The 72,089-nt window shown below is 31.5% G+C and overlaps 5 protein-coding genes and 1 long non-coding RNA gene across 11 annotated transcripts in view; all 6 read right to left on the bottom strand.

Annotated features, from left to right (window-relative positions):
• LOC128295113 (uncharacterized) overlaps positions 1–825 on the bottom strand; it is a 925-nt gene extending 100 nt beyond the window's left edge. Inside the window, exons 1-2 of the long non-coding RNA XR_008285427.1 lie at positions 725–825; positions 1–352 (exon numbers count right to left, since the gene is read on the bottom strand). The exon at positions 1–352 is cut by the window's left edge and continues 100 nt beyond it. This is a non-coding gene — a long non-coding RNA (uncharacterized LOC128295113). The remainder of the gene's footprint in view (positions 353–724) is intronic.
• Positions 826–8,384: 7,559 nt separating this feature from the next.
• LOC108468473 (probable E3 ubiquitin-protein ligase XERICO) lies at positions 8,385–9,713 on the bottom strand. 2 transcript variants are annotated; one of them, XM_017769358.2, is made up of 2 exons: positions 9,526–9,713; positions 8,385–9,096 (listed from the first exon to the last, which is right to left on the bottom strand). In XM_017769358.2, the coding sequence occupies exon 2, from the start codon at positions 9,038–9,040 to the stop codon at positions 8,591–8,593; it is 450 nt and encodes a 149-aa protein (XP_017624847.1). In that variant the 5' UTR covers positions 9,041–9,096; positions 9,526–9,713; the 3' UTR covers positions 8,385–8,590. The 2 variants fall into 2 exon arrangements, with proteins under 2 accessions (XP_017624847.1, XP_017624852.1); XM_017769363.2 differs by having other exon boundaries at positions 9,532–9,712.
• A 27,936-nt stretch (positions 9,714–37,649) lies between these two features.
• On the bottom strand, positions 37,650–42,464 carry LOC108489457 (zinc finger protein CONSTANS-LIKE 9-like). 3 transcript variants are annotated; one of them, XR_008285455.1, is made up of 6 exons: positions 42,107–42,464; positions 40,636–41,328; positions 39,535–39,756; positions 38,591–38,892; positions 37,997–38,311; positions 37,650–37,821 (listed from the first exon to the last, which is right to left on the bottom strand). XR_008285455.1 is itself a non-coding variant. In XM_017794052.2 (5 exons), the coding sequence occupies exons 2-5, from the start codon at positions 41,206–41,208 to the stop codon at positions 38,182–38,184; spliced, it is 1,227 nt and encodes a 408-aa protein (XP_017649541.1). In that variant the 5' UTR covers positions 41,209–41,328; positions 42,107–42,464; the 3' UTR covers positions 37,650–38,181. The 3 variants fall into 3 exon arrangements, 2 of the variants coding, with proteins under 2 accessions (XP_017649541.1, XP_017649619.1); XM_017794052.2 differs by having other exon boundaries at positions 37,650–38,311; XM_017794130.2 differs by having other exon boundaries at positions 37,650–38,311; positions 40,636–42,464.
• Positions 42,465–44,548: 2,084 nt separating this feature from the next.
• On the bottom strand, positions 44,549–47,646 carry LOC108468045 (uncharacterized). 3 transcript variants are annotated; one of them, XR_008285409.1, is made up of 5 exons: positions 47,371–47,646; positions 47,200–47,281; positions 45,803–46,201; positions 45,350–45,659; positions 44,549–44,844 (listed from the first exon to the last, which is right to left on the bottom strand). XR_008285409.1 is itself a non-coding variant. In XM_017768901.2 (4 exons), exons 1-4 carry the CDS (start codon positions 47,547–47,549, stop codon positions 45,516–45,518), a joined length of 804 nt encoding a protein of 267 aa, XP_017624390.1. In that variant the 5' UTR covers positions 47,550–47,646; the 3' UTR covers positions 45,206–45,515. The 3 variants fall into 3 exon arrangements, 1 of the variants encoding a protein (XP_017624390.1); XR_008285408.1 differs by having other exon boundaries at positions 44,549–44,818; XM_017768901.2 differs by lacking the exon at positions 44,549–44,844 and having other exon boundaries at positions 45,206–45,659.
• Positions 47,647–47,911: 265 nt separating this feature from the next.
• On the bottom strand, positions 47,912–49,538 carry LOC108478579 (uncharacterized). The gene has a single exon (XM_017781045.2). It carries the CDS (start codon positions 49,053–49,055, stop codon positions 48,126–48,128), a length of 930 nt encoding a protein of 309 aa, XP_017636534.1. The 5' UTR covers positions 49,056–49,538; the 3' UTR covers positions 47,912–48,125.
• A 116-nt stretch (positions 49,539–49,654) lies between these two features.
• Positions 49,655–52,774, bottom strand: LOC108484339 (uncharacterized membrane protein At3g27390). The gene is made up of 10 exons (XM_017788094.2): positions 52,559–52,774; positions 52,321–52,429; positions 51,906–52,098; positions 51,674–51,810; positions 51,297–51,585; positions 51,101–51,207; positions 50,739–50,901; positions 50,468–50,663; positions 50,143–50,383; positions 49,655–50,050 (listed from the first exon to the last, which is right to left on the bottom strand). The coding sequence occupies exons 1-10, from the start codon at positions 52,650–52,652 to the stop codon at positions 49,810–49,812; spliced, it is 1,770 nt and encodes a 589-aa protein (XP_017643583.1). The 5' UTR covers positions 52,653–52,774; the 3' UTR covers positions 49,655–49,809.
• Positions 52,775–72,089: the final 19,315 nt, after the last annotated feature.

The raw sequence follows: 72,089 nt of genomic DNA, 5'->3' as shown, positions 1-72,089 counted from the left end.
CTTTTTATAATCTTTGATCTATTCTCGTTACACAACAATGAGTAAAGAGGGGCAGCTGTACAGGCCCAATATTGCCCGGGCCCAGACAAATAAAAAATAACAAAACCCAAAACAATAAAAAAGAGTCCAAAATAATTAGCCCATTTACAATATTAAACAGCCCAATTTACATCAAACCCTAGCCCAAATAACAGCCCACTTGCTTAAGGTTTTTCAGCAGCAAACCCCTGGCACCCCAGCTTTCCATGCCACCATGTCGGCCACCATGCCCCTCAGCCTTGGCCATCACGCCCCACGCGTCTGACACTCCCACCAACTCCTCCATGTGCACCCACCTGTTGATTTCCATCACCTGCAGAATAAGTCAAAAAAGAAAGCAAACACTAAGACAAAGGCAGACGACAAGAAGCAATGGCAAGAAATTTAAAAAAATGTTGTATTGAAATGGCTATAAAGGCCAGATCTGAATGTAATACGGGGGGAATTTTTTGGAGATTTCAAAGGGAAGAATCGGTTGTATTTTGGGGGGATATATATTTTTTCTTCGGAGATAATACAAAGTGGAAGAGTAAATCAAGAATCGGAACTAAGTTTTGAAAGGTGATTTTTCATTGTTTTTGGAATTTTCTCTTGATTTGGATTTCGTTTGTTCTGTTCCATTTTCAAATTTTTTTTTAAAAAACATTTTTTTTAAAAAAACAAGAGAGGGAGGGAGGGGACTTACCGACGAACTCACGACCTCGGCTCGCCGGACCTCCGATGAGGGTGGCGCAGGCCTAAGAGAAAATTTGAGAGCTTTCTCTGTTTTCTTTAAGGAAAATAAGAGATGATGGGTAAATGTTTTTTTTGTTTTCAAAAAAGGGTGTTCAATGTTTTAAAAATAAAAACAAAAAGTAGGCTTCATTTGTTTTTTTCCCCTCAAAAGTAGAGCCTGGGGAAGGGGAAAAGCTGACCGTGCATTCAAGGGATGGAAATGTGCACATTTCTTTTAAATGGGAAATTTTCGATTAGTCCCTATCCTGTGTGCAATCAAGTCCTTTTTTGTTTTCTTTAAATGCTTTCAAATTACCCGGAAATTTATATATATATATATATTTTTCGCTAAAGTTTTTTATAATTATTAATAGACCTACTATATTATTTTTATATACTATAGTTTTTTTTTCATCGAATATTTTTATACTAAATTATTATTATTTATTATTTTCACTTTCACTAATTTAGTATTGTTATTTTAACTTTACTATTATCACTATATATATATACATCATCATTCGACATATTATTTTCACTTCTATTATGCATTTTCGTATCGTTAATATCTTTATCGCTATGTTTGTTATGTTATTATATTTATTACTATTGTTATGATTATTGTTGATTTTCCTTATATTTACTATATTCTAGGTATTAATATATACACATCAAGTTTACTATTATACTGCTATTTTCATATTGCATGTCATCATTTTTTGTGTTGAGTTTCAACCGCCCTAAATTCATTTTATTCAAAGATTTATCCTCTATTGTTTTCAAAACAAAGGCAATATTCGATATCTGGGGTCCTCGGAAGGATTGTGCCCTAACTTACTGAGTACCAATTTTCCTCGTTAAACCTAAATAATTGAGTACCCTTCTTAAATCTATTGTATGAGGTTCAAATAAAAACCTATTCTTGAAATTCGGGACGTTGCACCCTAACTTACTGGGTGTGGCATCACGTTATATTGAGGGTAGTGATTTCCAAAATCAAGGCAACCTTCGGTATTTGGGAGATCTGAGACATTGAGCTCTAACTTACTGAGTTCTAATCTTTCATGAGTCCCGGAAGACCGAATATCCTTCTCTCGAGCCTTCATACATGAATTTTAAAAATCAAAGACCAACTTAGCCCCGAAGGTCTGAAATGTTGGACCCTAACTTACCGGGTATGGCATTCTCTCCTTTGAAATGAGTTGGTCTTTACATTTAATTCGAATAATCCCGATTTTCTTTCAAATAAAAGGATCGTACTCTGAAATCTTTTCAAACTTCGACATTAAGACATTAATTAATCAATTAGGTACCAATTTTGGGCATTATGAAGGTGCTAATCCTCCTCGTACGTAACCGACTCCCGAACCCGTTTTCTCAAATTTCGTAGACCAAAATGTCGTTTTAGTAAACTAAAATGTTTTCGTGATCCGATCACACCCAATAAAGATTGGTGGCGACTCCCGTTTTAATTTTCGTTTTCAAACCAAAGTCGATATCCTGTTTTTTTTCAAAAAAATGGTTTCGACAATTGGTTGTTTAAAATTCTAGAAAATAATTTTAGTGAAGAACCATTAAAATTATGGGAAAATAGTCCAAGATATTGTGAAATAAAATTAAAAAATCCTAATAAAATAATTAGAATCAAACCTATGATTTATACTAAACAAGATATAGATGAATTTGATATACAAATCAAAGAACTACTGGAAAAATGATTAATAGAAAAAGCTAATAGTCCACACTCGAATCCAGCTTTTATGGTAAGAAACCATGCTGAAATAAAAAGAGGAAAAGCTAGAATGGTAATTAATTATAAAAGACTAAACCAAAATACTATTTTTGATGGATACTTTATTCCACGAAAAGATGTTTTAATTAATCAAGCTAAACAAGTAAAATATTTCAGTAAATTTGATTGTAAATCAGGATTTTGGTAAATAATGCTAACTGATGAATCTAAACCATTAACAGCCTTTAGAGCACCTAATGGTCATTATCAATGGAGAGTAATGCCATTTGGGTTATGTAATGCACCTCAAATCTTCCAAAGATGGATGGATTCTATATTTAATAAATATAAAAAATTTTGTGTAGTCTATATAGACGATATATTAATATTTTCAGAAACACTGGAAATACATAGAAAACATTTAAATATTATATCTCAAGAATTCATAAAACATGGAATTATTTTGAGTCCTAAGAAAATAGAATTAGAAAAAACAGAAATAGAATTTTTAGGTTTAAATTTATCTGGCGATGGTCTTAAACTACAAGATCATATTATAGTAAAATAAAAGAATTTCTTGAAGAAATTAAAGATCAAAAACAACTTCAACAATTTTTAGAAATAGTTAATTATGGAAGAAACTTTTTTCCTAACTTATCTGAAAAAATAGGTGACTTATATGAAAAATTAAAAAAGGATAAAACTTTTAGCTGGTCTAAAGAAGACTCAGAAATTATTAAAAATATAAAATCAGAAATAAATTATACCCCAAAAGTCTATTTACCAAAACAAGGTGATAGATTAATTTTAGAAACTGATGCATCACAAAATTATTGGGGATGTATTTTAAAAGCTAAAACAGCAAAAAACGAAGAACTAATATGTGGATATAGTTCCGGAAAATTCAAACCAAATGAAGTTAATTATGCTATATATGAAAAAGAATTATTAGCTATTAAAAAGGGAATAAAAACTTTTCTTATATATCTAGCATCTGAAAATTTTATTATAAAAACTGACAACCAGGCAGTCAAACAATTTCTGACTAATAATAGTCTAGAAAGTGTACCAAGAAGAATTAGATGGTACAATGATTTGTGTAGTTTCAATTTTGAAGTTTTATATGTCAAAGGTACTGATAATTTATTGCTGATTATCTTAGCAGGCCTTATGGATAGAGGTAAAAAACCTCTAGAACAAGTAAGGGAATGGACTACTGTCCATAAAAAAACCCAACAAAGGAAAGCAGATAAATCCTAATCAAGGATTTACTCCTATATTAACATCATACTATCCTAATCAAGGATATTATGTTCCTTATCCAATGGTAAGACAACCAACTGGATCTCCTTCATCATATGCATCAAGAATGGTAAGCTAATACCATCCAAAAACAATAAGTCAATTTCCTTGATCTCAGGATCCAAATTCAGCTTTTCAAGCTAGCTATTTTGAAGTTATAAAAGGAGCAGAAAATTTGTTGAAACAACAACAAATTCCAGAAATAAAAGATTTTTATAATCCAGGTACAATGATTTATGTAGTTTCAATTCTTGAGATATAATATTTAAATGTTTTCTATGTATTTCCAGTGTTTCTGAAAATATTAATATATCGTCTATATAGATTACACAAAATTTTTTATATTTATTAAATATAGAATCCATCCATCCTTGGAAGATTTGAGGTGCATTACATAACTCAAATGGCATTACTCTCCATTGATAATGACCATTAGGTGCACTAAAGGCTGTTAATGGTTTAGATTTATCAGTTAGCATTATTTGTCAAAATCCTGATTTACAATCAAATTTACTGAAATATTTTGCTTGTTTAGCTTGATTAATTAAAACATCTTTTCGTGGAATAAAGTATCCATCAAAAATAGTATTTTGGTTTAGTCTTTTATAATTAATTACCATTTTAGCTTTTCCTCTTTTTATTTTAGCCTGGTTTCTTACCATAAAAGCTGGATTCGAGTGTGGACTATTAGTTTTTTCTATTAATCCTTTTTCCAATAGTTCTTTGATTTGTATATCAAATTCATCTATATCTTGTTTAGTATAAATCATAGGTTTGATTCTAATTATTTTATTAGGATTTTTAATTTTATTTCACAATATCTTGGACTATTTTCCCATAATTTTAATGGTTCTTCACTAAAATTATTTTCTAGAATTTTAAACAACCAATGATTTGTTTCTAGTTGTTTAATCTGTTCTTTTCTTATTGGTCTAAATCCTTTATCACATATAAATTTATAGTTTTCTATTAAAGGTATTTTTATAGAAGTTTTTCTCATTGATAATATTACTAGATTTTTATCTATAGAAAATGGTAAATGATGATATATAAAATTATTTCCTAATAATATGTCTCCATGCATTTTAGGAAAATACAATATTTTAGGAATTACAAATCTTATATTATTTATGTAAATCGGTATATTTCTAGCCTTAAATTGGATTATGGTTTCTTTACCATCAATTCCTATGGCTCTAATTGGGTTTTTCATTAATTCCCATTTTTCTACAGGAATAGCATTTTCTCTACAACTACTTGTGGTAGCTCTAGTATCTAATAAAGCATGCAAAGAATATGTTTTATACTCTCTAAATTGAAATGTAATTTCTATATATGTATAATATTTCCTAGGTTGGAAATTTGAAAATGTAATAATATCATTTTTTCCCATTTTCATTTGTTGAATAATAGTAGTAGACTGTATTTCTTCGATTCTAGTATTTCTAGAATTTCTGCTAGGTTCAGTAGGGAAAATAGGTATTTGAACTGTTTTCATACCTATCGGTGTTGTTCAATTTGTACTAATATTATCTTCTTCTTCTTCTATTTGAGAATTAGAAGGTAAAATTAAATTATCATTTGTATTTGTTATAGTATTATTTTTAAAATATAGTCTATCTCCAAATGACATATATTCTATAGTACTTATGGGTTTTGAAGTACTAGCACCACTTATCCTATCAATCATCCAATCTTTTGGTATTAACAGATCTTTTAAATGTAATAATTTTGGTTGTATCTCTGTAGTAAATTTATTGGGTTCAAATAACTCAATTATTTTATTATTAATTTCTTTAATTTCTACTTCTGCCGTGTTGGTATATTCATTAATAGAAGTCCAACTTATTGCTAGATCTTCTGCTAAATCGCTAATTTCAGAATTTTTTGTCTGAATTCTTAAACATAAGCATTCTTCTATTAGAGGATCTGTAATAGATATAAAATATTTTTGGTTTAACTTTAAATCCTATTACTCAAGTGTGTAAATTAGACTGAATACCACCAATAAGTGCTTTTATCGGGTTTTCAAATCTTTTATCTAATAAAACTGCTATTATAGGTATATCATGTCCTTTTCTAAATAAAGCTCTAATTGTTATCATAATTATACCTAAATGTATATATTTAACTTGAGGATATTTCTTTTAATTCTCTTAATTTTTTCTTTAGTAAATAATGGGATTTCGTTAATCCACCTCTAGTATCTTTAGCATTGTGTTGCCACTAATTTTTTCTATATGTCTTTGACTCCATATTTTAAACTTAGATATTTTATATATTTCTTCTTTAGAAATATGATTTTTATTTATTTTTTCTATCATTTCATCAGAAAAGTCTTTTTCATCTCCAATCAAATTTCCTAATTTTATATCTTGTTGTTCAGACTTAAGAATTTCTTCTAAGTGATTTTTAGAACTATTTACTACATTAAACATAAATATATATTCTTCTTCATCTGAATCGAATCATTTCGATATTAACTCATATAATATTTCTTCAGATTTATTTCCTCTTCATAATGATTTCTAAATCTTGTTCTTCAAGACTTTTAATAATTTTTTAGCACTTTTTCCTTTATTAGGACAGTTTGGTGCTATATGGCCTTCTTCATCACATATAAAACATTTACATATTTGTTTTTAGATTTTTAGAAGTTTCTTTTCTAACAATTTTTTCTTTTCTTATTATTACCAGTATATTTTTTATTTCTGGTTTCCACCTAATAAATTTATATTTTTATTTTTCTTTTTATGTTTTTGTAAGTATTAAGATTTATTGTTTTACATCCAAATTCCCATTCATTTTCTAGAATTTTTGTACAATGACTATAGGTTAATTTATTTTTACTTGTTTAGCGACTTTAGTCTATAAACAATGTAAAGTTATTCTTTCTTTTGCAAAATTAATTCTATTTCCTATAGAATCTATATTTTCTTTTGCTATTCTGATTCTTTGCTATGTTTATCTAAATAAGACACATATTTTTTATACATATCTCATCCCATGGTAGGGGTAATTTATGAAAGTATTGGTTTTTCCAAAATTCTATATTTTTATTTTTTAATTTTTGATATTCATGAAGAAATTTTTAGAAAATTCTTCTAAATATCTTATATCACATAATTTAATTTTTGACAAAGTATAATTGGCTATACTATCTTGATCTTTTTTATCAAAATAACCACAAAATTTGCTTTTTAGAATATTTGTTAATCCTTTTAAAAGATCTTTAGGAGTACTTATTTGATTAATAAGTTGTCCTTTTTGAACTTTTCCTACTTCTGATTCTTCCCATCGTCTTAAGAATTGTAAAACATCTCCTTGAAAAGCTCCTACAAAATAATTTAAAATTTTTTCTTTTGACCAAGTACCGTTGTTGTTTACAACGATTGTCATTGACTGTGCCCAACCGTCTATGGTTTTTTCATAATCTGATATTGAAATATTAGTCAAGTCTAAATATATTCCACCTTGAGCCACATTTCTTTTATTTAAATCATCTATCCTATGTGGTATAGGTATAATTTGACTTGGTTGTTGATTAGAAGATTCTCCTGTATATTCGGTTTTAACCTCATTAGTTGTTATATTTTTTGTTTGATTACCAAAAATTCTAGTTGAATTTTCAACTGTCTCAAAGTCTTTATTTAAAGCTCTCAGATAATTATCTTTTTGAATATCTGTTTCTAATTTTCTTTTTCCATAAGGATCTGTTTGATCAGTATCCATTGGCTCGGGAATTTCTATATTTTCATCTTCATCTGTTGAAGTATTTTCTTCATCAGATTTATAACTAGTTACCTTTAAATCTTTTTAATTATCAGAATTACTAGAACTACTACTTTCGTAGTATTATAATTTAACATATAATAATCATTAAACTGAATAAATAAATCTTTATATTTTTCATAAAGTTCCTATTAATTTTAAATATTCTATTCTTTCATTTTTATCTGTACTTTTAGTAAATCTGACTTTCCAATATTCTTTTATAAACACATGACCATTATGTCAAACTGCAGGTGATGGCATGTAAGTTAAAAATTAAAATGTCCGATAAGCAACATATTGATATACAGAGAGAAAATCATGGTTCATACTTCAATATGGATAATACTCCTCTCAAGATAGACCAGCAAAACAAACGGCCTATGAATGTTAATTCATTTTTTGGTTTTGCTACCTTTGATTACCTTCCCTTGCTGCTAGAGTCTATGATTTATGAATGAAATGACGTGTTTGGAAGCAAAGAAAATGATAGAAACAGCAAGAAAACTAAAACAGGCAACAGAATTTTAGAAAAACGTGGTGATCTTTCTTTTGATGAACATTATATGGGAAGGGCTAGCTGACTGCTACCGTAGTTTTTCAACAACCCAGTATTCACATGAATATCGGATGTTGACAAATGAGTGAAACATGCTCCCAGATAGAACATCAGAAACCTGACATCAACAAACACACTAGAACAGCTATTGCATCACAAGGCAGTATCTTGTCAGGAAACCACCCTTCATTCTCTTTTAACCTAAGTGTCCAAAGCTGATATTTGAATATGATGTTATGATCTTCCAAATAGTGAATATACCCAATCTTAGAAATGGAAAAGACTTGAGATTCGCATATAACATTAGAAACTTTGAAAACATGTACATCCATTAGCACATCACCACATCAAGTTAAAACTTGCGGGTAGCTTAGCACTAGGCCAATGCTCATTACATTTAATTTATATACCCATATACCATAAACACGCTGTACATTCAAATTTCCTCATACTCATCATGCTTCTTAATATTCTTATCCCAAGTAGCAACTCTCTTCTTCCGGCAGCAGCAGAGTCCTGCAAAGAGGGCAAGTAACTTTCAAATAATTCAACCATTTTTCCAAGCACACCTTGTGAAAGAGATGGCCGCAAGACAATCGGTTAATCTCCGATTTAGGCTCAAACTCAGACAGGCAGACCGGACAGTCATTCTCAGCTCGCTTGCAACTGCATAAAGTGTCAAATTGAATTGCCGGCGTCCTACTCCGGAACTCCTCAATGTAAAATTCAGATGTACTGAACTGGAAATCAAATGATTCATTTTCGATGGAATCCGGGGATGGTGATAACGACGAGAGATGGATACCGACAACGTGAAGGATGGATCGAAGTATGCCTTTAATTACAGATATGGATAAAGCTGTGTTTACCAAGATTATACATAGCATTCCTTCTGACGGAGATGGCAGACTTGAGAGACCCATTTCTTGTATATGAATCTAAGTTTTAGCTGAACAAATGATCATATAATGTGTAAGACCTGGAAAAACATAAAACATCCATTAGAATACCAAAGTAAAAGCAGATCATCAAACTTATCCTGGGCTAAACAAAGGGTTTGGTTCAACTATACTGCATAAACTAAAAAAGGCAAATCATCATCTGAGATTTCAAAGGAGAATTTAGATCATTCAAAACTGTGCAAAGCTAATATCTTAGCTAAGATCAATGCTAAAAACACTTATCTTAAGCTTTTCCATATCAAGATCTAGTATGGTAATAAACATGGTCAAAGCATATAATCAAAGCAATAACAAAAGAAGGGGAAGGAAAAAGATACCAAATTTCCAATTTGGAAACAAGATAATAGAGATCTAACATTTCATTACATATAAACCAAACATTTCTTTCAAGACCTTCCAAATCAATAGGTTAAAGATTTGAGTTTGTTTTAAGATAAGAAACTTACACATACCAAAGGAAAAGGGGTCAACTTTGCTCTGCAGAAAATACCCAGAACAAGAACTAAACAAGATCTTTCTTTTCGTGAGATCAATGAAACATGAAGAAAGGAGATTTGGGTTTGGTTTTTGAAGTCAGGTAACGGCTGGCAGGCTGTGCAAATGTTACCATCCTTCTATACTTAAATAGCAACCCCCACCTTAACCCCGGAAACAAACTATGGTTAATGTTCCGGGTTTTCAGGACTCAATATTGCCCTTAACTACGGTTACTTTATATCATCAATCTATTCACGTCACTTTAGTCTTTAATGTCTTTAAGCTTAACTAAACCTAATTTTTAATATTAGAGGATTAGATGAGATTCTCAGCGGTTATTAAAGGAAGTGTCTTTCTCTTGTTTTGGTACAACATTCCCACTTTCAGCTTAACAGTTTTCGGCTGGAATGTTCAATTTGCAATTTAAGTCAAATAATGTTAAATTAGTTATTCCATCAACTTTTCATTCGGTAAGGATTTTATTATTAAAGGGTTAATGGACCTTTTAGTACTTGATAATGATTTTAATGTTTAATTTAGTACATAAGTTTATTTATCCCAATTTGATATTTAAGTTTAGTTTCAATGTTTAATTTAGCTCTTAAATCAAACGGTATCATGCAACTCAATGAATATTTGACACATGCAATCCGATAAAAAACTTAAATAATTAATTAAGATAAAAGAAAAAAACTCAAGAATTGAAATTAAATTTAGGTGTCAAATTTAAAAATTCAAGGACCAAAGTAAATATTAAAATTAAATTCAAGTATTAAATTAAAATAAAACTCTCAAATTAAAACTAAATTAGATACCAATTTATTATCATATACATTTGGTTGGATAAGAAAAATATATTTATGGAAAATGATGATAAATAGAAACAAGAAATTATGATATCCATTTGCGTGAGGTCCTTTTCCCCTCCTTTCTCTTCATCGTATCTTTAGCTACACAGTGACAAGTGGAAGTCAAGATGTGATTAGTTGTGTCCAATCTTTTTCTCAGCATTCCATGTGTCTTTTCTTTCTACAATTTAAACACTAGAGAATATGATTTTGGGAGGTGGGTGGACCACACTATTTATTAACACTATCTTTGACTGAAAATTTTTTACACCCCACGTGTCAAAATCTCAGTGGGGTAAATGTAAACATGTCAACAGATTAATGGAATTGGGTCAGATTCCCAAATTCCTAAGTAACCAATAATGATGTAAACGTGTCAAACAGTCAGATGCGTTTGTGTAATAATTGATTACTTTTTCTTTTTACTATTTGTGTAATAATTTATATAATTGTTTTTTTATGGCAAATTTATAATAATTTATATAATTAAATAATCCTTTTGTGTAATTTTAACTCGTAAAAACTTAACCCTAAAACCCCCTCAGCTCTTACCAAAAAACTCCTAGCAAGTCTTGTCTTTTTCAATTTTAAAAAAAATCTTAGGATAATTAATTACAATGATAATATTTTTATTAATTTATTTAATTTTAATTAGTATAAATTTAGTCTTTAAAATTTATATATTTTATTAATTTAGTGGTAATGTAATAGATTTATCCTATAATATTAATATAAATGTGTAAATGTTAAGGCTGAATTTATATAATTAACAGAAAATTTATATTATTTTTAATTGTTTATTTTCGAAATTAATAAAATTAAATTATTTTAATTTTTAAATTGATTCAAAATTGCTTGTTGGCTTGTTATAATCAATAATTGTTGTAGAGTTTGGGAAAAGAAAAGGTGCAAACAACACATCCAATTGAGATAAGAAACAATCATTTATCAATTATAATTTAAACAAATGAAGAAGAAGAAGAATGTAAAGTATATCTAAATATAGCATGCTATATCTGTTTTTAGAGATACAGGATGTGGTCCACATTTACTAATGTTTAATTATTAACAGTAAAATAGGTGATCTTTTGGTAAAGTTGATATACATTCTTAGTAGTGTGGGGACGCTGACTACTATATTGAGGGATAATTTGTCTCTTCTTGCCTAATATATAGAATTTGGGTTGATGTGCAAACAATTTGGTAAAAAAATTTTTAGTTTTTAGAAAATTATAATAAAATTTAATTTGCCGATATAGTTGAATAAAGTCCCGGCAAATAAATGTGTAAAAGAGTGGAACTTCTCAAAGCTCCTAAGCTTTCAATCTTATCATTAACATAGAGAGAATCTCATTGGCTCTCCTGATGATGCATTTTAAAACATTATCTCACAACATTTTTTATTTATTTAATCAAAAAATTCAAGCAATGTGTGATAATTGATTCACTAAAACAACACCTGTACAAACCCACAGGCACTGATTGGCTTGATTGTTTTGGCAAAGAAGCGTGGCCGTCCGATAAACTGTCAAAATCCAAAGGCAAAAGCTAAAAAGATTTTCTTTAAACAAATATAAAGAAAAAGAATATTGCTCTGCTTTTAGATACCCCAATCCAATCTCAATGAATTGGAGTTGAAAATGAAGTGTGCTTATGATATTTGCTTTTCATTTGAAAACCACGTTATAGAATAATTGTTACTATAATAATTATCGGAGAAGTTTTTGAAGTATAATTTGTCGAACAGTTGATACTACTCTTAATAATTATAGGTATTATCTCGGAACTCAAGTTTTGACTAGTCTAACCAAGTGATACTATGTCTCTTTAAAAAAGTTAGTTATATCGTGGTTGGTGATTCGATAAATATTACACACGACTTCATCGATTAATTATATACGCGTTCTTTAGGTACGTGCTCTCTCCACCAACCAAGGTGCTCTCCACGGAGTCGGGAGACAAAACCCGAGTCTCAAAACAATACCTATGATTGTTTGGGACCATATTAACTGCCTACTGGACGGCACTTTGAAGACTTTTCACTAAAGAGTCGATTACCCTCAACAATAATTAAATTTTCTTGTAATTACAAGAAATTATAATTTTATAGACATGTGTAGTGACAAAGTACAATTACATTATAATTCTCATTATCATACATAACTACATAATTTTAAATTTTAAAAAATTTATTATTATAAAACTATCAATAATACTTGAGAAGACAATTATATAAACAACTAAAAAACTTAAAATCAAATCATTGCATGTGTTAGCCTAAGAAAGTATTCCACAATACAATTACTATTAATAAGAAAAATAAACACCATATGCAATTGTATTTAATTACTCACGTATTCTATATTTGTTGGATTATTTCTTATCTAACATTAAACATATACTCCTTATAATTACCAATTGGTCACTGACCAAGTATAAATTATTAATAAATATTATGTAATTTATTTAAAATTAGTATAATTAATTTATGATTCATAATATTTAACATGTTAATTATTTAGTAAGTCAAAATGTATGAGAAATTATCCTTTTCAAGAAAAAATTTAAATTATTTACATGAGATGTGTAAAATAATATAAATATGTTTAAAAAATAAAATATATGCCATAAAATTAAAGTGCTATTATAATTGAATAAAAATAACATTTTAAACTTAGATAATGTACGGGCATTATAACAACCCGATTTTTAGTGGTACCGAAAAGTGTGACTTTGGAACCCTATTTTCGTAAATCAGGTCCATAAATATTAAATAATATATTGTTACATCAAATTTTGGATAAGAAATTTTGTCGAATTAATAGTTAATTAAGGCTTAGGGACTAAACTATAAAGTCCAATCTGTAATGGCCTAAATTCAAGGTTATCGGAACAATGGTTTCGTAACTATAGATCCGATTTAAAGAGAAATTTATTTTAATATTTTTGCTTGAAAATTGATATGATAGGAAAATCGTATGAAAATACTGATAGGAAAATTTTATCGATTTAGTGATTGGTTAGAAAAAGAAATTATTGAAGAAATTGGGTAAAATAAGGTATCGGGACCTCTATCTCGTAAAACCGAGTCGAAAATAATTTTATAAATATTTATAAAATGTTATTAATGTGGTATTAAAATTTCGTTAGGAAATTTTAATGTTTGGGTAGTCAATTAAATGAAAAGGACTAAATTGTCATAGGTGTAAAAGTTGCTAGAGTGATTAAATAGCTTAAGAGTCTAATGAGAAAGGATTTAAAAGGCAATTAGACCCAAAATTTATTTGGGCTGGACGGCAAGGGTATGAAATCAGCAGAAAAATTGATAAATTAAAGGTAAAATTGGAATATTGCAAAATTAACTAAATAAAACTAGGACTAAATAGGAAATATCTAGATTTCTCTTCATTTCTCTTCAATTCCAGCAGCTAAAAACGCCATAGGAGGGTTATCTAAGCTGGTATTTCATAATTTTTTCACCAAGTGAGTTAATCCTTGCCTTTTTCTTGTAATTTTTGTGTTTCTAAAACTTTTACAACTGGGTCCTACTATTAAATTCATTAGTTTTTGATTTCATGGATGAAATTGAAAGTCACCATGGTTGAGTTCTGTAAGTTTATGATGAAATAGAATGAAATTAAAGCTTTAATTTGTTTATGAGATGATTTTATTAGGCAATTTCAATGGAAATTGATTTTTAGGACCTAATTGTGAAAATGTTTGGAATTAAAGTCTATTGCTGAAATTCTGATTCCTAAAGGTTGTAAACTAGTTTAAGGTGATAGAATAAAATGTTAATTGAGAAAAATCAGCTCAATTGAGAGGCTAATTGAGTAGGGACGAAATTATCATTTATTAAAAGATTAGGGGAAAAATGGTAATAAACAGCTTGCACTAAAACAGTTTGGACAGCAGCAGTAGACTAACTTTGAAAAATCACCAAAAATTGTATGAATCTAATTAGAAGATGAACAAAATATGGAATTAAAGCTTATTGAGTCTCGTTTCTCATAGAAGAAATATTGTAAGCAATGGATTTGTAAATTTTGAGATATAATGAATTTTGTGAGACAAGGTCAGAATGAATTCGGGTACCCTGTTCTGACTTTGAAAAATTATAAAAATTTAATAAAAATAATTAGGGACTTAAATTTATATGTATAGAATTTTGAATGAGTCTATTTTAATACAAACAAACTAGAACATCATTTGAATTCTGTATAAAGAGATAATTTGTTTTTAGTGAAGAAGGGTCAGAACTATTAGACAACAGAACAGGGGTGACTTTGAAGAATAAACTGTACTGATTGGCTAAACAAAAAATTATGAAAATTTTATGGTAAAAATATATATGAGTCTAGTTTCAGGGAAAATTAACGGATCTTAATTTGGAGTTCCGTAGCTCAAGTTATAAATAATTTAGTGACTATGACTCAAGTAGACAGCTTTGAATGAACTATAAATAATAGTTGAATTATACAGAATGTTGCATATGAACATGAAATGTATTAAATTGATAATTAAATTTATTTATTTAGATCCAGAAGATTCAAATACGAAGCTAGATCGAGGAAAGGAAAAAGTTCGGGATTAGTAGATTTTTACTGTTTACAAACAAGTATCAAGGTAAGTTCATGTAACTTGAATTATATTCATAAATTGCTTGAGATTGTATGTTATTGATGTGAATATGATTTGAATGTTCATTGTATGAAAATTAATAAAACATTGATATATTTGATAAAATGGGAAGAAATCCGGTTGAATGAAAGGAAAATTGATGGATCTCGAAAAGGAATTGACGGTAAAAGGATCAAGCCGGACGAGTGATCCTATCCGATATAGCCCTCCGAAGAATATGTGTAAAATGGATTTAGCCGGACGAGTAATCCAATTAGGGTCAATTTAGCTCGGACTGTAATTCAGATCCAAGCTCATTAGAGTAATTGTCGCTTGAGGATTTAGCTCGACCGGTAATCCCGACAATACTCTATGAGTTTATATTGCAGGATTTAGCTCGACCGGTAATCCATTGCAAGGTTGAGGTTTCTTGAGTGTGCTCTCTGAAATGGAAATGTGCGCACATGAATATGAATTGACAGACTCAGAATTGTACACTAAAAGTGTACCTCTGAAAATCCATCAAAAATTCCAAGAAATTCAACGGGATAAATATGGAAAAATAACAAGGAAATGGAAATCATGGTATTGAAGAGCTCATCAATCATAGTATATATTATTAGTACATGGAAATTATTGTACTAACTTGAATGTTGAGTTTGTGCATATTAGGGTAATAATGCATTGAATGGATATATGGATGTTTATTGTATTGTATTGAAAATATTAGGTAAGTATAATTCTTGTTACATGAGCTTACTAAGCACAAAGTGCTTACCCGCTTCCTTTTTCCTGTTTTGTAGTGTTAAGAGCTCGGAGGTCGATTTGGTGGAGACACATCACTTTATCAACCTCGGGATTTCGGTATATAAAGAAACTTTATTTTGGAAATCAATGGCATGTATAAGCTAACAAAGTAGATGTTAACGTGAAATGAATGTAAAGTTAGCCATTAGTATAGTTAACAAACCTGGTTATAGATATGTGATGACGTTATCTTATATAAATGCATGAATCTATCATGAAAATATGTTGAATTGATTTGGTTGATGTGGATTGGTCTCGATTTAATATTACAGGGAAGGTTAGATATTTATAAAAGGGCTATATTGAATATAAAAAAAAAATTAATTCGTAAACTCCGGTAATGCCTCGTACCCTATTCCGGCAATGAATACGGGTAGGGGTATTACACAATCGCTATAGGTTTTTAATTGGTCAAAGGCTTAGGGCCTTAAATTACAATTAACCAAAGATTCAAAATGGTAAATTAACCATTTTTCAATAGGAGTTAGTAATTGATGATGGCATCTTCCACTGTTGATAATTAAAAGATTTAATTTTGTTGATCAACTTATGTTAAATTAATTAATCTAAGTTAATTAAACATTAATCAAGGTATAAAAGGTTAGAATAATGGAAGCTTTTCATCTTTACCACCTCTTCAACTGTCCAAAGCGGTTGAAACCTAAGGAGAAAGGTTTTTAGTCTCAAAAGCATTCGGTCATAAATTTTAAGGTAATTTCAAGTACTTTTCTTATAATTTTTATAGATTTGAGATTACAGGAGGTTGATTTAGCTAGTTCATATACCAATTTCTAAAACTGTTAAAGTTTTTTATAGTTTTCATTGTTGATTTCTTGAAGAATTAGGCTTGAAATTGATAGATTTTAAGTTTAGATTTTGAAAAGGGCTACATTGTAAAGTTAATATAGCATAATTGTTAACTTTGTTACATTAGAGACCAAATTGAATAAATGTGAAACTTTTCATAATATTATGTTATAAATGAAAAGTATAAGGTCCCTAATGAGAATATATGAAATCGTTTTTTAATCTGAAGTTGGGAATCGAAAGTTATGACTATTCCAAGTTTAGGGATTATATTGAATTAAATGTGAAATAGGGACATCAAAAAATGAGTTCATATAGGTTTATTTATATCATGTCATAATATGAAAATGTTTGGTATTGATTGGTTGTACAAAATAATTATATAGATCAATATTTAGATCCAAGTGGAACTAACAGAGAAAAAACTAAAGTTGCATATTAGTCCCCGAAATATCCACTTTTTTCACATTTTGAACAGGTAAGTTCATTTGGAACTTACTAATTTATTTTTTATTTCTTTTGCATGTATGTATGTATGTATGTATGCATGTATGTATGTATGTATGTATGTATGTATGTTTCCTTTATGACTTGGTAAATGTGTGGTATTAGTCATGTTTCATACTAGAATAAGTGATGTTATATATTTATATGTTTTGGCATATCGAATGTTATAATATAAGGTAGAAAAGGTAACTAAGTTAATTAATGGTTGGAATTGACATATTTGAAATTGATGCGTGGAAGTAGGTTTAAAGTATGTTTGTTTTGGTTCAAGATAAGGTCATATAGATTTATAGTGTACAAAATGAAATGGATAGGTTAGTTTATGGAAGTTGAATGGCTTGACTTATCATGTTTTGATATAGATAGATTTGGCATTTGAATGAATGTAACGAAATAAATTGATTTTGAATAAGTTGAGCTCATGTTTGATTTGGTTTTGATTGGAATAGTTAGGTGATTTGTTTGGCATGAAATTATATGAATTTGAGTTATTTTTAATGGTACAAGGTTATATAAATCATATAGGTAGTTTTGCACATCTTGAATAGGAATCAAAATAGTGTTTTTACCAAAAAAAAGGTCCTCGTCACGACCTCCAACTCTCAATGTCGCAACGTGTGGTCGAAATAGAATGTATTTGCAACATCAGTATGTATGGAGTCACAACGTGTCACACCCGGATTACCTTTAGACATAGAAATTTAGGACCAATTTGCGGTTAAATTGAAAGAGACCATAAGCTGGAAGTTTCTATTGAAAAACCATAAAAAGTTAGGAACAAAACTAGATATGATCAATGTAACGCCCCTAACCCGAATCCGTCACCGGAATAGAGTTACGGAGCATTACCGGAGTTACCGATTCATTTATTAGATATTTTATTAATCCGATATCTTTTCTTTTCCACGTTCAAGTCTCGTATTCAAGTCATCCGGATCTTTATAAAGAAATTTGATCGTCGTTTTCATTTATTTCATGTTATAATACATTCAACTAATGCTCTAAACAAAATTATCATTTTACCCCTAAACTTTTAATTAATGACGATTTCATCCTTAGGTTAAAATAAAATAAAACTATTGCAATTTAATCCTTATTTCCAGCCGTTATTCTCACACAAATTGATAACAACCTATGAATTCTATAAAATGTCAGAATTTTCCATAATTTCAACACTTTTCAATTTAATCCTTAAAACATATTTTTCCCTGATCTTGAGCTAAATTAATAATTTCATTCAATTTTGTAATTTAAATAATAAAATAATTCATTTCATACAAATTGGTCATTTCTAACATTTTTTTTACAAAATTGCCCATAAAATTTTACTTTTATTCAATTCAGTCCATGAGCCTAAAACATACAAATTAGCCATGCTAGCTAAATATTCATACATATTTTCCTCCTCCTCTCCATTCCACATCCTTAATTTATATAACATGCAACAAGTAACATTATCAATAATTTCACTATTTACTTATGTATATTCAAAACTGTCCATTTGCATCATAGTCACTGAATTATTTATATCTTAAGCTACAGAACTCGAAATTAAGATCCGCTAAACTAGACTTACTTATCTTATTACCATAAAATTTTCAGAATTTTTGGTTTAGCCAATAAGTACAGTTTATTCTTTAAAGTTGCCCTGCTCTGTCATTCTGCGGTTCCAACCCTTCATCACTAAGAATTAATTATCTCATTGTACGAGATTTGGATGATGTTCTTGCTTATTTCTATTGAAAATAGACTCTTTAAGGATTTTAAACATATAAATTTAATACCTTAATTATTTTTCTCCAATTTTTTATGATTTTCCAAAGTCAGAACAGGGGAACCCGAAATCATTCTGACATTGTTTTACAAAACTTATTATATCTCATAATTTACAATTTCATTGCTTACACCGTTTCTTCTATAAGAAACCAGACTCAATAAGCTTTAATTTAATATTGTATTCATCCTCTAATTAGATTTCTAAAATTTTTGAGATTTTTCAAAGTTAGACTATTGCTGCTGTCCAAAATGTTTTAGTGCAAAATGTTGATTTTCATTTTGCCCCAAATTTCATGATTAATACAATTCAGTCCTTACTTAATTAACCCCTCAATTAAACTAATTTTCTCAATTAATACTTTTCCTAGACATTATAAGTTATTTCATAACTATTGAAATTCAGAATTTCCACATAAAACTCTAACTTCAAACTCTTTTACAATTTAGGTCCCAAACATTCACTTTCTATTCAATTCTTTCAATAAAATCAGCATATAAAAAATTTAAAGCTCTAATTCTATATCAAATCATCATATACTTCCAGCACATATTCATAGAAACTTTCAATTTCTTTCATAGAATCAAGAACTAATGAATTCAGCAAATGGACCTAGTTGTAAAAGTCACAAAAACACCAAAATTTCAAGAAATAATCAAGAATTGAACTTGCTTGAAGTAAAAATATGAAAAAACCAGCTTAAGGGAACTCTTCCATGGTGTTTTTGCTGATGAGAATGCAGAAAAATAAAGAGAAATCTAGATAATTCCGCTTTAGTCCTAGCTTTATTAGGTTAATTTTGCAATTTTCCAATTTTTCGCTTATTTTCTTAGTGATTTCATGCTCTTGCCGTCCAGCCCAAATAGACCTTGGGTTTATTTGCCTTTTAAACCCTCTTTCTTTTATCATTTAAGCTATTTAATCATTTCCTACAATTTTGCATTTGATACAATTTAGTCCTTTTTGTTCAATTAGTTATCAGTACTTTAAAATTTCTTGACGAAACTTTAATACTAACTTATTAACACTCCATAAATATTTATAAAAATATTTATGGCTCGATTTAAAATTCCCGAGGTCTCGATACCTCATTTTCAATTCTAATTATTTTAATATATATATATTTTGTACATTTCACTATTTCAAAATTTTTCCGAACTTCACATTTAACTTATACTCACTAAATTAATAATATTTCCTACTTATTTGTCGAATTTAGTGATCTCGAATCACTGTTCCGACACCACTGAAAATTAGGCTGTTACAATCAAAATCCAATTCTAGTCTAGTTGAGATATAATCAATCAATCCATTAGTGGGAGACACAATGATTGACAATAGGTGGTTTTTACATGGTTGAAGACCGTGCAAAAAGGGGCTATAAATAGTCGAGAGGTGACTTCCCAGAGAGTATTCATCTCAATTTTGTTTTATTTTCTTCCTTTTAGTCATCTTGTTCATTGCTCTGAAGACAAAAAGATTATGAGAAACTCGACATGCAGTAGTGCCCATGAGTTTTGAATCGAAAAATAGAAAATCCAGTAAGCCGGTAAGACTCTAAATCCTTCAGTATACACAAGATTTAGAAAACAAAGTTAAAGGTTTTCAAAACCACGTTAAGGTTCTGCATGTTTCTGGAAAATTAAGTTAAATTAGGAACACTGAGTTTAACTCATGATTTTGGTTATATGCTTAGCTACCAAGAGAGAGAAGAAGCGCTATTATTTGACGAAGTTAAGATGAGAGAAAAAGGCAAAGAGACTTCAGGTGAGTTTCTATACCCTATTTCTAGGATGTTGTATGAATAACATGAAATTGTGATGATACTTATACAAGTTGGCGAGTTTCTTATTTTTATGCATATGTGATTATATGCATGTGCTTGTGTATGTGCATAATGTGCAAATGATGGGGGATGTTGAAGGTTTAGATAAAGTTAGGATAGGAGAATGAGTGAATCTGTTAGATACCGTCATATGTGTTTTTGTGTGCACCCGTGATGTGCAAAGCTTCAGGCCTTACGAAGGGGATGCTACGATGTTCAAGCATCAAGGTATAGGATGGTGAAATGGAAGAATGAATGAAATGAAATGGGAAGAGTAAATAGGAAAATTTATAGTTAGGCCATTAGTTCGATTGGAAAGTCACGCATAAGGAAAAATAAAAATATTGGTGAGCAGGTTTAAGGAATCCGCTGAACAAGGCAAGGGTAATAGAAGGGAAACAGACCACCAGAACAGTAATCATGAAAGCTGGTAGGGTATCGGAGTGGTAACCCAACATGAAGCTGTCATGAGAAATGGCACGTTAGTAGGTGTTTGGTGTATAGGCAAGCGAAAGAAGATTTATCTAAGGATCACAGATAAGGTTATGTTAATAAAAGCTACCAAAAGATAATCAGTGAAATCTTGTTGGTTAGAGATTGAGCATAGGCATGACAATTAGTTCATAGGGTAAAGAGGGGTTGGCTAGAGCCCATCGACAAATAAAGTCACATGAAATGATACATCAAGTGATAGATATGTCTATCAAGACTATTCTTCTTTAAGGGGAACTAGTGTGAAAGTATCCACGAAATGACTAGTTTCATAGGGAATCGATATGTAAGAGATTGTGAACTCAGACGATCACTTAGATGATAGTCTATTGAGTAATGTAGGCCAAGCACAAGGGCATGTTACATTTAAAAGCAAGGTATCGCGAACGAGACGGGTTACAAAAATATAAACTGATCTCGATTTAACCCAAGTGGGACTTAGTTCCCCTAGAGTGACAAAAGACCTCATTATTGTTTCGATAGAAGGGAAATTAGTAAGTCCTATGAGACTATAGTAAGATAAGGAGTCTACCTTGAACTAAATCGATTCAGAATGATCACCAAGAGGGAACATATCCCAAGACCTTTAGGAGGGTAGGCCTAAGGGACTACCTTATAAAAACATGGTGGAAAGAGGAATCTACGCTAAGAATAAATGGAAGAAAGAAAATAAATAAAGGAAAGGATAGATTCTGCGGAGATGGAGAGACATTTGAGGAATCCATAAGAATGAACAAAAGTTGATAGATTGCTCAAGGAAAGATCGCCTGACAATCTATTTTCCAATAGACAGGATCGAATTAAATCAGAGCCTGCTACATCAGGTTTATGAGAAATATACACGTACAATAAGGGGGTTATTTATACTTAATTCTTCCTACTTAAAACCATGTAGAGTAGGGTCTATTTACGTGTAATGAGAAAACTCACTAAGTTCATCTGAACTTACAATGGTTTAACTTGTGGTTGCAGGACTTGTTTGCCAATAAACTTGAGAAGGGACTAAGTCAGGTTAAGTTATTTCAAAGATTTGACGTTGGTACGGTGTAATGCACATGAAAAGGGGTTACTATGAGAGGCTTCACCTTAGGGTCCATTACATTGTAATTATGTAAATCCTTTTGAGTCTGACTTTAAGATAGTGAACTTTTGGATTAAAATTCGTCTCTCTATTGTATAGGTGTTTTTCTAGATAAATAGGTAATACGTTCTTATTTCAATAGTGAAACTTAAGTATTAACAATAAACACATTTCAGTTGTGACACTGAACCCAAATCCGGCAAATAGGTCGGGTGAGGGTGTTACACAAAGTGACATATTGAGATGGCGACATCATGACATGAAGAGTGTAAAGTCATGACATCAGCCCAAACATTATCAAATTTTATAGTTTTGTCCTAATTCAAACTCGGGTTAACAAAAAAACTTCCACAAGCTCGTGTGAGACTCAAAAATAATTGTGTAACATATTATTTACATGAATGTTATTTATTTATGTATTTGAATGACTGCATGTTGCATAATGGCTTGAATTTACTCATTCAGTAGTTGTAGCATCTCGTAGCTCAGACTCGGCAACTGGGTTGCATATAGGGTGTTACAGCCATGTTTGAAAAGTCATAGGAAAACTGGATTTAAGGGTGCATTTGGTTCATCGAATTTTAGATTATGTTCCTTAATAAGATAATGGGTGGAATGTGAAATTACCTTATTTAGTTGTTTGGCTAGAATATAAGATTTAGGTGTTTTGGTTAATGGAATGTAAGATTACCAACAAGTAATTTTTACTATATTGTCCTTGTTATAGAACTTTATTTTTACGAGTTCACTCACTTTAATATTTTTTAGTCTCAAACTATTGGTGAATTTATATTAACTTAAGAAATTCATTTTTATTACACATTGATTTTACCTTAAGAATTCAACTGAACAATCATCGATCTTATTTATTTTTTTTAAAAAACACTTAGTCCAAAATTCTCATGCTAAATTTTAATACTAAGGGGATATTTGGTTCAATGTAATTGTTATGTCATTACAAGTCTATTACAAGTCGATTCTGCAGGCCCACTGTGACAGCCCTAAAATGACCCTAGTCGGAAAGCGGTTTCGGGACCGCTAAACCGAGTCACCAAATTATTTGAATATGATGATTATTGTCTAAAATATGTGAATATGAATGTGTGAAAGTTTTAAGCTTCGATTTAGTAAATTTCATGTGAATTTAGTTAATAGGACTTATGTGAGAAAATTTAGAAATGTGCTAGGCAAATGTAAGTGGCCTATTAATGCATGTTATAAAGGTGACGGGTTTGCATGTCAAATTACCCAAAATTTGACTAGTGGCCGGCCATGCTATGGGATAAAAAGGTATTATAAGCCTTTTATGTTAGTGTTTTATGTTAGGAAAAATAAAATAAGGAGCATGGGCAATAAAATAATAATGGTTAGTAGGATGATGAAAAAAAAAAGTTCTCATTTGTTTCTTCTTGACCGAAAAATCAAAGGAAGGAGGGGAAGAAAAGGTTGAGGAGGTTCGGCCATACTTGTATCTAGGTTAAGCTCAAGAGCTTAGAGGACCAAAGTTGGATAAGGGAAAGGAAAAAGTGATCGAATAGCTGCCGAAATCGTTCGACAACATCCGAAGTAAGTTTTTGAGTAATGGATCTTAGATTATGATTCGATTAGATCATGTTTTAAGTAAATTAAAATCATGCTCTTTGTATGTAACTATTGAGCCGAAAATGATAATGCTTGATAAGTGACTTGTGTTTGAATTCTAGTTATGAAAATGAAATATAGATGTGTCATGATTTATTGATATGTGCATGGATATTTGGATGATAACCGGCTAAGTCCGAAGGCATTTGTGCTAGTGACTAATTCGGGCTAAGCCGAAGGCATTTGTGCGAAGCTACTATATCCGGCTAAGTCCCAAGGCATTTGTGCGAGTTACTATAACCGGGCTAAGTCCGAAGGCATTTGTGCGAAGTTACTATAACCGGGCTAAGTCTCAAGGCATTTGAGCAAGTAGCTATATCCGGCTAAATTCCGAAGGTACTTGGTTTGGGAATGAGCGATCTTGCTGTAATAATTTCAATTAATACGCTCGTAAAATCCCAACGATAAGGTACGTTTCGTATATGCATTGGAGTAGTTGATTCCTTTTAAATATTATTCGCTCAGTCAATTAATGAGCTTCCAGCCCTTGGTTAAGTTGATCCCTTATGTGTGAATATAAGGGTTGGAAATGTGAAGTAGGACTGATTTTTGAGAATATGTGTATATGAAATTATCCGTTTAGTTATATGAATGCTATACTTCAGTTGTGCCTAATTTCATTGCTCAAAACTTACTAAGCATTAAATGCTTACTTCGTTCTTTGAATCTCTGTTCTATAGATTTTGGTTTGTCAGCTATCGGACTTGGGATTGTCGAAGTCGAAGTCATCCACACCATCAAAGCCCTTTTGGTACACTTTTGGTAGACTACCCCTTTTTGTTGTTGGTCATGTACCCATTGGTTTTGTATAAATTTGGATAGCCATGCGAAAATGGCTTATATATACTTTGAGCATAGCATTATAATCATTTTGTATGTTGTTCATTGAGAGGTATGGAAATGTTTGGTAACGATTAGCCATTGGAATGGTTAATCATGATCATTTTGGTGCTATGTATGACAAGTTCTAGTTGATTCATGGAAACTATGAAATAGGTAAAGTCTACCTTAAAGGCGAATCTTGTGAGAGCGATAATGTAAATTTTAAAAATAACTAAAAATAGTAGGAATGGAATTAAATAGTGAATAAATTATGTAATCGAACCTTGATGAATCTACTTTCATATGGAAGAAACGAAACGATCATATGAGTCGTATTTTAAGAGATATTTAAGTTTTCGTGGAACAGGGCTAGAGCAATTTTTGGATCCCCTGATCTGACTTTGGAAATTCACTATAAATTAACCAGAGATAATTAGAAGTCATGCCATATATGTATAGATTCCTTTTTGAGTCTAGTTTCGTTAGAAACAAACGGCATAAGTATTGAAGCCCTGTACAGGAAGATAGCTGAGTCGTATTGCATGAAGGTCAGAGTAGTCGAACCCTGTAACAGGGGAGACTTTAACTAATAAACTGTACTAATTGGCTAGACCAAAAATTCTAGGAAAAAATTGTAGATGGACATATGAGTCTAGTATCAGGAAAAATTTACGTAACTGGTTTTCGAGTTTTGGAACTCGAGATATGATTTTTAAGGTGACAGTGGATTGATTAGCCACTTTGTGCGGAAATTTTAAATGAACTGTGTTTTACAATGAAATAAGTCCGTAAATACCTCGTGTTCGACTCCGGCAACGGTCTTGGGTACGGGGTGTTACACCCACACAAACAGATGTTTGGTTCAATGGAATACCCTATTACGGGAGTATTTTATTCCGGGCTTATGCAGGGAAATTTTGTGATTTCTATTCTCTCCCCTTTCCACCGATTACTGATTCGGTGCTTGAAGAATCTTATCTTATGCTCACCAAATTCTCACCTTAAAAACACTCAAACGACAGTCATTCTTTGTTTCCTTCAACTCTAGCACTCCTTCCCTTCATCTAGCGTCCTTCAGGTAAACATTTCTCGCTTTTGCTATTCTTTTCATTTTCCTTTCTGCCATTTTTTCTTAGCCAGAAAATTTTTTTGCCTCTTTTTGTTACTGCTTCCTTCACCATTTCAGTCTCTGTTGTTAGTCTTGTTTTTTATCCCACTATCCTTAAGTGCCTAGGTTCGAATCCCACCATATATGGTTACCATGTGTATATTTAGTTAATTATAATGTGAGGATGAATACAAGCTTTTTAAAAGGTAAATTGAAGATCGAATTTTTAAAAATTTTCATATAATATATGTATATTTCTGTAAAATTAGAAATTGTGTAATTTAGATTTGGATGTATTTCAAGTTTAGATGTTCATTAATTTTTCTTTTAAAACAACTATAATTTTTGTTCAAGACATTATTATTTGCTAAACAAAAAGTCGATTTTGTTGAATGAAATTTGATAAAGAAATGAATTTCAAGTTTTTTACTTGTAAAGATAGTTGTAATTTCTATTTTATGCTTTGCAAATATTCTTAATATGTATTGTTCATTTTTCTTTGACAATGTGTTAGTGCTTCATTTTTCTTCTTTGGCCTGTTTGATTGCTTCCTCCACCTACAGTGGAGCTTCTTGTATTCACTGAATCACTGTAAGTTCATTGACAATTAAATTCTTTGATTTTTTTTTACTATTACTAAAATTAGTATTGAAGAAATTGACCTTTTTACTATGATTTGAAGATATGTAACACTTTAATATCTTACAGTAATTGCACGTATGCCTTTAATAGTACAAAGTGAGAGGCGTAAAAGAATTGGTCTTGCATTGATAGTATGGTTGCAAATGTGTATAGTTGCGAGTTGGTTCTTAGTTACATTTGGTGTCATCCATAGCCTACATACTTATAGACCAAGGCTTAGATCATATATTTTAGATTTTATGCTAAACGAGATTATGTGAAAAGACTTGTATATGCTAGTGACGAGACCAGTATTGAGCAAGTTAAGATGAATAGAATTACCTTTTTTAATGTGAGATGTTACAAACTTTAGGGGGATTAAAGTCGTCAAGGAACATGTTTGTTGATGAGCAAGTGGCAATATTTTTACATATCATTTCTCATCACCTTAAAAATCAATTTATCAAGCATTACTTTAATAGGTCTGAGGAAACCATTAGCAGACAATGTTTTAAATTCTGTCATACGCTTACAAAATCTGTTATTTAAAAAGGCAGAGTTAGTTACATCTAATTCTACATACCCAATGTGGAAATGGTTCAAGGTATTGGAGTGAGTTTCATATATAACTCGTACATAATTTAGTTGATTTAGATTTAAATATAGTATCCTAACTTGAGGTTTTATACATGTGATATGGAATTGCTTAGGTGCTTTAGATGGAACCCACATCAAGATTAGTGTTCCAACAGTTGATAAACTTAAATATTGAACGCGAAAAGGTGTCATAGCAGCAAATATGCTAGGTGTTTGTACACCTAATATGCATTTTGTTTATGTTCTTCTTGGTTGGGAAAGTTTTGTTGTTGATGGACCGGTTTTTTAAAATGTCATTAGTAGGAGATATGGACTAAAAGTTCCTAACGGTAAAGTGCAAAATTAGAGGAATTTGAATTAATTTTTAAGATCATACTTTTTTGAGAAGTTAACCATGATAAATATTTTTCTTATAGGTTGTTATTATCTAGTTGATGTTGGATCCACAAACTGTGAGGAATTTCATGTACCTTTTAAAGAAAAAAGATATCATTTGAATGAGTGGCATCACGATTACCAACCAAGTATTTCGGAAGAATTTTTCAATATGAAACTTACTTCAGCACGTAATGTTACTAAAAGATGCTTTGGGTTATTAAAACTTAGATGGGGAATACTTAGGAGTCCATCATTCTATCCTATGAGGGTGCTCAATATAATCATTATTTCATGTTGTTTGGTTCATAATTTTATTTAAACCTATATGAGTCTTGATCCTATTGAAACGGAGTTGGGAGAAGGATTACCTAGTAATGTGATAGATGACGATGAATCGAATATCGTAAATATTCATCCATCGGATGCATGGGCTACTTGGAAGATAAAACTAGCCAATCAAATGTTCGATGAATGACAAACATCTAGAAATTGGTTAGGTTTAGGGTAAAAATAGTAAACATTAATTTGTTTATGTTATTTCATGTATCTAGTTTATGAAACTTTGGTGGTGTTTGAATTGTTTTTTGTATTGTACTAGACTTGTTGATTTATAACTTATTTTCTTTTGATTCATCATGTGTTATAGTTTTATAAAGTGTCGACCTCTTGATTCATAATATTGAACTTAATTTTAATTTACGTTTTTTCTTAAGATAGTTTTTCACAATTAAGTGTTTCCTCCCAAAATTCTCGAGGAACCAAAAGGAAATGGGTTCCAGAAGAAGATGTTGCATTGGTTGTCTGTATAGTCGACTTGCACAATGTTGGAACCTTTAATGCAAATACAGGATTCAAAACTGATTATTTAAATGAGCTGGAAAAAATGTTTGAAAAGTTTTACCCCATGCTATGTTGAAGGCTAAACCTAATCTTGAATCGAGGATTAGGACATTGAAAAGGGATTGGGCAATCATTTATGACATGAGTAGTGGAAAAAACAATAGCGGCTTTGGTTGGGACGAGCATAGGCAACTTGTTGTTGCTGAAGATGCTATGTGGAACTCGTATATAAATGTAAGAATTATTTCAAATATTTATTATCTTGTTTTGACCAAACTTATATCTAATATGGATTCCTCATTTTTTATAGAGTCATAAAGAAGCCGGTCAACTCAAATATTGTAGTTTCCCTTATTATGACAACTTACTACCACCTACGCAAAAAAGATCGAGTCACTAGGAAAGATGCTCAAATAGCCACTGATATTATTTTTAGAAATAGATGTTGAGGATGTAGCTACTACAAATACTCATGAAGAAAGAAACGATTTCCATGGATGCGAAGTTGATGTTTCTTTGGATGTCATGGATCTTTCAGCTACACAACCGCAATCACTTAGAAATCAAGGTGATTCCACATTTTCAAAGAAGAAAAAAAAAATTTTGATGCAAGTGATCATAAAAAAAATGATTTTTGATGCAAGTGATCATATTTCTTCTACTTCATTTACTGATGCTGCCATTTTATTGGCGAAAAACATATGGACCATTGGCCTTGAAATCAGTAAGAGTATTGCCTCCAAAGTGCTAATTCAACAAAAGTCAGAAATAACCATTCAAGAAAATGCTTTAAAATTATATCCAACCTTATGTGAAGTAGAAGGTTTAACTAAAGATCAGCGCTATCGCACGTTGAGCAAAATTCCAGACCATCCAACGCAAATGCTTATTTTCTTTAGTTTACCTTCTTCTATGCGATTGGAATGAGTTATAAGATTTCTTGCTGACTATTAAAAATCATGGTTGTGTTGATAATATTTTGGTAACTTTTTGTGTTTGTAATATTTGGATGGTATAATGACATGATAGAATGTCATTATAATGTTGTAACTTTTTTATGTTGTAAAATTTAACATATGGATTATGACATAGACCTGTTCATGGATCGGGCCACCCGCCCCGGCTCAACCCGAATTCACTAAAGGACAAAAAAATCTTTTTTTTTACTAATGTTTTTTTCTTGTTGTTTTCTCCTTATTTTGCTATCATTTTACTATTATATTGTTACTATTTTGTTGTTATTGTTTGGATATTATATAAAACTTATTTTATTATTAATTTGTTATTATTTTAAAGGCATTTGTTAATTTTGTTATTATTTTAGAGGTATTTGCTTGTTTAGTTGTCTCTATCTTAGTGTTAATTAAGTATACATATTTTTTAAAATTTGTTTTCAATTTGTTAGGAAATATTTATTTTGATGTATTATATATATTTAAAAATTATATAAAAACAATATAAAAATTAATAAGAGCGGGTAGGTGGCACGGGTTTTAAAATTTTTATTCGGTCGGGCTTGAACAAAATTTTAGGCTCATTTTTCAGGCCGATCCGGGCCCGACCCTAGCAAATGGGCCTAAATTTTTCGTTGAGTCTGACCTTGCCCATGAACACCTCTATTATGACATATAAGCTAATGAAATCATGTAACTTTTGTTAATATATAAATATTATGTTTGGATGTGAAATATAATTCTCAAACTATTTATTACTTCTAATATTTTGTTTTTATTGTAGAATAATTAAATTATTTGTTTCACTAATAATATTTTAGCACATTAAATATTTATTGCAATTTAAAAATAATAAAGTAGGTTATATATTATTTTATAATATTATATATTATTATTTTTAATTCATATAATAATAATTACATTAAGAATGTTATTAAATTATATATTATTTTATTAAATTGTATTTAATAATAATTATGTTAAAATATGATTAAATTATTTATTTTTATTTTTATTAAAATATATTTCACAATAATTTTATTAAAATTTAATAACAGTAAAAATAATTATCTACTTAAAAATATTCGTTAGGGTACTTTGGTCATTTAATCTTTTTCCTTATACTATTACAACATTTATTCCATTCAACTAAACACAAGAATGCTATTACAACTTTATTTCATTCCATTCAATAAAACAATAGAATTACTGATTACAACTCTATTCAATTACATCCTTATTCCACTACAGTGAATCAAATCTACCCTAAATGGAGTAAGATAAATTGCAACAAATTACGTAATGTGGGATCTTGCCCTCTTAATAGAAAAAATATATCACATGTACATTTAAAAAATAAAATAAATGTCAACTCATAATTTATTCCGTAACTTTTACTTTTAAGTTTGCTCACTTATCTCTAATGTAATTCTTAAAAATAGGGATGATATTTTTTTCCATTTGTTTAATTGCTTTTTTTAATTATAAAAAAGCGGTATTTTGGAAAATAGAGAAAGCATAGTACCCTTAACATAAAAAATACATGCATAATTACTCAAATGATCATTGATCAATTTTTATAATAATTTTTTAATTATTTGTATAATTACTTCAATTTTATTTTTCTTCAAGAATTGAAAAATATAATTGGGATGTTGCAGTTACACTCAATTCAATAAGATTCATTGATTATAGTGATTTCTCAAACATACTATACACGTGCAACTACAAATAATTATATCTAAATCCAATTATTAGATAGCTATCTAAATACACCTTTAAAAAATCAAAATTTGAATAGTTAATTTATCTATGGAGAATGAATGATGAAATTGTTGAAAATATTTTAATTCTTATTTAAAATGATAATTAAATTAAAATATATAATCATAATTGCAATATTTTGATTTATGTTGGTAATATACTGTTTCAAAAGAAATTAAAAATCTAACAGAATTATTTCAACACTTGAAGCCCTAAAATATCCAAAAGATGCCTAAAACGACCTTGAAATTTGCAGAAAAAATCTATCAAGGACTTGAAAAGACTACTTTAAAGCAAATTTATCTTTTTCTTTATGCAAAATTAACCTATAAATACATATTATTTGTATTAGAATTATATTAAGTCACATTCAATATTATTTTATTTTTGTGTTTTCTTCTCGACATAAGTTGCTATTTAAAGAGATTTCCAAGTTCTGATTTATCAAGTTAGTAAGATCTAATTTGTTTTTATTTTTCTTTAGCCTTTTGTATTTGCATAATATTATATTTTAATTACAAATATTTGATTGGAATATTTACCTTGTCAATTAATCACAATTTTTAATTATTCTATTCCTTATGGCGCAGACAGTATGATTGAGTATAAAGTAGATCATAATTCATGTTGTGTAAATAAGTAATCTGGTCTATTATGTGTGTATGTTAGTTAAAAGTAGTTCTCTATAATTTTTAATGCTATTAATAAATTAAATCTTAAGTGCTTCATTATAAGATTATCTCGGAAAAAATTTTAACGAGTTTCTTTTTGTTATTAAGAATATAATGAAATTAATTGTTAGGTGTGATGTCAACAATTATAACTAATTTATTAAAGAATATTAAATTAAAATTTAATTTTCAAAAAAAATTAATTGATTATAGTTTGACTTGACATTGGTGTGGTTATTTATTTATTTTGTTTCTTAATTTCATCTTTAATCCTTACCCAATTCTATAGACTATTTATAGTTTTAATGGGGACACATAACTAATGTTACATTATATTATATTTATAATTATACATATGTTTGAATATGAAATAATTATACAATGAAAACACAATATAATAAAATATAAAATATAACCTCAACATAATGCAAATATATATGGAATTTATTCCATCTGTCAATGCTCAACTCTTTTATTAGTTGTATCAATGAAGAAGATGATAAATCCTAAGAATGCATTATACAATTACTTTTTAGATTTCTTTTGATATTTTTCATATTTGTATTAGGAGATATTTATAATTATTCCTCACAATAATGTTGTTTTTAAAATTTCAGGAATGTTTCAATATATTTAGAAGCCTAAAACAAAATTATAAATTGAGACTTTTAAATTAATTAATCATTAGAAAATTATAAAATTTTTATTTAAAATTTATATTTTAGCCTTTGGAGATGCAAAATTATCTATTAAACTATTATAATTAATTTCTAGTAACATTTTTTTTCAAATGATAAAATAGTTAATTTATTTCATCTTTGTTGAGACATTGTTGATTTTACGTAAGACTTCATCGATTTTAGTTTTGAGAAACTTTTCTCAACTGATGCAATAAAAACTGTGTAAGAGTTGTGTGGCCTAAATTCTATTAAATAAAATAAGAGATAAATACAAGTCAAGTTAAACAAAATATATTTTCTTCCTAGAAGATTTAGTATTTATTAGTATAATATATTTAGCATTTATTAGAATAATTTATTTTACCTACAAATTTAACCTATAAATAGGCTCTTTTACAACATTAGAAAAACACCCATTAAAATATTAGAACTCATAACACTTTTAGAGAATTTAGTGTTTACGTTTTGAGGGTTCTTTGTTTTCGGGTTTCGGGGTTTAGTTTTATCTCCATTTTTTGTACTCTTTGTTCTTTTACCATTATAGTAAAATTATATTTGCCTGTGGATTTTTATCCTCTTTTGAGGGGGTTTTTTCACATTAAATTTGTGTGTTTAAATTCTCAATTTATTCCGTTATTTTTACTTGTTCGTTGCTTAATAGGTTGATCCCCTACAAGTGGTATTAGAGCTAGTTCAATTTTTCGTAGATTAGCTCGTTCAAAGATAGCAACAACAAGTTTGACATTGAAAAGTTCAATGGTGTCACAAATTTCAATTTATGGCAAGTTCGAATGATGGCAATTCTAGTTCAGATCGGCCTGACAAATATCATTACTGAGAAAAAGCTTGAGAATCAAGATCAAACAGAATGGGAAGAGGTTGATGAAAAGGCACTATTTGTAATCTAGTTGTGCCTCGCGAATAGGGTATTGCAGGAGGTATTGATGGAGAAAACCTCATCTGCCTTGTAGAAAATGTTAGAAACTCTTTATGCGACTAAGTCTCTGGCTAACCGTTTAGTGTTTAAAAAATGTCTATTTACATTTCGCATGAATGAAAGTGAGCTTCTTAGAGATCACATTAGTCAATGTATTACTCTTTTGAATGATTTAAAGAATGTTGAGGTTAAGATTGACGATGAATATTAGGCTATGCTATTATTGTGCTCTTTACCCTCTTCATACAAGTCTATCAGGGAGACCCTGATTTATGGCAGAAACAAACTCTCGTTCGAGGATGTGAAGGGTCATTTGTGGAGTAAAGAAAAATTCAACAATGAGTTTGGTTCAGATAGCAATGTAGATAGACAAGCTTCCGTTTTGGTAGCATCAAAAAAGTAAGACAAAATGTGTCACTATTGTAAGAAGTTAGGTCATGTCAAAGCATATTATTATAAACTGCGAAATAAAAATGCTACTGAAAGTAACGAGGAAGATGTAACTGGTGCTAACTTGGCTGATGAAAGCGATGATGATTCCTTATTAGTGTTAACGAGCGATAGCTCTGAGCTTACGTCTGAGTGGATCCTAGATTCAATATGTTCTTTCCACATGTGTCCCAACAGAGAATGGTTTTCCACATACAGTTCAGTTGAAGGTGGAATTGTGTGCATGGGAAATGATTCATCTAGTAAGGTAATTGGTATTGATACTGTTAAAATTAGGATGCACAATGGGACGATTAGGAACTCTCAGATGTCAAGTATGTACTTGATTTACAAAAGAATCTCATCTCCTTAAGCATTTTAGACTCGAAAGGTTGCAGAATTAACATCAAATCGAACGGCATTAAGGTGTCTCGTGGGGCTCTCATTTTGTTAAAAGGTAAAATGACCGATAGTCTTTATATTTTGGAAGGTTCTACAGTGAGTGGTGAAACCGGATGTCCTTCGTCAGTTACGGAGTCGAAGTCAACTCATTTGGAACAGAGACAACTTGGTCATAGTAGGGAAAAAGGTATGACCATTTCGTTGAAGAGAAGTTCTCTTTTGGATACAAGTTTTGAAAAGTTAGTGCATTGTGTTTGTGAAAATCAGACTTGAGTTAGTTTTGATTTGGCAGTGCACAAGTTGAAGGCTAGAAGTCTTCCAGCTTTTAAGCACAGATTCAACTCAGTTAATTCCCTACATTGTTCAAGATAGGCCTGTGGCGGGCTTTGGAAAAAATGGTGTTGTGAGAATTCGTGTCAAGGTAGAGATTATTAGAGTTGTGTGACCCAAATTCTTGTTAAATAAAATAAGAGATTGCTTGCAAGTCAAATTAAACAATATTATTTTTTCTAGAAGATTTAGTATTTATTAATATAATATATTTAGAATTTATTAGCATAATTTATTTGACCTACGAATTTAGCCTATAATAGGCTCTTTTACAACATTAGAAAAACACCCATTAAAAGATAAGAACTCATAACACTTTTAGAGAATTTTGTGTTTATATTTTAAGGGTTCTTTGTTTTCGGGATTTAGTTTTATCTCCATCTTTTGTACTCTTCGTTCTTTTGTCATTATAGTAAAATTATATTTGCTCGTGGTTTTTTATCCTCTTTTGAGAGGTTTTCCACATTAAATTTATGTGTTCAAATTCTTAATTTCTTCTGCTATTTTTACTTGTTCTTTACTTAATTAAATCGATCCCCTACAAACTGGAATAATTAACATATTCTATAAGCAATATATGCATTTGAAAAGGAATCAAATCTTTATATAATTTAGTATGTCAATTCGAGTGTATTTTTAATTTCATAATTTCTTTCAAAACTTTTAACTCTAATGAAATTTCAAGATTAAAACAATATATTTTCAAATTTTCATTATCTAGTGACTTTAGTTTTTCTACATTGAATAAAAACCAAAAATATCTTCAAATATTTTAAATTGTTCAAATCTATTTTGGAGAGAAAAATTGTTTGATCTATTATATATATAAAAAATAATCGATTTTAAAAGATTTTGAGGAGTTTTATTGTTTCATTATCAACATTCCTTCAATCCTTTATTTCCACGAATAATATGTTCTTCACGAAATTCATCTCAATAGATATTTCTTTAGCACACGTCATAGCATTTTGAAGTCCATTTTCTCTATATTTAAAAAAAAAAAAATTGAAAGAAGAATTTTTAGTTGTTCTATAGTTACATCAATGTACATATCTTTTGATCGTAAGTTTTTGTTAGCTGAGTTCACAACAAATAATATTTCATACCAAATAGTCATGCCCGACAAAAACTTAAAATTTTTAAGCTTATGTATTTCTAAATATTCAACTTCACTTTTAATTTTAAGATCATTACTAACTTCAATTAATTTCAATAAAGCATCTCTTATTAGTGAAGCGTAAAATCTTATAACTTTAACACTTTCAATACAATTTTCTCAACTTATTTATAACAACGATTTAAGAGTTAAGGTCAATTTATGATCTTATAGAATTTTTCATCTTTTCGTTGAAAAAGAAAATAATGAGTATATTTGTTATAATACTCCAAATTAGGTAAAATATAAAGTAGTAATATAACTTTCAAAGTTAATTAGAATAATATGACTTGGCTATAAATTGATTGCCAATGGCGATAAGAGAAATTTAAAGAGATATTCTTTAATCTTGATTCTTAAAAAATATATGAGAGGATTTCAATTCGAGTTTAAGAAGAACTAAAAACTCTTACAGAGAGAAAAATATATTGTTTGATTAGTTTAATTATGATAGAAAACTTTCAATTAAGTATCTATAAAAAAAATTACTTTCCAAATCATCACCACCAATAAGTTTTCTTCTTTTAATGTTGGCTTTTCGACTTCTAATGCTTTATCGCCGTTAGGCCTAGATTTATTAACTTTTAATGTTTACAAGAGCTGTTAAGTTCTAATGAGTAAATATAAAAAAAATTGTAAAGTAATAAAGCATTAACTTGATACGCCTACTTAGGGCTAGTTTGGTAATATTTTAAAAAAGTATTTTTGAAAAGTGATGTGGAAAAGTACTTTTGAAAAGTTTGGTTTAAAATTTGAGTGTTTAACATTCTTTGTCAAAAAGTACTTTTAAGAAATAAAATGTTCATTTTAGGCGTGCTATTATTAAGTAACAAATATGTATTTAAATAATATTTAAATTAGTTAATATTATAATATTTTAGTAAAAATATAAAAAGATTATTATAACTTGTTAATATTTTAATATATGAAATATAGATTTTAAATATTTTTAAGCAATAAATATTAATTATTTATAAAATTTAATTAGAATATATAAACTATATTTTAAATATTTAAATATAGCTATTAAATATTTGCAATTAGTATTTAAAAAATATTTTTATTTTTAATTAATGATTTTAATACATTTTAATTAAGCATTAAGAATAAAAAAGGAAAAGTACTATGTTATTGGAGGAGTGAGAAGTAATTAAGCACTAAAAGTGTTTTTGGGAGAGGAAAAGCTAAAAAATTTAGCTTCTTCTTGTTAGAAGTGCTTTTCAAAAGTACTTCTAAAAAATTAAAAATTTCAGTAAAAAACATCTTGTTTAACACAGCTTTTATTCTAAAAGTACTTTTTGAAACTAAAAGTACTTTTTTTAAACATTGCAAAACAGGCCCTTAGTGCAAAATAATAATTTTTTTTCCTTTTGATTATATGAAAGATATAAATAAATCTACATAATTTTGGTTCTAACTTTAGATAAAAACACTTAAACTTCTATTTAATAGCTAGTTATATATATATATATATATATATACATATATATACACACACGAGGCCCATATTTATTCTTGAGACACCCTTCAACATGCATTTTTTAGAGACAACGTGTCTTATTATTGTACCCATCACTTGTTTGTATTTAAGATTCATGATGTTTTAACATACTAGATTTAAGATTTAGAAATGCAACAATTTAAATCAATAATTGCATCGATTAATATTGGATAAAGTGATAAAACACATTACACTCTTAAAAAAAAAAACTCAAGTCTGAATCCTAAATACAAGCCCAAAAAGATTAATCTTACGAGCCAACATTGGTTCCAAAAATCTAAAAACAGTAAAACACTCAATATTCTATTCAAAATGCAACATACATAGTGGATATCTTAAAAATATTTAAAGATGACAAATCCTTTTTAACATTCCTGTTTAAGAGGAATAAGCGAATAGTGGTTTTTTTTTCTTTTTTGTATAAATTACAAATTTTTTCATCCAAGTGCATGTGATTAAATCCTTTGCTATACATCAGAAGAGAAAATTATACAATTGCATGTTTCTTGACAAATAAAAGATCTATGGCTATACATTCATTAGAATAAACAATAAAAAAAAAATTTAGAAAGGGAGCAAAATTAGAGCAGCATGCTTATTAGCATGTAACTTTGCATTACAAGTTGGAGCTTCTTAGCATGTCATGGTGTCCGGTGCAGTCGAGCAAGCGTGGCCTGTCAACAGCAACAGCAACAGCAGTAGCAGCTTTAAAAGAGGGCTGAGAAAACAAAGTGTCCAACATAACAAACACTGAAAGCATATATATATGGCTTGGAAGATCTAACATTTTTATTCCCATACGAAAAAATCAAAAGAATTTGAGCAGGTGAATTCACTTGAATGCATTACAGCAGCGACGGCAATCAACGCGGACCTTGCTGAATGATGCCGCAATCTGTTAATTGTTTATGTTTATGGAGAACCATGCCCGGCCAAGTTATTCATGGTTTGGTTTTTTGTTTTTGTTTTTGTTTTTTTTTTGCACCCAACAACTGGCTTTCCTTGATATGAGGATAATAAAAACAGTTGTACTCTCAGCAGCTTCGAGTTGGGTTCAATGGATCATAATCATAGTCATCACCAGCTTTGACAAAGCGTCCCTTCACACGCTTTCTCACATCAGCCCTTGCTTTTCGAGAGGCATATCTCACTCGCTTTTCAAACCTATCATGCAACACCGGAGATGTTGAACATATAAATGATTATTCCAAACAAGACTAGAAGTAAAATAAAATGTTAAAACCTACAATATAGATTCTATATCGACCTTCCAAATGGATTGTTGACAAATACACAGACGCAGATAGAGTGGATCATAAATTCACATTTGCTTACTTGAGAGCACCAAAGTGAAACAGACTCCCGCGGTGGCAGGATTAGTAACTAAAATTGCACAGCCTACAGATTACGACACTAAGATATAGGTAATCGGCATAGACTTACTTCCGTGTTTTTTTCTTTTCCTTGTAACGCATGACAGCATCACTTCGAGTTGCCGATGAGAAGGGGCCTTCAGATGGAGGACACCAAGGGACCTCTCCCATGAGAAGCAATGATGAAGCTCCACAATCTTGGTAATCTCCTCCGCTACTCTCTCCAGTAAGGCCAGAAAATGAGAAGCTCGAATGGTCTTGCCTTGCCGTAAAACACAAAATTGAATCGGTTTTATTGCTCATCATGGAATCAGCAGATGCAGCATTGCTGCATGCTGGCTGGATTGCATTCACCAGTCCAACAGATGAGCCCTGGACAAGAATATTTAATTCCAACCGTAAGAACATTTGCCGAGTAGAAACTTGAAATTCTCAGGGGTTCAAATTAGGGTATAATTATTTACAGTAATTCTACTAAAGGAGAAAAACAAATTTGTAATAGTCAAGCAGAATAATGCTCCAATTTTTGAAAGCATACATTTGACACGAGCGTAATTGACAAGAAAGTTGCTTTATTAATAATCAAATTCAAGATAATGCTGAAAGATCAAGTACTAGCATACTTACAAACTTGAGAAAGCCTACCAATAATGGTATATAACCAACACGATTTAAAAGAGGGATATTTTCCCAAAATTGAACAAGAGTAAACTTCCTTTTTGTATGTTGGTCATGTCTGAAAATACGAGGTTACTGTTTTCATGTATATACTTCTGACCCAAGTAAAGAGGGATATTTTCCTTTGGCAGCTATTCAAAATGAAAAGCATGTCTGAAAGTCAAGGTTATTGACGAAATTGATACCCCCAACAGACAGAATGGGAAGAACTAAAAGCTGAAATATCTAAGACTGCCGCGGAAAAAGAAAAGCATAACATCTAGGAGAATGGCAATACTACTAAAAAATATAGATGATACAGATACCATAAAGCAAGACGAAAAAAGATGAGAGAACCTCAGCAGCCACTGCACCCTGGTAGGAATCAGTAGCAGACATGTCCTTCGTCCCAAATAAGCTATCAATCCCACCATTCCCAAAAAGTTCTTCTGAATGATTGAGAGTTAATCCAAAGAGTTCTTCATATTTTTCAAGGTTCAAATCAATTTCATCCATGTTGAAATCATCATAAAGATCATCTTCGCAAACTCCAGGACACTTTGTTTGAGGACAAGATAACTGCAAATTAACAAAGGTAAGAATTAGTCCCCAAACAGAATATATTGCATCTACTAATAGTCAAGGAAACATGCAGAAATTTTGAATAATGAAGTTTTCACCCATATGCTAAAAATGATTTTGGATCATCTAATGCAAAAATTATCTTGTTTCCTATCACCTTCAAACTACCCCTTTCCCTCTTGATTAAAAACAAAATTGTAGAACTTCAATGATGTAGATGGATGGTATGCGTCCAGAAAGTAATTCTTGTGTTTAGAATAGGAGAGATCTACATCCAAGTTTATGAACCCATGGCAAAAATAGGCATAAGAATAAAAGTAAAATTGAGGAAAAGGTTACAGTTTAGTAATCATACAGTGAAGGCTGAAATGAATCATCTACAATATTACCCTAAAATTTAAGTTGCTTTTGGGCCAAGTAACAGAAATATCCAAAGAGACCAATAAAAAAACAAAATGAACAGAGGTTTAATGAAAGAATGAAATCTTCTACATATACCAGAAAATCCATTCAAGTTCAAGTAAAAAAGACATCCTAGATGTAACTTTGCTTTCCATCATAAAATATACTCATAAGAAAAGCAAGGAATAGAAATTGGCATATAGTTCCTCCCCAGAAGAAAGTTGACACCTTAACCTCAAAGCTGGTTTTCCAGCCAGAAAGAAAAGTTAGCACTCAACAGTCACTGTTAATATGTTTTTCAGCATTAAGTGCAGACTTTAGAATGCATTAGCAAATTTAAACCCGCTTTGTAGAAATACTCAACGTAGTTGTTTACTATTACCCCATGGAACTCAGATAGCAAGGGCTAGGAAGTACCTCAAAAATATTTTATCTAAATTCATTAAAGATAAATATATCATATTCATCATTTACCTCGGATAATGATGTGTCGGCTGTTCCAGCTGGCTGATCAAGTAATCCTGGTCCAGATCTGAGTTCAGGAATTGAAGACCCACTCCAGCTACTTCCCCTATCCACATTGTAATCACGATTAACTTCAGCATCACCAGTATCATTCTGGCTAATGGTATTTTCGGTAGGGTACCAGGAAGTCTCAGTGATGCTCATTTGCCTTAATTCCTGCTCACATGTAGATTCACCTGCAGAAGGGGATTGCGAAAAAAACGACCATATGGAAGAAAGTTCTGCCGAGGATGGGCAACCAGAATAACAATTAATTGTTTGCCTCCTATGTGTCGAATTCAAGGTAGAGGTACTGTGACCCATCAAATCACAATTCTGACAGAAATATACCCTTTCTTCAACACATCTAACAAAAGCAGGTTGTGAATTGCATCTTTCACATAACAATGTTCTCGAATGACGTTTTGACAGTGCGTTAGCAGAATGGACGTTTCGATCGCAAGACAAACATAAACAGGCAGCATCAGACCGGCAATATACTGCTGACGGTTGATTTCCGCAGAAATCACAAATGTAACCCATTCCAATCACACTACCCCAACAAAAGCTAAAACTTTTCTCTAAAATTTTACAGACTTCTAAGCAAATAATAAGGGCAAATAGCTTCAGAGATGATCATCGACTCCGTTATTTCTCCTTGCACTTCAATAGTTATCAAAAGCAAAAAAGAGGAAAAAAAAAAAAAAAGAGTTAGCTATTACAAGAGAACTCAGTTCATTTATGTTGTAAAAGCATGCTAATCAGTAAAAAAACTTAAATATCCATTGATTATAGAGGTTGCTTAATTCCTACTTCTAAAACAATAATGATACGGCTCAAGGTCAAATTCTGGAAGACACTGTAATCATAAAAGGCTTTCACGTGATCAGCACTATTGAAGGGGAAAAGTCTCAATAATGTTATGATCACAGCCAGAAAGTTAACAGTTTTAAGCACCAATAAATCAATGCAAAACACACACTCATAATAGAACAAGTAGAAAAAGAAAACATACACTCATAATCCATGACGACTGAAACAGTCAAATAAAATAAGAGAAAACAAAGAAAAATGAAAAAAGAAAACAGTTTTAATAAAAAGGAAACAGCAGTGGAATATGCATTCCAGGAAAAAGAATTATAAGCAAAACTAATTCCATGTCAGAGCATATTAAACAAAACAATCTAATATCATAAATAAGGTAAAAGGTTGAACGTAAATCAAAGAAGAAAGCCAGAACTATAATCCAAAGATTTAAACTCCATAATCAAAACAAACAGCTTAAGCAGGAAAAAAAAAACAGATGATCAATAAACAAACCAAGAGACCCAGAAATACCAACCAAAATACAAATCCAAAACCCAGATAAAAGAAAATAAGTGAAGGACCCAAAATGGAAAATCAAATTAAGAACTAAAATAAAAGAAAATAAGAAATTTACCTTGATTAAAAAAATGGATAAGACATAAGAGGACAAGATCGGTTGCTAGCTGTACCATTAAAATTAAAAAATTACAAAAAAAAAACGAGAAACCCTAGAACAAAGTGCTTTCCAGAATTTGTCCCTCCCCCTCTCTCTATTATTATTATTATTATTTTCTTTTAATTTTGTTCTTATTTTTTTTTTCTGTGTTTTCAGTTTATGCGAGTAAGAGAAGAGATACTGAGATGGAAACTGGTGGGTGTATATTAGGAAATGTGATGACATACGATGAGAAAAAGTGTAAAGAGAGAGAAAATAATTTTTAAATAAATAAATTTAATAATAATAAATATAAGGGCAAAATGTTAGTGAAAAGCAAAGTGGAGCTCTCTTCATTTCAGATATATATATTTAGTGTGAATTTGGAAAGGGGATACTTTTACTTACAGTTAGTGTAAAAATAGCGGTGATAGTAAAATTAAATATTGTAGCAGAGACAAAAGGTAAGTTAAACGCACTGCACCACCACCTCAAACGAAGCCTTAGTTTGAATATTAAATTATATATTTTCTTTTTACTTATAATAATTATTCTCATTTATAATAAATATAAATTATGAAGAGAAATTATTTAATAGACTGTTAATAGAATTTTTAAATTTCAATAGTAAAATTAGGAATCAACAAATGTTACATATCAATTTTTAAGCTATGATTTATATATTAAAATTAAAGTTTAACTATTTATATTAATTGCACGAAAAATATTTAAAATTTATATTTCATATATTATAATATTAATAATAAGCTATCATAAATTATTCTATTATAATTGTAGTATAATTTAAGTTGAGTATGTGTTATTACAATAATAATAATAATAATAATAATAAAGACACGACAAAATAAAATACATTGCATTTAAATCAATTATTCCATCACTTATGAAAATTGTCTTTTCATATGATTTTAGTATCTAAAATATGGTTTATATATTCAAATTAGATTTTACAAACAATTTATGTTATTTACTTATTTTCTTAAAAATTAATATTTCATATATTATAATATTAACAATTTAAATATTATTTAAATTATTTTTATTTTATAACAACATATTATAAATAAATATTATAAATTTTCTTAATAATTTTTTACAATAATACTTTAATTTTTTAAAGAAATATTGTTTAGTGTTAATGAATGAGTTTTAAAATTTAAAAAAATATAAATTATTGAAGTAATAAAATTGGAAGTTTAAAATAAAGAAGGGCTTGTGGAAGGCAACTACTTAAAATCCAATTAGAGAAGACAACAACCTAAAAAGTAAAGCCTAAGATAATAGATTTAATATGATTGTGATGCCACTTCAACTTCAACGTCAAGGGTAAGATTAAGGAGAGATTTTGGTTTTATATTCAGAATTATTTTAAGACTTCATCCCATCTTCACTTCACTATTTGTTAGGTAAGCAACATTATCTTATTATCTTATAAGTAGCTAATAATGTTATAAAAGTTTCACTTCCTCCTAGGTTCTCTTTTCATGGAAATATAATAAAATAATCTAATATACTAAATATTCAAATGCTATTATTGATTGAGATTTATTTAATAAATTCAATTTTAATTTGATTGGTATTAATATTATTATCAATATAAGAAAACGTGTGTTTAAATATGTTGAAGTATATTATTTTCCTATTTACGTATTAAGAAAAGATTATAAATAATTTTAGACAATGTGTTATGAAAACAAATACGATTAAAAGCTATAAATAATAACCAAATCAAATGAAAAAAATTCATTTATCATATTTAGTGAAAAAGGCCATTGAACATCCAACAATGGCTTAAATGATCCACACCAGACCACAATGTGGTGGTCCCGCTACTATTTTATAAATAACAAACAACAATGATGCCAACACTTTATCAACTCAATTTAATTTCCACTTTCTTGTTGTACAAACTACAAAATGTTCAAAATGCTGCGCTTTGATCTGCAATGATGAGAATAAACGTCACCATTTATTTGTGCTTTTTCGTAGGGAGCATTGCCTCCTATAAAATGACAAAAGATAAAAAATTATTTTAGTCATTATTAAAATTATAAGTTATAAATAAATGTAACGTTAAAATTACATTTTGATAACTCAAGATTAAAATTTTATTTTAAAATTCTTTTAAAATTTTAAAATATATAATGATAAAATTATATTTTAAAATTTATAATTTAATTTTATCTCTCTTAAAATAAGATTTTAGATTGTTTCTCTGTTCGCCAAAAACATTTATAATAATATGTTGACATAAGTTGATTCAATTAGTTAAGTACTCATTAATACTTTGATAAATATCAGGATTTAAGTCTAATCAATATTCTTATTTGGTAAATCACTTTTAAATCGATGACATACTTTAATTGAAATTAGAGATTAATAGAGATTAATAAAGGCAGGTTTTAAGTATATAAAGAGTGTAATATTTCACTTTTAAACAACCACAAACCTAAAGAAGTGTTGTACAAATTTGAGAAGAAATCTAATCTACCATTTACACATACACGTTACTCCAAGTCCTCACTTTGTACCACAATTTACACACAACTCAATAAATACTGATATAACAAACCTTTATCAAAGAAAAAATACAATAAAATAAAATAAAATAAAATGGGGAACCTAACAATGTTCTGATGATCATTCCTGCTCTGCAAATCAACTTCCCAACTGATGAAGAAAGAGACAAGTTATGCCTAGGTCACAATATAAAATAATTTCCAACATGTTAACAGCAAGAGTTTACAACTTCAATGGGTTGAATAATAAAGAGTTTGATACTTTTTAAGTAAAGTTTAGAGTTTGAAGCTTGTGAGTTATGATAGTAAAAATAACATTGAAAGAGTTTTCCCTTTCGTTTAAAGTCCAACCCAATTTGATTTAAAATTGAATTGAAGTCCAAAATAACTATCAAAACACGGGTTTGACATATAAATATGACATGTAAATGTATAAAATTTTAATAAATTTAATACTAATATCTTTTAATAAACAACTCAATATAAATATAAATCTCTATATTATACACTAACATCCATTTAATTTTGGATAGTCAAGTTTAATTAATTTATCAACATCAAATTGTATTTTAAAATTTTTTTAAGTAAAAAAGGTACAAGGTTCAAGTAATAAAACAACTAAGTAGCCTGAAAGAAATAATAGAAAGGGTCAGACAATCAATCAAGAAACAAGTTAGATCACCTTTCAGTTCTTCCTTATATCCCACAACTATAGAACATATAAGATCACCATTCATCAATTTTAAGCCACAGCTGACTGCAATTCGTATTATATCCCACAAAATCCAACAGCATGGGCCCCAGTTTTCACTACAGTATGCACCCATTGGCATGTTAAACCTAAACATTTAACCATAGAATGCAAGCCATGGCTCTCCAACACCACCACCACTTGCTGGCTTTGCTGTTGGAATCCAATTTGTGCTAGTTTGCTCTCTCTGGAAGTATGTCCCAGTCGTGCTTGCCGCAAGCTGTCCTATCTCATACAGGGTCTGAAAAATCATTTCCCACAATTACATATAAATCAATATTGATCTCAAAACCCACTTAGCATGCCAGGATAAAAACATGAAACCAATTAACAAGCGATGCATGGTTAACCTTATTTGCTTAAAATTGCCGAAAAAATGAATACCTGCAGGTCCTCACTTAAAGCTTGATTAAATGGGCTTTGGCTTCTTTGCCCGACTATAATAGAAGTTGGCAAGTTTGCAGCACGGACCAGGTGAAGAAAGCAGGCTAAAGGCTCGTAATGAATTTGCAAAGATGGAGGTGGCTTCTGGGTTTTGGCAGCAATGGCTCGACTTACATCAGTCTCGGGGCCTACTTGGATACTATAGAGAGGAAGCTTGCCGCTATTTGTTGTAAACAACCTACCTTCCAACCTCAGCTTTGATGCCGGTACAAGAAAAGGGGCTATGATAGTGGGTACGGTAGATGGTATGTGCTCTGCATCTGCTATTTTAGTCAGAACTGAATTTATAGCCTGTGACAGTAGTGGCGGCTCCAAATGATCCAACATTACCATTGTTGCCTGCAATGAGTGAAAGGAAAGATATATTTCTTTCAGTGTGTTCAATACGAAAGATGGAAAGTATAGTTAAAAAGTGGTTAGTGGTAAAGTTTCGAATAAAATTGTTAATTTTATGTTGAATGTGTACAAATACAAATCCTCTCATTTTTCCCTGTTCTTCATCTTATCACAAATTAGGGGAAGGCTGGAAAGAAAGTAGTTTTCCTTCCAATCCTTACCGTTCCTTACTCTTTCCCTCCTACCAAACACAGGATTAAAGTCATCATTCTATTTATTGCAGTAATCCAGAGGATTCATACACCCATTCTTGAAGACAAATGACCTTAGTCATTTTCACGCAAGGCTGTTCTTTCTCAAGGATGATTGCTTGACCACTAAGACCTCGGGATCAACAACGCCAACAAAATGAAGGCTTGAAAAGAAAATGATGCCCTTGCCAGCTACTACTCAGATCTATTTCTATCCTCAGTTTATGTCTCATGTTCTGCACCTCCTTAAATCACATTCATCGTCATCATCTTATCAGGAACACAACAAACGAATATTCATTGATCAGCAACTATGAAACCATCAATCCGGCAGGAAAACCTTTTCTAATCTACCCCAGGGAAAACTCTAAAAGTAAGACTTATAATTTTTCAACTAAAAAATCTAACCTTTGAATATGTCGACTGAAAGAGGGTTCTGTGAGGCACTTCTTTCCTAGTTCCTAATGAGCTTTTACCCCTTTAATTTATTGAAGAAAAATATCAAAGTAAACAGTCCCCTTTTTCTCTCATTTTACCAGGAACCAGACACTCTAGAAAAAGAGATAGCTTGATAATTCTTCATTTCCAATCAAACTCTAGAAAAAGAGATAGCTTGATAATTCTTCATTTCCAATCAAACTTCCAAGCAAATCCACAAAATTCACCAAGAACAGAATTTATATATATTTTTAAAAAAATGAGTTTTGAAATTAATGGCAAAAGGAAGGAACCATTCAAAAGAAACAGTACCTTTAGATTTTCTCCATCCATAAATTGAGTAATAGAGGCATTCAATTTTGCATCACCTAATTCCAGGTCGACTAACTCGAAGCTGAAAACATATAAACATACAGCTTTCTTAATCAGTGTTTTTAATGAAGATCAACCAAGAAGAGACAGAGAAAGAGAGAGGGGACTCACGCTTTACTACAAGGATGGGGAGTAGGATTGAGAGCTCGGGCGATGGCGTTTCCGAACCCATCTTGGTCATGGTAAACGAAGAACACATTCGAAGAAACCTTCAATCTCCGCAACTTTCCACTTAGTGTTTCTCCGCTGTTTTGGAGTGAGAGTGATTCCAGATTTTGCTCTAGATCCATGAAAACAATACGGCACTCGATGACGATGATGGGCTAAAAGGGAAATGACACTAGTCCTTTCCTTCCATGAACACTCACTCCCTTTTAAGAGGGTTTTCTTTTTCTTGTAGAACAATACTAGTATAGTAATAAAATAAAGGTTAAAATATGCTCCAAGTCTCTGTAATTTTCATACAATTCTAATTTAGTCCTCTACTTTTATTTTTAACGATTTAGTCCCCCAATTATTTTTCTTTACAAATATTAGGGTGTACATGTTATTATATGAATCAAGGTAAGTGAATAAACAAAAGGTTTGGTTAATATCACTAAGAAATGTAAGTGAAAGTATGAGAGCATAGTTATTATATGAACAAATATAATATATTCAATATTATTATTTCTAAATCATGTGTGGCCTATTCCTGAATAAATCAAAGCAGTGAAGACTATCTGCTTTAATAACTTTCAATATTAGGGAGTACATAATTTACAATACTTCAACAATATACATGCATTTAAATTACCTGTATATGTATGCCCTTTTTTTAAATGGAAACAGCAAAAAGAAAAAAAAGAAAATTGCTTTCAATATCCTCACTCAATTTTCCAGGCATAAAGGAACAAGCTGAATTCGGATGCCGTGGCGGGGCTTAGTGTAGAATAGTACTTGCTTCCGGCATCGCTGTCTCCTTCTTGGCTACTTCCTTCTTTGTCACTCTCTGCATCAGCCACCACCGGTTTGACTATGAACACGCCGTGGCCAGTTCCAAGGCTGCTAAACATCCAGTCATGGACATCCCACATGACTTGAACCGGTTGCTTATCGACCAGAACAGTCTGGTTCCCTCTGAATTTCCATTGCAAATTCTTGACGTGAATCAAAACTACACCATCCATGCTAATCCACATTTCAGGATCTTTTATTCCAGTCATCGAACTCTCAACAACAATTTCGTGTTCTTTGCTTTTTTCATCGAATCTAGCTCGTGTCGCGAAGCTTTTCTTGGCAAACACGTTTTCCTTCTTGTAAATCAAAAGGGGTTGAACCAAAGCCGGTCTCGCTTTCGTTCTTTTGTATGCCTTTTTCTTGTAATCCCCCAATAATAGAACCACCTCTTCGTCAGCAACTAGGGCGACATAATAGTCCGAGACAGGTTCGGGGCCACTGGTGAATTTAGCTGAACGAAGATCCCAGTAAACATCCACTTGGCTCCCTTCAACCTCAAAGGATTTATACCCTTTTTTGCTCCAGAAATGCCATGGCTTAAGATCGATCTTGCACGAGTATTGGAAATTACCTTGCGTGCTATTCACCAGGATGCTGAGAGAATGGTTCATAAGGTTCTTACACCACAAAATCTTGACATTCCGACAATAACCTACTATGTTCGTTTGGTACATCAACGTGACGGTGGTCTGAGCGTTTTTGTTGTTTGTCTGAGGGTGAGGTTCTTCCGTTATTCTTTCTGCATAATACGCCGAGCTTCCAACTGACTGAGTTCTCAAGGGAAAATGAAATGCCATTTGTAAATGCAAAATTTTTATTGATTTTTCATGCAAAAAACCTCTAATAATTCGATTCTACTGCATCTGATCTGATGGTAAAAATGGTTTCCTGGACTGTTCATATATGTATGTAGATATATAACCCTATATGTGTATATATATAGGGGTTAAAATCAGGTTACCTTGTGTTGGGAAGTTTCAAAGGATTAAACCGACCTGAAACCTTAGCTGATGAACAATGGTAAAGAAAAATATTAATAAATGGTGCCAAAATGAGATTGCAGAAGAGAAATGTGTGAGCATGCTTGTTTGGTTTTGGCAGAAATTGTGATTTTCTGGGAAAGAGACAGAATGAAAGAACAGACAAGGAACTTTGTCTCTCCATGGAGCGAAAATCTCCATCCAAAGGTTGTAAGCAAAAAAAGGTGTCCGAAACAAGGGGATGACGAAATTTTCCTCCAACCAATTTGCTATATTTAGTCTAAGTTTGCCATTTTCTAAGGAAATTATACCTTTTGTATCTTAACCCAAAGGTAACATTTCTAACTGTTATATCAATAGGTTCAACTGCTACACAGGAGGGGTCTATGTAAGAATAATAAATAGAGAGACAAAGGTACCGAGCCTTAAGTTGCAATATTCTTGCTGACATGAACATCATGGTACTGACATCAGAGTCAATGTTACAGTGACCTGATTTTTCATCCTTTACAGAAGATGTATATAATTCACACCTGTATTCTACAATAAATTTAACTGTGCAAAGGTTCATTTACACTACATCCAGATTTTCATTAGCTTTATTCCCTTTTGCATCATCATTTTCATATCCATCTTTTTTACTTCCCTTTCCGGATGATCTCTGGCCACTAAGTCTAGCTTTTAGGATTCCTCCGATGTGATGGACTGAAGCATCAGCCTGAATCACCTCTATGTATAACAACTTCACCAAGTTCCTGAAGCGACGCCGAAAGGTTGGTATTCGAGACATGGAAGCTACTATTCCCTGCAATCTGTCATAAAATGAAAATTGCGTGATGATTCCTAACGCACGGTCACAAGTTGAAAGAGTTGTTTAGTTTTTCAGATATAGCTTTTGTTATACCTTCTAATTATGGCTTGAAGCTGTGCTCTCCTGACATTATCTTCGGATGGATAACCAGAATCATTCCAGTCCTCGGGTGTTTCATTTTTGCACTCCATAACCAGCTTCCTTAGGCAAGCTTCTTCACTTTCATCTAATTCGAGCTTCTTTAATTGCTCTTTCATGACAAAAAGCGGCCCAGCAAACCATTCAAACACTTTGTCCCTTGGCATATTACTCCTAGTCAGTTCCGCATTATCACCTGGCAATTCAATCACACGTAATCATATGATTGTAACCCCGATATCCTCCACAATACTAACTGAAGGGGGAAAGAAACACATACCGATAACTATGCCAGATGCGTCAGCCTTAACCGATGTCAGCAGACACTGCAAGATGGACCAAGCTTGTAGTCTTATGCACAACTTTTTACAATTTCCCTTAACAATGCATTCCTCAATGTCCTTGATAGTTATTAGGCCATCACGGAGGAGTATCCGACCATCCACCTCATAGGATTTAAAAAGCCAGTCCCACACCTGTAAAAGTTTCAAATATAATTGAGTTCTTATATATTAGACATTAATTTGATTTTTATAGGTCAAAGAGCAGACCTGCATTGGATTATACTGTTGAATTGGCCACTTCAATGTTCTTGAGTTTTCTGAAATGAGTTGTGTGCTTGATGCCTGACCTTTACTCTCCAGTTCATTGCAACAGTTGTTGTCAACCTTTTCGATCTCAGAATTACGGTCCTTGTTTCTACGATACCGGAGCCTGGCTGTCAAATAGATGTCTCATAATCATAATCAACAGATGTGTAAAATAATATGTCACTCGGTCTTGGGGGTGAGTGTCACATTTTTTCAAAGTTTTTCCAGGTATTAGGAGAGTTATTGAAGGTTGAAAGCAACATAGGAGAAATATACATGGTTTTTCTTGTAAGTAATCTAAAGAACATTAACACATGTTGTACCTGGGCAGACAGGATCCTTCCCTCACGTAGAGTAAATCATTTACGTACTCATCAAATAGCGAAACCACAGATATAATATAAGAAAATCCCATATGAAGTGAATCTTCCTGAATTTTAACAAACATATGTTAGACAAGACTTGAAACAAAAGACGTATATAACAGTGTAAAAACAGAGAAAGGAACATTTTCCAGACCTGATGCACGATAACTCCACCGTAGAGTCCAAGAAAGAAGCTTGCAATGATAGCTCCAACTACAGCTCCCACAACAGCCAAAGGCCATAAAAGGATTGCTAAACCAGCAAAGGGAACACACACTGTCTCTAAGAACGGTCCTTCCCGACCAATTAAATCTTCGAACAACCTTTTCCATCCTCTGAACAGCATATATGGGCTTTTCCATAGAGTAACAACTGTAATCAAAGGCACATCAACCAACATGCCAATCAAGCCAACCAACAAACAACCTGGTAATTTCATTAACCTTGCAAGAACAAAATGGAATAAATCCAAAGAGTTAACTCATATATATTGACTGGTATAAAGCAGAGCTTAAGAAGGGACGTTCTTACTTTACATCCATAGGCTTCTCATCCGGAGGCATTTTTTCGCTTAGCTCATCCATGTAGGAGAAGTATGAGTGGAAACAGAAATCTGTGAAGTCCACAACCACCGTGCAGCTTCCTTTAATGGTTGACAGACAACCATCCTGGCAAGGAATTGCTAAGTTCTCCACTTCATTGTTTAAAAAAAGTGTTTTGCATGCAAATAACAGACCGGGCAATAAAAAGAAAGGCAACTTACAGCAAAGCAGTGGTAGCATTTGTCGATCGCATTTTGCCCTGCTGCCTGAAAAGTTGCAATAAGGGGAGCAAAAACTCCATACCCTATTCCACCTAATATGCTTCCGGCAACAGCCACGACTGGCCAGAGACCCAGCGGTACAATCAACGACACCAAAACCACAATCTTTAGAGCCAGTCCCAGTCTCTTCGTTCTAAAATTACAAGTCCAAGAAACAGAAAATAAGGACAAAACACAAACATTCTTTACTTCCTAGAATCAGAGATTCATCTCTATTGCAAACACACATCATTCGAATGTGACCGGCGACATGCTATGAATATCAAAGGCGGAAGAAGCTAAAACACCACAAAGCTATTTAAAATAATAGGGATTAGATGTAAAGAAATAGAAATAGAAATCCAAGGAAACAAACCTTGCTACAGAGAAGTAAGTCCATATAAAATGTGCTGGCCAAAGCCCAATCACCACTGCTGAATTCCCGCTCCCAATAATTGCAACCGCTACTGGACCGATGATTGCAGCTGTTAACAGAACCAAAAATATTTGCAAAAACTAAATAAAACACCCATTTTTGCACTAATCACTAATCTAACCATTCATTTTAGCGTTTAAATACGGGTCTTTTGTTGTTGTTGTTGTTTATAATTTACCTTTGAGAAGGCCAAGGATAAAGAGTAAAGAAAAGAAGGGAATAAATGAAACGAAGCTCCAGAGTTTAGCCAACAACCCCGAGGGAACCTCCATTTGTTTGCTTGCAATAAGGCTTTAGAGATATTTGAAGGGCAATAATGGAAAGAAAAAAATGTTCTGCGTTTTCAAATGTGTGTCATAGACAATTAGACATAGTTCAAAGGTACAGGAGTTTGTTATATTAAAATTAGAACAGATGAAAAGAAGGTACGTGGCAGGAGAAGGTGGTACGCGGGACACATGGCGGGCGAGGAGTGAGGAGGTGGGGGTGACATTGACACCTCCCCGGGGTTCATGCTTTTGGCGGGAACCAACCGACTTTAAGGTTGTCCCATGTCTTGACGTTGCGAATGTCAAGGGTGTTAATGTAATTTTACCCTAACCCGTTCTCCTCCTCATTTTACTATTATGTAAGTTCATATTATAATTTTATTTAATATTTTACAATAAATAAAACACCAATCACCATCCGTACAATTAATGGCTCCTGGGAGAAAAGGAAATGTTTGGAATCTAGTCCTTTAATAGAAAAAAGGAACTGATGAAGTGCATTCGGTTGAGTTTATGATCATCTTTAAAAGAATATATTAAAAAGATTATGCTTCTTTGATTCAAAGGTGCATACAAAAAGTAGCTTGAACAATACGAACCGCTCCACGTATGAGTGTATAAGATTACAAACTAGTGTCTGTCATTGTATGGCCAGTTATGTCATGGGTTGAAGGTAGATCAGCAGGAGGCCCAGCCCTTTGGTCTCTCCTCTTGTTTCTCCATGCATAAGTGAAAAGATGATAAAAAGGATAGACCTGCCTGAGTCCTCTGATGCCAACTAGGAAAGGGCCAACAACACAACACCGCTTATTTGACACCATTCATAGTTGGCATTCAGGGAGCCAGGCAGATCATTTCCATTGTTTCATCTCACACTTACAATACCATTCAATCATGACTCCATAATCAATGAGACTTGGCTATTCAAAGCAAAAAAGAAGAAGAAAAAAATCAGTACAAATGATCACTTACAGCTCAATCTTTGGCTCACAAACAACACACCATCTATTGCAGAGACTCGCTTCCAAGATATTTAGCTCATCACCCTGCCTCTGTTTTGATTGCTCTCTTTCAACCCAGATATATAAATGCATGTAATGAATGTCTGTGGGATTTAAATGCTAGGTGTGGCTAAGTAAAGAGACAATAAGAAGTACAGGGAGAGAATAAAGAGAGGATAAAAGACTAAAAAGTGGTCGGCAAACAGTTGGATTTTGGGTTTTAAATGCCAAAATTCAAACATGATTTGGAATTGCAACTTCCTAAATCTTGGCTTTTTAGTCTGTATTGACAGGAGTGTAGGTGCCAAGGTCATAGCATGAGACAATTTGACAGCCTTTGGTTTGACGGATTATTTAACTGTCCTTTTGTACCCTAATTTTCGGCAAATGGAACCAAGATGGGAGTGCAATATAAATATTTCAAGTTGAGGATGAACTCTCTATGGGGGTTATAAAGATAATCCGATGTTGTTTGTGTACTAAAATATTCCTGTCCAGTATATATATAAATTTCCACATTTGACTGAAACGGATGATTGCATGTGGGATGTGGGATCGCATGAATTGGGCCGTGATGAGCTCTAATTTTAGCTTTCTATTTCTACACAAATTATCTGATGAACCATCCTTGCTTGTTCTATCCAGTAGTCAAACTTGGTTTAACTATTTTTGTTTTCTTCATGAAATACTAGCTAATGCTTTCAAACTTGAAACTCTTTCAAAAAGAGGTAATAAAAAATTTCACACCGTCCATTCTTTTTTCGCATTAACCTGCGATGATTACTGCTATACCTAGGTTTATTTCAAGATAATAAAAAGATAGGATAAGAAATCTTATCACTGTAGTGGAAATCATAAATTTTGAATATAAATGTGTATTTAAAAATAACATATAATGATCAATTGAGTCTTAATTCGATTGGGATATTGTTGCTAATATAGGAAGACGTGAGTTTGAGTACGCTGAAGCACATTATTCTCCTATTTATGGGTTGGGAGGAATTATGGGTAGTTTTAATCATGGTATTGTCTTTTTTCTATAGCACATAAAAAAAGCATCAAGTTAGTGAAAATAAAACTCACTATTAAATTTCTATATTTTAAAGAAATCCTACAAGTGTGATAACCATAAATTTAGAATGCAAATGTGTTTTAAAAATAACATACAATAAATATTGAAACTTATAAAGTGTGCATAATAAAATTAAAATGTATAAAAATATCAAAATAATGCTTTAGCTAAATGATAAATTAAATGTTTTACTAATGCAATTGAGTGGGTTTAAATCCCATCCTATGCATATTTTTATTAGTGTTTTAAAGTGAAAAAACTAGAATACCCTCAAATAATATTACTTATTTTAATTACAAAATATATTTTCGTAACTTCCTAACTAAATTGATGACACTATTGATGGTGACACCAACTCAATCAGAGCTTAAATAATAATATATATAATATTTTTATTGAGTTTCTCAACTCAAGAACACCCATTCAATTGAGAAATATTTATCATTTAAAAAACTTAAGAATTATTTAAAATTACATTAACGCAATATATTTATAAAATTAATTTAGTAATTTGACTTTTTTAAAAAAAGAAAGTAAAACTATCTTTTTTTATTAATTTATTTCTTCTATTTACAATGTCAAATCTTAATATAATTTCCACCCTTTTTATATGTCCGGTATTCCTTGAGATCTCCTTCCACTTTTAAGTCCAACTCATCTCCTAAATCTTCCCTCAAATTCCAATTTGAGTTTATTTTTGGGTCTTCCTTAATTTCCTCCTCCAAAATAGGGATAGAGTTTACAAACTTCCTAGTAGCTTCTCAATATAGAATTTGCTCAACCATGGTGCTCCAAGAACCAATTGCTTCTTATTGCATCTTTATGATTCGATACTTGACATTATAGTCTTTCTTGCACCATAATATGCTACAATTGCTACAAATCATTTAACTAAGTTTCTATATGTTTATGCCTTCAACTTTTCCAAAGTTTATCCAAGAGCATTCATTGTTCCACATATATAAAAGTGCCCTTCAAAGTGAGATATTGTATTTTATCTTCTTGAATCATTTCATGCCCTTTCCAAACAACCTCTTATATCATATGATTCATCGTAATAAGATGTTGGATGATGCAATCACCCAATCTCATCCTATAATCTTAAACTTCTCTTATTAGTTTATCTACACTTTTACATTGTTCTAATGTAGTGATCACTTCAAGCACATGTAACTCTATTACCATATCCATAAAAGAAATTTCATACAAACTTTAATACCGAATTGATAGGATTTGATATCATTATCCTCTCCTTAGATAATATCACCTCAAAAGATAACTAGAATCGTGACTTCGTGAAACATTAAGGAACAGTGCTACAAGTCTTATCAACAATCATACTCTGTTCCCAAAGGACTAAACACATGAATTCCTGTATGCAATATCTCAATTTAAATATGCACTAAACAAACAAATTCAGCATCCCAATCTCAGATCAAACACAACATTCCTAAGGCAAGTACCTTTAGACATAATGTAATGCGCAATTTAATCTTAGAATTGGCTAAACTCTAGTTCTGATACCACTCAATGTGACACCCTACACCTGACCTAAACAATTAAACTGAATGTAGGATGTCATATCTGTTATTAAAGTAATTTGAATTATCATGAATTATTTCATTGAAGCTAAAGAGTGAACGTGGCATAATTTCATATATTTTCATGTTGTGTAGGTGTAATGTACTTAATTGATGTCAAATAGGCCCACTTATAATGACCCAAGGTCGTATGAGGTCAAATACGGAGTCGAGATACGAATCATAATTCAAATTTTCAAAATAGAGTGATGTGTCTCAAGACCATGAAACCATGTCTCGAGACACTCCTTCCCTGTTTCAGACCTCTAGGTTCAAAGTGCATTGTCTTGAGACAATAAGGTTCATGTCTTGGGAGTTAAGCCTCAAGTCTCGAGACTTAAGACAAGGTTTCGAAGTCCCTCAGCTTCTATGTTTGTTCGCTTAAGACAAAAGCCTTTAAGTCTTGAGGCTCTAAATTGGATTTTAGTTCGACGTTTGTTTTCTTAATCCATGTCTCGAGACTTGAGACATTGATGCATTGAGACTTTCTTGGTAGATTTTGAGACTTACACTTAGAAATGCACCAAAATCGTCAAATTTGTTCTTGATGTTTCGAGACATGCTATTAGTGTCTTAAGACTTGGATGTTGAAATGCCTACAATGCACATTTTAAGTCATGCAAATAAACTCCTAAACAAACCTAAACAAGGCCAATATAATAGCATGTAACATTCCTATACCCAACCCGACTACTGAGTCAAATATAGGAATGTCACATTTGGTTCCAGAGTATTCCTGGTTAAGTTCGGATACTAATCATATTCCTAGTCATATTTTAGTTTTATTTGCATGTTTTTCTCATATTACAACTGTATCGAACAAAACCAAGTAGAACTTTTAGTAAAAATTTGTTTCAAATTAACATTTTGTACAAACAAGACTGATACTTTTGCTTAGGTATTGATATCCCTATTCTGTATCAATACCATTTTGAGCTTCGATGTTGAAAAATTTAGGAAAAAATACCCTAAGTACCCATACTTTGCTTAAAGTATCGATACTTTACCCATGGTGCTGATACCAAAATGCCACTATATTTTTATTTTTATTTTAAACCAGCGTTAATTTACTCATTTAGTCCCTCACATTTTGTCCATTTAGCCCTATTTGCTTGATTATTTAAAACTATATTAATTTACATATCTACTTTACACATACAAGTTTCGATTCTTTATTTTTAACATGTAACTCATAACTATATATAATATTTCATATAGATTAAACAAGTTTCACACTTTACATTTTAGTCCCTTGACACTTTCTTGCAGAAATACTCACCTAGGGACATGCCATTTATTGGAATAATAGAAAATAAAACTTTACCCTTTTCTTGGGTCCATTTATGTCCTGATGTGATAAGATGCGGCTTATCCTCGGAGTCTTTTAATTGTTTCTCGTTACTTACGCGCATAAAACATATGTTAAGCTATTGCTAGCATAGTAAGGGCTAGTTTAGCATTGCTTTTGAAAAGTGCTTTTAAAGTGTCGTGGAAAATTTCTTTTGAGAAGTACTTTTAAAAAGTTTAGTTTAAGATTTAAGTATTCAATATTCTTGTCAAAAAGTACTTTTGAGAAATAAAATGTCTATTTTAGACATGGTATTATAAAGTAACAAATATGCATTTAAATAATGTTCAAATTAGATAATATTATGATATTTTAGCAAGAATATAAAAATAATTTATTATAACTTTTCAATATTTTAATATATGAAATATAAAATTTAAATATTTTTAAGCAATTAATATTAATTATTTATAAAATTAGATATTAACACATTTTTATTATTGTAAGAAATCTCTTTTAATTAATGATTTTATTTTAAAATGTAATTTGAATATATAACCCATATTAGATATTAACATAACATAGATAATACAAACCTAACAAATTAAAATATTACATGTATTTGGATTAAAGTTTCAATATTCTCTTTTGTTATAAGAACAACATTTTCTTTTAAAAAATTCTCGCCGCTTCAAATTGAGCAAATCATCTGGGTTGCTAACAAAATGTTGATGTATGATTCGGATAGGAGTATTTAGGTCTTAAAGAACCATGCACTGCATTTGTGAATTTTGATCAATTGAATTCCACCAATCTCTTAACATTCTTGTAAATCTAGAAACAGATTCCAAGAGAATGTTGTAGTTGCTTTCTTCAGTAAGCTTTTTGGTGTCAAACCAAGAGTGAAATTCTTGAATTCTAGCTGACCATTTTTCTGGAGGAATGTCATCAAGTGTAAAAGTCATCTGACCAATGGATGAACCTTTTGTAGTTTTTGGGACTTGATATGATGATTCTCCCTATTGGGTTGCATCTGCCATTGGCTCATCATCAGAAGTAACTTCAACCTTTGGTTGAGTTTGAGCAATTCCTTGAAAATTTTCATCTAACTCATCTTCTGAAGAGGAATTTGAAGAAGAGTCTGTCGGTACTTTAGTAGATGATGGCTCTGTCTGAGAATCATTTTCTTCTTTTAATAGTTAAATGGCTGAAATTCTTGGTACCAGATTTTTTGACAATCCTTTAAAAGGATGACAAATGATTCTTTTTGTGTTGGGTTATCAAGGGTTTAGAAGTTTTCTTCGAGAGAGGAGAAAATGGCGGTGAATCTTCAATTATAGGTCTTTTTCCCAATTGTTTGGACTCATGTTGGGAAGATTTTTCCTCTTGAATTTTCTTTGTTTCAGCTGCTTTTGCTTCTTCAGCTTCTTTCTTTTCTTTTTCCATTTTCTTCTTTATCGTTATAAAAAGTTCATGGAGACTTGGTTTTTTCTTTTCAGAAACTACAAAAAACTTAATGAAAGTTTCATCTAGTAGAGGACTGCTTTGCCTGATTGAAGGGAGTAATAAAAATTCTACATCAAAATCTTTAGAACACATTTATGGAGAAGGAATTTGTCCTGTTTCCTTCAAAGTTTTAATACGATCCTTTAGCTTTTGAATTTCTTTATCCCTTTGTGCAATATGGGAAAAGAAATCTTGTCCTGGAGCAGCTGTTTCTCTAGCAACTTCTTTTAAGCGCCTTTGTAGGAGAACAATTAAGTCTTTCACTATCTTGGAGTTATCATCTAGCTTTTCTTCTACTATTGAAACTTTTATATCCAGATGGGAGACTTTTGAATCTAGTTTTTTAAGAGCCCTATTCTGTGCTATGGCATTTTCAGTTTGCCAGTTCAGAGCAGCTTCTGCAGCACTAACTTTTGTAGGTTTTCCTGATTCATCAGTTTGTAGTTTGGAAGAAATTTTAGAAGTTTGTGTATACCCCTGTTGAGTAAATTCTTGAAAAGGTGGAAATTCTTGTTCATATGATGTATTTGTAGGTTGACACATACATATTGACTTAGGCTCAGGAATTTGTGTAATTTCAGGAAATAGATTATTTGAACCGATTTACGAATTTGCTTATAGTGAGGCTAAGGAAAAGGGGTTTTTCTTTTTGGTCCTTTTGGATGTAAAAGGACATGAAGATTTTTGAGAAGTTTGCTGATTTGAATTAGGCTTTGAAGGAGTTGGTGGGCTTGAATCTGTTGGTAGAATTTGGTTTGGTTGTGGAACTTTTGCTGAGTAATCAACCAGCTAAAGAAATTTACCATTATCTCCTCTTAAAGGGCCAATTGACGGATCTCCATTCATATATCTTACATAAAATTCAGATTAAGAAGATTTCTTTATTGACTTTCTGTTACCAGGCTTGGATGCACTATGATCTATGTTGCCTATCCAAGCACCAAGGCGATCATCTAGAGCCCATAGACAGTATCCTATTTCAGGGTCTTTGAACATGTAATGTTGTTTTCCATCAGCAGTAAAACTTTCAATAACCTTTCTTTTTAGACCTGGTTCATAAGGTCCACAGCAACAATCTGGATCTCTAAGAATATGTTCTTATTTAGGGTCTGATACTGGTTGCATCATCAACATTGTAAGAAATACCGAAGGTGTTTCTAGATTTTGTAAGTGACTGTAATCAAACTTAATTTCATTGGTTCCATCTCTTTTGGAAGTGATTTGGATTTTTATGGATTGGATTGTTTGATCATGCTCATAGAGCTTTTCATAATTTGTGATCCATCTTTTAGGCAGTAATTTTATCAATTCTGCCTTTGGGATCTATCTCGGAATATGGATACAGTGGGGCTGGTCGTATGTATTGACTGAAATAAATAGAGTCACTGGTACCGTGCTTTGAGAGATTAAAAGCATGGTATTGAACCCGATAAACAATCTGATAATGTAAGGTTGCAATAATGGCTGAAGCAACTTGAGAAGCACCAACTATCTAGATCTGAACCTTCAAGGCTGTCATCAGATTTAGATCATGTAAAGACATAGTGAAGTTGGGGAAAAGTGTCACCATAACTAGTCCAGAGTTTAACGTGGCTTTTACCGTTGCAATATAGGTATTTTAGATATCTAGAATCCAACAAGGCAATTCTGGCAACCACTGGTTTACCTTCTGCTCCATGGTAATTTAAGGCTAAGCGTATAGCACCAAAATGGATGTGAGTGTATCCTGTATCAGCCCATTCTTTTGGAAATTCTGGAGGGATTTCCAAGTTAACAAACTTTTCAGCTGAGTCGCCAGAGATTAAATGACTATCAAATCTAGATGCTTGAACGTATTCTTGAACTTGTTTTGGAGAATGTTGGATCAAAGATTTGATACTCTTTACAGGAGAAAAGGTAGTTTTTTTATAAGTACTATAAGGATTTACAGTAGGAAGTTCAGTGGGCTGAACTTTCTCTTCTCCTCTTAAATAGGTGGCTTCATATAAGTAGGAAATCTTCTTGGAAGAGTGAGTTTTTAGTGGGAAACTAGGCATTGAAATGAGAGCATTGGAAACAGATGGACGGGATGAAGAGGTTTCTATCTTTTTTATGAATTTTTTTTCAAGAATAAGCTTAGACAAGAGAAAATCATGAACTATTTTGGAAAAACATGGCTCTGACACCAATTATTTTTGATGCAAAAAGGTAGTTATGAACCAAGATTAAATAGCATGTATGCTATGCCATAACACAGGCCTTTCTCATGGCCATAAAACAGACACTGCCTTTTAGCTATAAAATCTTAATTCAAAACATCTTCTTGAATCAAAGTAAATTAGTATCTTGAACCTAAGTTTTAGTTTTGTTGTGCATGATCCAATAAATGGCAAGCACAGAGCATACTTTCAAAACTTATTTATAAAATTCATGATTCTCCTTATCCTTGCTTAGACCCAAAAAAAGAAAGAAAGAGTTTAGAAAGCCATAGTATAAAATACACTAGAAATTTTATTATATGGAAGCTCAATGATCTTACAAAGTGAAATACATCTCCTTTTATAGGTAGAGAATATAGAAACAACCAAACATAGTTACAGTACAAACTAATAATGCATTAATATAGTACACACTCATGTCTTAAAAAGAAAAAGTAAAGATTCTTAATAGTACATACTCGTGACTTACAAAGGAAAAGTACTAAAGTAAAAGTGAAAATTCCTTAAGATGCTTTAACTGTTGGCATTGGAATAAGGAAGCTGTGCACTGTCCACAGAGCTTTCACTGTAGTTGTCTTTATATGTATCCTCATCTTCATACTTATCTTCTTGGATTGAGTTGTTATAAAGTCTTATTCTTTCAATTTCAACTTGACTACAATACATAAGATATTCTTAAGACCATTTAGTGGGATCTGGAATATCATCTTTATATTCTTGAAGTGCTTGAAGAATTTTTCGATAATAAGGGCCATCTGATACAGTATCCCAGGGAACATCAATATCTGAGAAGGCCAAATTTCAAATGGGATTATTCGATTAAGCTGGCAAAGATATTTCTGCAGGCTTCTGTATTCATTATCAAAATATGTGACTTCATCTGGATAGATTCTGTGAACGTAAGCAGTTGGGAAATAACCTAATTATGTAGCTCGTCCACACTGTACAAAATATTATGTTTTATAGAAAATGATCACAACTTCATATCCAGGAGTTCTCATTCGTTCATTTTTAATCATATTTAACCATTGATCAGGAGAATGAAACTAGCTTAAGAATGTGAAAAGATATTGATATTCTGGCTAGATATTTCCATGAATTGCATTGTGCAGGACATATTTGAGGTTTGAGACATAGAATCAAATGGCTATATGATAAAGATGAGTAAAATACCATAAGAACCATTTTAATTCTTCTGGGACTTTAGTCAAACAAATTCCTATGATAGGATGAATAAAATGATAATCAGGATGAACACCAAATGGTTTAAGAACAAGACCTCCGAAATTTCTGAAAATTTAGAGTTGATATTAAAACATCATGTCTTTGGTTTTTTGATGAAATTTTTTTTCTTCAACTAACCTCATAACTTCTGGAGGAAAATCTGGATTTAGGTTAGGTGACATGGGAAAAGCTTGTACAGAGGATTTTGAAGAGGATGGGATTACTGGTCTGTACATCATTATGGGCTTTGAATGCCATAATTTCTTTTGTTGGCCTGGTTAAAAGATCTGCTAAAACATTGGTCTTTCCTTTAATGTGTTTAACATTAAAGGAATACTTAGAAAACCATTCAGCCCATCTCAAGAGCTGAGGATGTGGAACAATTTTTTGCTTGAACTTGAGCATTTATAGGAAAGAAGACATGTCCATCTCAACCAAGAAATGGTATCTAATTAAGTGAAATTCAAATTTTGAAATACCTTTCTTGACTGCAAGAATTTCTTTGAATGTGGAATGGTAATAAAGTTCTGCATCGGTAAATCTTCCACTTTTAAATCTACAAATGTGTCTTTTCCCTTCAAGTTCTTCAAATAAGATGGCTCTCCAATATTTATCACTTGCATCTATTTGAAGGATTCTTTTTCCATCAGAGAGGATCTGTAATGCTGGCAGGTGTTGTAACTTTTCTTTTAGTATTTGAACTGCTTTGGTCTGAGTCATGCTCCATGGAGGTGGATTTTTCCTCAACATTTTGGTGAGAGGGCTAATGTATTTATAAATTTTAGGAATGAAGTATATAAGATAATTAACATGTAACGACCCAAATTTTAAGGTCATCAGAAAAGTGAATTTTCAGGTCTTTGATTCTGAAAATTAGATTCGTAAATATTTATTAGAAATATTTACGAAGTTAAGTGAGAGATTAATTAGATTTTAGTTAAGTAAATCTAGTTTAATTAAGGTTAATTTAGTGAAAGGACTAAATTGAATAAAGTGTGAAGGTTTAATTATAAACTATAGGAAAGGCATGGGACTAAATTAGCAAATAAGCCTTAAAGTGACAAATGCGTGGTAAAATTAATTACATGTGTATAAAGTATAATACATACATGTGTAGTATAAGTATATGTTTACTTATATTGTAAGTAAATAATAATAATTACTAAAATATAATAATATAATATAATAAAAGAATAAAAGAATAAAGAAATAAAATAGAAAAAGAAAGAAAGAACAAACAAAGTGGAACGAAATAGGAAAGAAAAAGAAAGGAGAAAAGAAAAAGTGAAAAATTAGGGTTTTGGAGTTTCAAGCTTGATTGGTAAGTCAATTTGATCCCTTTTCTTGTAATTTTAGTGTCTATGAAATCCAAAGAAGAAATACTATTTGAGTTATGTTGAAATTTAGAAAGTTATTGAATTTTTAGATGTTGATTAAGTTGAATAAATGGAAGAATTAAGTTTAATTTGATGGAAATTTAAGTTAGAAGTGGGAGAAGGATTGAATTGTAAAGATAGATATAAGTTTTGTTATAGTAGGGATTAAATTGTTTAAATTGTAGAATTGATGTTTTATATTGAATATTAAGAGTTGAAACTTGTTTAAAGTAGGTATAAAATGAAAACTATAAGGTTATTTGAAGAAAAAGAATGGTTATGGTGGAAGGACTAAATTTGAATTTATGTAAAAGTTACATGGAAAATTAAAGAGTGTGTTATTAAATAACATATATTGATAATTTTAAATGTTAAATTTTATTTAGCCAACGTAGCACCGGAAATGTCATCAAAAAAGGGAAAGGAGAAAGTGAATGAGGATATCGAATAAATCCGAGAATTTCGGTTTGTATTTCTATAAACTATGCTTAATGTTTTAATACAATGTAATTGATATTTTTAATAGTTAGAATGTATAATGAATGATATGATGGAAATTGTTACTGTTTCTGTATTATAATGATATGATTTGAATACCTATTAACAATATCGGGCTAGTCAGATATAATTGGCATGCCATAGATTGGAAGTGTTCAGGGATATTCCGACTGTGTGCCGATAAGACACTATATGTGTAGACTACTATGACTGTTTCGGATTCGTTTCGAAGAGGTACTCCGTACCTAATTGTGACTGTTACTGTTATTGTTACCCTTACGGTGTATTCCGGCTTCGGTCGAAGAAACATTGTATATTATCTCCGGTGTGTGGGTTGGATCCGTGAATCCGTTTAGGTCCGATTCATGTTAATAGGGGCAAATAAAAGTACTGAAGACTAATTGTTGTCGTTTATATGACTGAAACTGATATACAATGTTAAACGACATTGAATGATATGAAAAAGGATACAAATTGATTGTAAGAGATGAAACTATTAAGATTATGAAGTAAAAATTTTAAGTTACAATGTATATACATAGTTTATTATTTGTTTAAGTATTAGTTTATAGAAATACCACTGAGTGTATACTCAGCTTATGGTATATTTCCGTGCACAGGACTAGGTACGAAAGAAAGCTAAGGACTCAGCATCCAAGCCAACCTCGGACTCAAAGTGGTGAATACTTTTCTTTGGTAAAATGGCATGTATCTAGGTTGTTAAGGTGTTATTTTGTACATGACAGTGAATAAACATGAAAGTTGTTGAAGCATGGCATGAAATATGCATATTTTGGAAGCTCAACTTACATGAGTTTGATTAGTATGATAATGTAGTATAATTTTGATGAATTATGGTATATAATCCTTAAGAGGTGTTGAAGTGAATAAATGAATATTTGCTAAGTTTGAATGGAAAAAAGAATGATATTTGATTTAAGAACTATTAGTAAATGTTTGGGTATGAATTAGATGTGTTTAGCATGTGAAAATAGCTTAAAAATGGTCAAAAATCATGCTGTGTGGATCTCTGTTTATGTCATACGGGCTGTTCCCACGGCCGTGTGTCAAGCCAGATCTGCCCATGGCATGGCCTCACGGCCATGGGAACCCTATGGGTTGGCCACATAGGCATGTCCCAGGCCACACGGGCGTGCGCCCCTATCTTCAAGGTAAAATTTCCAAAGTTATCGATTTTATCTCGAATTACTTCTAAAACATGTATTGGGCCCCGTAGGCCCATATTAAGGACTTTATGATGAAATTTGATAAGAATTGATCTGGAATGTAAAGTTTATGACTCGGTTTTATATAAATGTTAGTGTATAAGTTCGGTAATGCCTCGTAGCCCTATTCCGGTGACGGCTTGGGGTTAGGAGGTGTTACATTTAGTGGTATCAGAGCTACTCAGGTTTAGTCAATTTTAGGACTAAATAGAGTTTGGAATTGAGTCTAGAGGTACATGTCATTTCTATGTTAAACTTGAGTCAGATTGGATGATGATTTATATATATACTGATAAATTAACTCTGTTTTATATTGAGTAAAAGATGTCTGACGAAAGTATCGAGGGTACCGATCTGGAAATGTATAGTAGAAATGTATCACGTGATGTAAATGAATCTGAATCTGAATCTGAATCTGTAACCCTAAGTGTAAATCTGGTAGGTAACCAACCATCGAATACTGGAAGGGATAATACAGAAATATTTAGAATGATTGTCGAAGCTCTTCACAAAGTAGTAGGAAGTATGCTTGCTACTACTTCTACCTCTGCTACCTGAAGAGCCCCTATTGAGGAATTGAAAAAGTATGGAGCTACAGAATTTATGGGATCAATGGGAACTGATTCAATAACAGCTGAAAATTGGTTAGAGACTACCAAGAGAATTTCGTAGCAATTAGAATGTACACCACAGGAAAGTTTAATATGTGTTTTTTCTCTGTTACAAGAGGAGGCTTACATATGGTGGGAATTAGTGATTCAGAATATACCAGAAGAACAAGTAAACTGGGAATTCTTTCAACGAGAATTTCAAAAGAAGTATTTGGGAGAGACATATATGGAAGACCGGAAACAGGAGTTTTTGATGCTGAAATAGAGAGATATGTTCGTAGTGGATTATGAACAGGAATTTATGAGATTGAGCAGATATGCAACTGAATTTGTATTGACTGAAGTTGACAGATGCAAGAGATTTCTAAGAAGACTACGAGATGAATTTCAGCTGCAATTGATGCCTCTACGGATTACAGAGTTTGCAGATTTAGTAGAAAGAGCTAAAATGATTGAGCAAGTACTGGAGAAGAGTAAAAAGGCTGAAACTGTCCGTTCAGTTGGAAACATCCTGGAACTGCTAGTTCAAGTCAGCAATTCAAACGATCAAGGGAATCTCGTGGTAGTAGAAGATTCAGCTTAAGATCAGAAAGAGGAGACAGAAGTCGAAAGAAACAAACTACTGTATCTACTAGTAGTATCAGAAGCCCAACTCAGAATACTGAAATTCTAGAATGTGAGTATTATGGAAACAGACATAGAGAAGAATGTAGAAAGTTAACTGGGGGTTGTTTCCAATGTGGATCCACTGATCATTTTGTTAAGGATTGTTCGAAGATTGGTAAGACAGCATGAATGGTATCACAAAGATCTGAATCTGCTTCTAGAGGTCGAGGATTGGGCTGAAGTGGTCAGTTGCTAGAGGACGTACTAGAAGAACTAGTGAAAACGCTTCCCAACTATCTGAAGTAAGAGCTTCGGCCCGAGCATATGTTGTAAGAACTCGAGAAGAGGGAGATGCTCATGATGTGGTAACAGGTATATTCTCATTATATTCAGAACCTGTATATGTTTTAATAGATCCAGGATCATCACATTCCTATGTCAATACAAAACTAATTAAGACGGGAAACTTAAAACCTGAACTATCTAGAGTAACGATAGAAGTGTCTAGTCCATTGGGGTAAACTGTGTTAGTGAATCAAATATGTCGAAGATGTCCGTTAATGATTCAGGATAACATTTTTTCTGTTGATCTGTTGATGATGCTATTTGGCGATTTTGATATTATACTGGGCATGGACTGGCTATCAAAACATGGAGTAATTTTGGACTGTTATAAAAATAAATTCACTGTTCAAAATGAAAGTGGTGATCAGATTGAGGTAAAGGGTATTCGGACTAGTGGGACTGTTCGTGTTATTTCAGTAATTAAAGCTAGTAAGCTTCTTTACCAAGGATGTGCTACTTTCTTAGCATATGTTATTAACTCCGATTCAGTTGAGAGTCAGTGCAGTAAAATTCAGACTGTATGTGAATTTCCTGATGTGTTTCCTGGAGAATTACCTAGATTACCTCCTGATCGGGAAGTTGAATTTGCGATTGAAGTATACCCGAGTACAGATCCAGTGTCAATACCTTCATATCGAATGTCACCTGCTGAGTTGAAGGAGTTGAAGGTAAAACTGCAAGACTTATTGGATCGAGGGTTTATACGACCTAGTACATCACCGTAGGGAGCCCCAGTGTCATTCGTTAAAAAGAAAGATGGTTCGATGCGGTTATGTATTGATTATCGATAGTTGAATAAGGTAACTGTCAATAATAAATACCCATTACCTCGCATTGATGATTTATTTAATCAATTAAAGGGCGGTTTTACGTTTTCAAAAATTGATTTGAGGTTGGGATATTACCAGTTGAAGGTAAAGAAGAGTGATGTACCGAAGATAGCATTCCCGTACACGGGTATGGGCATTATGAATTTTTAATGATGCCATTTGGGTTAACAAATGCTCCAGCTGCTTTTATGGATCTTATTAACCTGATTTTTCAGCCATACTTGGATCAATTCGTAGTGGTTTTTATTGATGATATTTTAGTATATTCGAAGTCTGAAACTGAACATGAACGGCATTTTCGAATTGTTTTGCAAACATTGCGAGAGAAGCAATTATATGGAAAATTGAGTAAGTGCAAGTTTTGGTTAATAGAGGTTGTATTCCTTGGTCATGTAGTATCAGCAGATGGGATAAGAGTAGATTCAAAGAAGATTGAAGCCATACTTTAGTGGAAAGTTCCTAGAAATGTGTCAGAAGTACGTAGTTTCCTTAGTTTGGCAGGATATTATCGAAGGTTTGTGAATGGATTTTCAAAGATAGCTTTATCGATGACAAAGTTACTGCAAAAGAATGTTTCGTTTGTTTGGAGTGAGCAGTGTCAGAAAATTTTTGAAATGTTGAACCAAATGTTGACAGAGGCACCAGTATTGACTTTACCAGAGTCAGGAAAAGATTTCATTGTGTACAGTAATGCTTCTTTAAATGGTCTCGGGTGTGTATTGATGCAAAATGGAAAGGTAATTGCTTATGCTTCACGACAATTGAAACCGCATGAACGCAATTATCTGACACATGATCTAGAATTAGCATCAGTAATATTTGCCTTGAAGATTTGGAGACTTGACCTATACGGCGAAAAGTGTTATATTTACACTGATCATAAAAGTCTTAAGTATCTTCTGTCACAGAAAGAGTTGAATTTGGGACATCGTCGATGGATAGAACTTTTAAAATATTATGATTGTGTTATTGACTATCATTCGGGTAAAGCTAATGTGGTAGCTGACAGATTGAGTAGAAAAGCTGCAATTAAATTGAGAGCAATGTTTGCACGGCTTAGCATTATTGATGATGGAAGTCTTTTAGTTGAATTGAGAGTAAAACCGGTAATGTTTGATCAAATCAAAACAGCACAGTTAGAAGATGACAAATTAATGAAGAAAAGAGAGACGGTATAGCAGGGAAGTTTAGTATTGACGAAAATGATTGTTTAAGATTTCAGAATCGACTCTATATTCCAACTACTTCAGAGTTAAAAGAATTAATACTTTAAGAAGCACATGACAGTTCTTTTGCATTACATCCCGGAAGAACGAAGGTGTACCGTGATTTATGGGAACTATATTGGTGGCCAAGTATGAAAAGAGATATAGTGGAATATGTGGCTAAATGTTTAACATGTCAGCGAGTTAAAGCTGAACATCAGGTTCCAACAGGGTTGCTTCAGCCTATTAGTATTCCTAAATGGAAATGGGACCAAATAACAATAGATTTTGTAACTGGGTTGCCACTGTATACGACTAAAAAGAATGCTATCTGGGTAATCATTGACCGACTTACGAAATCAGCTCATTTTATAGCCGTTAGAACTGACTAGTTACTACAGAAACTTATGGAGGTGTATATTCGAGAAATTGTAAGATTACATGGTATTCCTGTATCAATAATTTCTAACCGGGATCCACGGTTTACATCAAGGTTCTGGAAATAGTTGCATGAGTCTCTCGGTACTCGACTTCATTTTAGTATAGCTTTTTATCCACAGACTGATGGACAGTCTGAACGAGTTATTCAGATTTTAGAAGACATGCTCCGAGCTATTATCATTGATTTTAAATCAGGTTGGGAACGTTATTTACCATTAGCTGAGTTTGTATATAATAATTGTTTCCAATCAAGTATTCAAATGGCACCGTATAAAGCTTTGTATGGTCGAAGATGTCGATCACCAGTGTGTTGGATGGAACTGAATGAATGAAAAGTGGTTGGTCCAGAGTTAATTCAAGAAATGGAAAACACTGTTAGAAAGATTCGAGAACGATTGAAAACAACTTTCGATAGATAGAAATTATATGCAGAACTGAAATGACGGAACATTGAGTACTCCGTTGGAGACAAAGTATTTCTTAAAGTTTCTCCTTGGAAGAAAATTTTGAGATTTGGTCGGAAGGGTAAATTGAGTCCACGATACGTTGGACTGTATGAGATTATAGAAAGAATTGGACCAGTGGCATATCGTTTAGCTCTGCCTCCCGAATTACAGAAGATTTATGATGTTTTCTATGTTTCTATGTTAAGAAGATACCAATCAGATCCATCTCATGTGATTTTAACTAAAGATAAAGAGATTCGACCTGATTTATTATATGAAGAAGAACCGGTTAAAACACTGGTTCGTGAGGTAAAAGAATTACGCAATAAATGAGTTCCCTTGGTAAAAGTGTTATGGAGAAGTCATAATATTGAAGAAGCAACATGGGAACCGGAAGATGCAATGAAATCATAGTACCCCTATCTCTTTTCAGGTAAATTTCGAGGACGAAATTTATTAAGGGGGGAGAAATGTAACGACCCAAATTTTAAGGTCATCAGAAAAGTGAATTTTTAGGTCTTAGATTCTGAAAATTAGATTCGTAAATATTTATTAGAAATATTTACGAAGTTAAGTGAGAGATTAATTAGATTTTAGTTAAGTAAATCTAGTTTAATTAAGGTTAATTTCGTGAAAGGACTAAATTGAATAAAGTGTGAAGGTTTAATTATAAACTATAGAAAAGTCAAGGGACTAAATTAGCAAATAAGCCTTACAAGGACAAATGTGTAGTAAAAATTAATTACATGTGTATAAAGTATAATACATACATGTGTAGTATAAGTATATGTTTACTTATATTAAAGTAAATAATAATAATTACTAAAATATATTAATAATATAATATAATAAGATAATAAAAGAATAAAGAAATAAAATAGAAAAAGAAAGAAAGAACAAACAAATGGAACGAAATGGGAAAGAAAAAGAAAGGAGAAAAGAAAAAGGGAAAAATTAGGGATTTAGAGTTTCAAGCTTGATTGGTAAGTCAATTTGATCCCTTTTCTTGTAATTTTAGTGTCTATGAAATCCAAAGAAGAAATACTATTTGAGTTATGTTGAAATTTAGAAAGTTATTAAATTTTTAGATGTTGATTAAGTTGAATAAATGGAAGAATTAAGTGTAATTTGATGGAAATTTAAGTTAGAAGTGGGAAAAGGATTGAATTGTAAAGATAGATATAAGTTTTGTTATAGTAGGGATTAAATTATTTAAATTGTAGAATTGATGTTTTATATTGAATATTAAGAGTTGAAACTTGTTTAAAGTAGGTATAAAATGAAAACTATAAGGTTATTTGAAGAAAAGAATGGTTATGGTGGAAGGACTAAATTGGAATTTATGTAAAAGTTACATGGAAAATTAAAGAGTGTGTTATTAAATAACATATATTGATAATTTTAAATATTAAATTTTATTTAGCCAACGTAGCACTCGAAATGTCATCGAAAAAGGGAAAGGGGAAAGTGAACGAGGATATCGAATAAATCCGAGAATTTCGGTTTGTATTTCTATAAACTATGCTTAATGTTTTAATACAATGTAATTGATATTTTTAATAGTTAGAATGTATAATGAATGATATGATGGAACTGTTATTGTTTCTGTATTATAATGATATGATTTGAATACCCTATTAACAGTATCGGGCTAGTCGGATATAATTGGCATGCCATAGGATTGGAAGTGTTCAGGGATATTTCGACTATGTGTCGATGAGACACTATATGTGCTCTGCCATCGTGGATCGTTCGGATTCATTTTCAAGAGGTACTCGTACCTAATCGCGGATCATATTCTTATCACATTTATAAAGGTATTCGCCGGTAGAAGAAACACTGTACATTATCCCCAGTGTGTGGGTTGGATCCGCGTATCTGTTTAGGTCCGAGTCATATTAATAGGGGCAAATAAAAGTACTCAAGACTGATTGTTGTCGTTTATGTGACTGAAACTGATATACGATGTTGAAAGACATTGAATGAT

This window comes from Gossypium arboreum, chromosome 7 (assembly GCF_025698485.1).
Source record: "Gossypium arboreum isolate Shixiya-1 chromosome 7, ASM2569848v2, whole genome shotgun sequence".
NCBI classification, from domain to species: Eukaryota; Viridiplantae; Streptophyta; class Magnoliopsida; order Malvales; family Malvaceae; genus Gossypium; species Gossypium arboreum.
Note: the sequence above shows the minus strand (reverse complement) of the source record. Positions and strands in the feature narration are given on the sequence as shown.

Coding starts and splice junctions, on each gene's coding strand:
- LOC108468473 (XM_017769358.2), bottom strand. CDS start 9,040: ATGGGTCTCTCAAGTCTGCCATCTCCGTCAGAAGGAATGCTATGTATA.
- LOC108489457 (XM_017794130.2), bottom strand. CDS start 41,208: ATGGGTTACATTTGTGATTTCTGCGGAAATCAACCGTCAGCAGTATAT. Junction 39,757..40,635: donor CCGACACATCATTATCCGAG/GTAAATGATGAA, acceptor GTTAATTTGCAG/TTATCTTGTCCTCAAACAAA. Junction 38,893..39,534: donor AGGGTGCAGTGGCTGCTGAG/GTTCTCTCATCT, acceptor ATTCTTGTCCAG/GGCTCATCTGTTGGACTGGT.
- LOC108468045 (XM_017768901.2), bottom strand. CDS start 47,549: ATGGATCTAGAGCAAAATCTGGAATCACTCTCACTCCAAAACAGCGGA. Junction 47,282..47,370: donor CCCCATCCTTGTAGTAAAGC/GTGAGTCCCCTC, acceptor ATATGTTTTCAG/CTTCGAGTTAGTCGACCTGG. Junction 46,202..47,199: donor TGGATGGAGAAAATCTAAAG/GTACTGTTTCTT, acceptor CACTCATTGCAG/GCAACAATGGTAATGTTGGA.
- LOC108478579 (XM_017781045.2), bottom strand. CDS start 49,055: ATGGCATTTCATTTTCCCTTGAGAACTCAGTCAGTTGGAAGCTCGGCG.
- LOC108484339 (XM_017788094.2), bottom strand. CDS start 52,652: ATGGAGGTTCCCTCGGGGTTGTTGGCTAAACTCTGGAGCTTCGTTTCA. Junction 52,099..52,320: donor ACTTACTTCTCTGTAGCAAG/GTTTGTTTCCTT, acceptor TTGTAATTTTAG/AACGAAGAGACTGGGACTGG. Junction 50,664..50,738: donor AACAGTATAATCCAATGCAG/GTCTGCTCTTTG, acceptor AAACTTTTACAG/GTGTGGGACTGGCTTTTTAA.